Below are 72,089 nucleotides of genomic sequence, written 5' to 3'. Positions count from 1 at the left end.
GAGACTGCAGAGCCTTGGGGCTCCCGTCCCTGTTGAAACCGGAGTCAAGCCAAGGAAAGTCAAGACTGCGTGTTTTCCGCAGCTGAATTTTAACTTATTCCTAATGGAAAAGACGCAGACAGGAGCGACAGCATTTGCAATAAGAAGGACAACGCCCCAGGTCACTGCTTAAGGTTATATGGTCTGCGCCCGGCACAAAGGGGTTTTGGGTGGCTGGGCGGGACGTGGGGAAGTCCCACTGGCACAGGTACTTCCGGAAGCTTGTGTTGAGAGGGGACTCTTTTTCTTTTTCCTCAATTCATCCGCCTACAGGAGGTGCCATTTTGTAATGTGCCAGAGGCTCTAGATATGCCAGTAGTGGCCCTGGCGACACTATAGACCTGTCGAAGATTGCTTTAGAAAAGATTAATGTGGGGGCACCTGGGTGGCTCCGTCCGTTAAGCATCCAACTCTTGACTTCAGCTCAGGTCATGATTTCATGGTTCATGGGATGGAGCCCCCTGTGGGGCTCTGTGCTGACAGCAAGGAGCCTACATGAGATTCTCTCTCTCCTTTTGTCTCTCTGCCCCTCCCGCTCTTGCTCTCTCTCTCTCTCTCAAAATAAATAAACAAAAAAAAAGAAGATTAATTTGCGGGCGCCTGGATGGCTCATTCAGTGCAACATGAAACTCTTGGTCTCCAGGCTGTGAGTTCAAGTCCCACACTGAGTGTAGAAATTACTTTAAAAAAGGGAAGGAAGGAAGGAAGGAAGGAAGGAAGGAAGGAAGGAAGAAAAGATTAATTTTGCCTGCTATCTCTAGGCCAGAAAGTAAACAATCAGTAATTTTTTTCCCCTATTAAAACTTTTCTGTAGAAGATACTCTGACTTTGCTGGGCAACACATTTTAGTCTTTTAATATTTTTTCCCCTCCTTTCATTCTGTTGGGACTAATAATAACAAGCCTAAAAATCAATAGCTTGTGCCATACTGGTGGAAAAATTAAAGCCAAAATGAAAACTAAGGAACCTCCAACTGAAGTCAATTATGGTTTCGGTAACTCGTTTCACATTTAGCAGTTGGACCTCTTAGAGAAGGAAGGAAAACTCAAATGGTACTACTTCTAAGAACTTGTCATGTCATATGATGTGAAATCCAAGCGATGAAATATTCATTGTTGTAGTAAGACTCAGGAGACGAGATTTCTAGTCTCAGTATTTACTATGTATCCCTCTTGGGCAACTCACTTTCTTTTTCTGTGCCTCAGTTTACTTGCCTCGGTTAGTTCTAATACCCCTTTCCGGCTCCAGAGCTCTCTATTCTATTCTTATACAGAATTCAGTTGATGCCATAAAATAGAACAGAAATCATAATCACTGGGTCTAACTATCCTTCAGTATACATATATACAATATATTCAACTGTATACAATATGCAAACTAAATGCATCCCTAGATATTTTTTTTTCTGGTAGAACAACCTTGAATAAAAGGAATTTTGCTTTACTACTGTCTTCTTATAGCTGAAGGTATATATCTTGGGCATCACATTTTTAAAGGTCACATTCCCAGACTTGAAAAAAAGGTTGCCCCCAAAAGTAGCCTGGTTTATAGCCTGGTTGCTTAAAAACCCGATATTCTGACAATCATATTGGTTGTCCCTTCTGAAGCTTCAGTTACATTATCAGAGGTGCAGATGATAGACCATTCCCCCTCCTCTCACTATAAAACCTTCAATTATTGGGGCTCCGGGGTCCTCAGTTGGTTAAGCATCCGACTCTTGACCGTGGCTCAGGTCATGACCTTATGGTTCATGGGATCGAGCCCCACGTCGAGATCCATGCTGACAGCATAGAGCCTGTTTGGGATTCTCTCTCTGGCTCGCTCTCTCTGCCCTCCCCTGCTAGCGTTCTCGCTCTCTTGCTCTCTCTCAAAATAAATAAATAAATAAATAAATAAATAAATAACATTTGAAAAAATCCTCCATGATTGTTTCCCTGCCTTATTCGGGTAGAACTTTCCTCTGGTCAATAGTGTCATCACCGTGGATGTCCCCAGTGCAGGCAACAGCCGGCAATTCCCATTCCTTTGCCAATAAAACCGCGGAAGGGAGAACTAGAAGAAAGGAAGGGAAGGAGGCGGGGGGATAACTGCAAATCTTTGTCCTTTCTCCTTCTTCCCCATAACTGCCCCCTCAGACCTCACCGGAGGGCAGAAGAGCCATACATTCCCGCTGCTATTCTGGAGTTCGTTTTTAGCCATACTTCTGACGGTGCCATTCGGCAGTGGGGCTTTGAAGCATTGTGAATGAGCGATTCTTCAAGTAGTGCATTTTACGCTCATTCCCGGCTTGATAAATCATGCTATGGAAAAATGTGGCATTGGAGTTTTCTCATAATGAGGCTTAATTGCAGCCCCTGGGGTAGAGTGGTAGTAAATGACTTGCTCAAGGTCAAGAAAGGTATGGGCTGTCCAAAGAAAGGCCAGAAATAGAACTGAAGTCTGCTGGCTTTCAGCTTAGTTTAGCATCCAATAAACCACATTCTCTTGCCTCTGCACATTTGATCTCCCGTGGTTTGCCATGGGCACTGATATTAGACAGCCTCCAATCCTCAACAGTCATAAAGCGGTCAGTGGTAGTAAAACGGGCTCCACTGGGAACCAAACGCGTGTGTGATTGTCAGAAACAGAACACAACTGTCAAGTTCACGTCGGCAGGAGAGGTGGTCTATCTTTCTCCCTTCCTTGGGCATCTTTCCCTAACAGAGAGCACGGTTTTTCGTTTGTTGCAGTGAAAACACCAAAACAAAACCATGTTTTGAATGAAAACCCCATACTGCCTTTATATTTGTGCCTGCAATTGAGGTAATGAAGTATGGAGTTCGTTTGCGAATGTTTTGAATGGCAATGTCTCCTTGACATTCTTTTGGCTGGGAACTCAAATGAACATTCTTTCAAAATAGTCACACTGTTGTAATTGGCAAACCTCTGAGACGGTATCTTGGGAGGGAGACAACATCCAGTTGGAAAGGAATATAAAATTCATAGGCTTGCAACCTGAATTATCCATTTCATTTACCATAGTTTGATGTTAAAACCATCTCCACATGGAAAGACAACATCGTCAGATCTTTAATTGTGAAAAATGTCTATTAATGTTAGACCCTGGAAGGACGTTACAATTTTATTACATCTTTTGTGTGCCTGTATCTTATTACCTGTTTATGCAGACTGTGCCCCATTATTTTTATTACAAGACCACACTTGACTATTTTTAAAATTTCTGTAAAAGCCTTTTGGAGGAAATAATGTGCTTGTTCCCCACAGAAACATGACATACTTCCTGGTTGTGGCTCAGGCTTCAAGTCTATTTAAGGACGCTTGCGTCACTAAATCCTAAAATTGCTGCCTGACTCCAGATCAACTTGAGAGATTTTATTATTTAAAAAAATTTTTTTAACGTGTATTTATTTCTGAGAGGGACAGAGACAGAAGCAGAGAGACAGAGGGAGACAGAGCACGAGCAGGGGGAGGGGCAGAGAGAGAGGGAGACACAGAATCCGAAGCAGGCTCCAGGCTCCCAGCTGTCGGCACAGAGCCCGACTCGGGGCTCGAACTCACGGACCGCGAGATCATGACCTGAGCCGAAGTCGGACGCTCAACCGGCTGAGCCACCCAGGCGCCCCCAAAACAATGTAACTAATTTTTAAAAGTTCCTGTTGTTTTCTCTTGCTGATTTGTTAAAGAGTGTGAACTCTTTCTGCAAAATGTCCTTGTTCTAATTCCCTGTGATTGAGGCCCCAAATCATTCAGTTGGACTTTCCTAACTTTCTCATTCATATAGGAGGTAATGGTAAGGAAGAAACCCCTTTAATAAGTAATTCTCATATTTCTGTTTTGGGAAGACGAGACTTTTCTCTATGACAAATTAATTATAGGGGTGCCTGAGTGGCTCAGTCGGTTAGGTGTCCAACTCCTGATTTTGGCTCAGGTCATGATCCCAGAATCTTGGGATTGAGCCCTGTGTCAGGCTGAGCGTGGAGCCTGCTTTGGATCCTCTCTCTCCCTCTCTCTGCCTCTCCCGCTCTCTCTCTCTCTCTCTCTCAAAGTAAATAAACCTAAAAAAAGAAAGAAAAATTAATTATAAACCATACAATGTTGAAACTGAAGGGAACTGTGAGATAATGACATACTTTCTCGGTACCTATTTTGTGGTTCTTAGGCCTGTCTACCTTGTATTTCAGTCCTTTGAGTACGTCCCTTCTGCCTTCCAGACTTATAATCTTCTCAAGGACAGAAATTCACGTCTGGTCCATCTTTCTGTTCCTTAAAGTGTCTCACACCGTGCCTGTCTTGTATTCGGTAACCATCAAAGATGTGTAAAATGAATGAATCAAATCTACCACCCCTTTGTTTGACAGATGTGGAAATAGATTCACAGCAAGTATTTATATGACTCTAAGATTATATTGTTAATTCCTGGCAAAACCAAGTCTAGGGGCACCTGGGTGGCTCCGTCGGTTAGGCATCCGACTTCAGCTCAGGTCATGATCTCACGGTCCATGCGTTCGAGCCCCGCGTCGGGCTCTGTGCTGACCGCTCGGAGCCTGGAGCCTGCTTTGGATTTTGTGTCTCCCTCTCTCTCTGTTCCTCCCGGGCTCGCACTCTGTCTCTCTCTCAGAAATAAAGATTAAAAAACAAAGTGGAAAAAAAAAAGTCTAGAACCCTGTTACTCTGATCGCTAAGCCAGTGGTTTTTCCATGACATCTTGTTTCCCGGCTTGTTACAAATGAGTATGGAATTTCTCTGAGCGAGCGTAATCCATCATTTGCTTTCAGCTAAACTCCTGTTGACTCCCTGCAGAACCATTGGGAATATACCTACTGTGGGAACCAGTACAAAGAACAAACACGAAGCACAAAGAGAAGGGAGAGTTATTTGTTAGGAGAGACTTAGCAAAATGGGCTTCTTGATCATCTTATGGAAACCTGGCCGTGTCATGTAGATCCAGGAGTACGCATTTTTTTTTCATTAAAAAAAAAATTTTTTTTAATGTTTATTTTTGAGAGAGAGAGACAGAGCACAAGCAGGGGAGGGGCAGCGAGAGAAGGGGAGACACAGAGAATCCGAAGCAGCTCCAGGCTCCGAGCTGTCAGCACAGAGCCCGAGGCAGGGCTCGAACTCACAGACTGTGAGATCATGACCTGAGCTGAAGTTGGATGCTTCACCGACTGAGCCGCCCAGGTGTCCCAGGAGTATACATTTTCATGCAAATCATGGAAATCAGAGTAGACAGTGGGCCGTATTTTTAATGTTCATTTTAGGCCACTCCCTTGCCCAATTTTCCTTTGTCCCGTTGCCTGACTTCTATCAACAGCTTAACAAGTATTTATTTAGCACCTACTCTATATCATGCAGGAGGTAGGTGGCCATGTTTTAAATATGAGTAGAATACGGTCTGTGCCCTCAAGGACTTCACAGTGTACTATGAGTGACAGACACCTACACAGGTAAATTCTTAGAAATCTATTGACAGACATTTTACCCAACTTGGGAGGTGGTTCAGGGAAGGCATTCCCAGACTCAAGCGTCGCCAACCTTTTTAAAGGTCTGTAACCCAGGGCCAGTGCGTGCCATCATGACTGCCCTAAGGTATGCAGTCAGGATTTCTAAAATGTATGTCCTGAACACAGGACATAGATGATTCACTTTTGCAAACCACACCGGTCCCTGCAACTTGCTGAAAATGATCCCAATGGCGTAGATCACCAAAGCCAGTTACTTGTTTTTACAACCAAGTGTGGAAGGCTATGCCTTTATTCTCTGTTTCATGGGGTATTTTTTAAGAACCTGGCTCTGGATAAATAGTTCTGTCTGATTCGGGTTGTCTCCAAAAGGCAAAAACGTTCATTTCCATTAATTCTAGTCTTCTTTCATGACTTTCTATAAACCCTGGCTTTGGTTCATGCAAACTGTACGTCCGTCGAAGACTTAAAGAGATGTTGTAGCCTAGTAGAAAAAAAAAAAAAAAATCCTGCAAGCCTTCTGATTTGGTGGCTGTCTCCCAGTTAGGTGCAAAATTGTCAGCTGAACTGTGATGATAAGAAGAGCCCTGGGTGTTTGGGGAGGCTGCAAAATACACGGGAAACAATCCTCCAATTTCAAAGTACTCTGCCAGGGACTCTCCCGTTCCAAGGGCAAATATGTGCGAGCTGCACGTGCACAGAAAGTGCAGTAGTCAAAGCTGCAGCCACCGTAGCCCTGGGGCCCAGGCCAAGCAGACGCTCATCGATGGTCTGATCTGTGAATAGTCTGCACTATGTAACTGAACCTGTTGAAAGAGAAAGCCAGGAGCGGGCTTACCCCTTCCTGCATCACGCTCATGCAAATTGCCCGCTACTGAAAGATCTCCGTGTGCAAGCGGGTGCTTTGGATGCACATAGGCACGTAATCAGAGACACAAGCCTTTGGGCCTCCATATTGATACAGCTGCTTGAACTGTGTTAAGTGCTAACTGGCTGTAATTGGTACCACACACTTACGAATGGAGGTGTTTTATGTTTGCCGGTGTCTCCTTTGCACTCCAACCTGGGCTGCTTGTTGCTACCCTGACGGCTCGCTGGCTGGCCGGCGGTCCCATGAGCAGCAAGGGTAAGAGGACTATACCGTGACATGGCTCGGGGGCACCGAAGCAGAGGTCCCTGTATATGAGTGACGGTCCAGACAGCAGCCAGCAAAGCTGCCGGTGGGTGGGCTGAGTCAGGCGGGAACGAAACTCTGCTTTCCCCGCGAGACGTGACTTGCTCCAGAAGCTTCTAGGAGGTTCTGGACACAGTTGCTAGACCCCTCCCTGTCTCCCACCATTCCTTGGCAAAAAAAAAAAAAATCTCCTTTCTTGCTTTCTGTCCTCAAACTCCTCTCTGTTTCTGTTGACTTCTCTCCTTCTCTTTCCTCTACCCTCTGTTTCTCTATTCTTCCCTCCCCCCTCACACACACCTATATCCGAGGGTCCCCACACACTAATAGGCCTCCAGTAAATCTACCGACTTCGAAACCCTGCCCCAAATCCCCAAGTATTACCCATCAGCAAATTCTGGGAAGCAAGTCCTGAGTGTAACCTCTTTTTTTTTTTTTTTTTAGTGTTTCTTACTTTGAGACGGAGACAGAGAGAAATGTGAGCAGGGGAAGGGAAGAGAGAGAGAGAGAGAGAGAGAGAGAATCCCAAGCAGGCTCCATGCTGTCAGCAGAGAGCCCAATGAGGGGCTCGCTCAAACGAACCATTGAGATCATGACCTGACCTAAAATCAAGAGCCAGCCGCTTAACTAACTGAGCCACCCAGGCACCCCCCTGAGTATAACTTCTATAACCAGCCACCATGCTACTCTGTGCAGTGCATTGAGGCTGTGTCCCCATAGGCCTTCCTAATACTCTTTTTAAATTTTTTTTTTAACGTTTATTTATTTTTTGAGACAGAGAGAGACAGAGCATGAACGGGGGAGGGGCAGAGAGAGAGGGAGACACAGAACCGGAAGCAGGCTCCAGGCTCTGAGCCATCAGCCCAGAGCCCGACGCGGGGCTCGAACCCACAGACCGCGAGATCATGACCTGAGCCGAAGTCGGACGCTTAACTGACTGAGCCACCCAGGCTCCCCCTTCCTAATACTCTTAAAGGAGCCTCAGTCCCCTGGTAACTCCATCATCATCATCGTCACCATCATCTTCACCGTCGTCATCCTTCCTCATGTGCTGAACAGCCTTGAGGTGGAAAAGTTAAAAAAGGAATAATAGCCCTGCACTACGGTGTTTTGTACGTTTCGCTGTATACCAACGCCGACCAGATTTATATGAAATTCCACAGAATAATTTTTTTCCGTGTTTACTTATTTTGAGAGAGACGATGCAAGCCGGGAGGGGCAGAGAGAGAGGGAGAGAGAGATTAGGAGAGAGAGACGATTCCAAGCAGGCGCCACACTGTCAGCACAGAGCCCGATGGGGGGCTGACACTCGCACACCGTGAGATCATGACCTGAGCTGAAATCAAGAGTTGGGCGCTTAACCGACTGAGCCCCCCAGGCGTCCCTCCACTGATTAAGTTTTAAGAGGAGAGAAAAAGTATTGTGTTTGGTGGTCAAATATCTCTTTGCCCTGTAGTGTTGCCACAGAAAACACCTGAAGCCCCACAGGTCATCAGGATTCAACTGTTAGTCTGGAAAAGGGATTTAGTGCACGGCCATAATGCTTACTGAGGCACAGACATGAAAACCTCAGAAATGGTTAATTCTAGGCACAAGCCATCCTCTATTCATTGCAGCTCAGCAATGACTCAGGGAAAGTGTAATTAACATAATACTATTGCCTCTTACTAGATGTCAGCATTGTTCTTTTTTTTCTCTCTCTTAATTATTTTTATTAGTTTTTTCTTTCTTTCTTTTTTTAAATATGAAACTTATCGTCAGCTTGGTTTCCCTACAACACCCAGTGCTCCTCCCAACAGGTGCCCTCCTCCATGCCCACCACCCACCCTCCCCTCCCTCCCACCCCCCATCAACCCTCAGTTTGTTCTCAGTTGTTAAGAGTCTCTTAGGTTTTGGCTCTCTGATGTCAGCATTGTTCTAAGTGGAGTACATACATTAGGTCATTTAATCTCTACAACAACCCTAGGAAATATATAGGAATTTCATCTCCGTCGTCCAGATAAGGAAACTGAGGCATGGAAAATGTAAGTGACTTGCCCAAGGTTATACAGCTAATAATTGGCAGAGGTATTATTCAAACCCTACCAATTGTGTTTAATAAAAAAAAAAAAAAAAAAAAAAAAAAAAAAGACCGGAGTCTCAGGGCACCTGGGTGGCTCAGTTGGTTACGTGTTTGACTCTTGATTTCGGCTCAGGTCATGATCTCCCGCTTCGCTACCTCGAGCCCTATTTTGGGCTCTGTGCTGACAGCATGGAACCTACTTGGGATTCTCTCTCCCTCTCTCTCTCTGCCTCTCCCCTGCTCATCCTCACTCTCTCCCTCTTTCAAAATAAATAAATAAACTTAAACAAACAAACCTGGGTCTCAAGTAGATCTATCCTGCTTACCAAGAGCTGCCCTTAAGCCATATTTGCAAACTCCCTTTCTTTGCCCATTGGCCAAATGTCTAGGGGCCAGTTTGCAAGATATCCTTTTCTTCAAGGCTCCTTTGATGTTCACTTGACTCCACCTTCATGTGGAAAGGGGGTTTTGGAGGAAAGGAGTTGGGGGAGCAAGTGTACTTTACCAAAGACAACATCCATTCTCATCTACACCCTCATCTCATGGTCCTCTTAAGAATAGCTTGTGGGTTCGAGCCCCACATCGAGCTCCAAGCAGACAGTGCAGAGCCTGCTTGGGATTCTCTCTCTTTCCCTTTCTCTCTGTCCCTTCCCTGCTTGCGCTCTCTCTTTCACCAAAATAAATACATAAAGTTTAAAAATTAAAAAAAAAGAGTACAGTTATTGGGATGAGCAGTGAGTAATGTATAGAATTGTTGAATCATTATATTGTACACCTGAAATTAATATAACACTCTATGTTAATTATACTTGAATTAAAAATTAAAAATAAAATTGGGGCACCTGGGTGGCTCAGTCAGTTAAGCGCTGACTTCAGCTCAGGTCATGATCTCACAGTTCACGGGTTCGAGCCCCCCCATCCGGCTCTGTGCTGACAGCTCAGAGCCTGGAGCCTGCTTCGGATGCTGTCTCTCTCTCTCTCTCTCTCTCTCTCTCTCTCTCTCTCTCCCCCTCCCCTGCTCGTGCTTTGTATCTCCCTGTCTCTCAACAAGCAACAAATGTTAAAAAAAAATTAATTTAAGAATAAAAAATTAAAGTAAAGTAAATGAAAGTGAAAATGTGGATGCCAGAGACCTATCCCAGACCTACTTTGTTTATGAGGGTACAGCCTATAAATCTGCATTTGTGAAATGCTTCCCAGGTGATTCTGAGGCACTTAAAAGTTTGAGAAGCAGAACTCTGAACCAACATGGCTTGGTGTAGAAAAGTTATACAGATCAAATGCAGACGTGTGTGAAAGCTATTTAGAGTTTCATAAAAATAACACACATTATTATTATTATTATTATTACGGGTGGGGTCAGGGAGAACAGAGCAGAGGAGGAATGTGGTTGGCAAGGACGGAAGGGAGGAGAATCCAGTTTCTTTCTTTTTCCCATCAGAGTCCAGACAATGGATTATAGTTTGGTGGAATTTCAAGGTTCTTTCCAAGTCACAACCTCCCCCCCACCCCCCACCCCCAGCCCAGCCCCGCCCGCCTCCATGCATGCACAGCTTACTGTTAACAGTGAAGAAGCAGGCTCCTGTCTTCCACAATGTTCCTTCAGGTGAAAAACCTATCTGAGCAAGCAAGACACTGAATGCTTCCCCTTACCTAGTCCTTATTATACCCACATATGTACTGCTCACTTTCTTTCCTCTTCCTTATTAGGGACAAATGTAATTAAGCAATAGTTACATGCGCATTAGCAGAGATGGAGAAACAAAACACATATTTTTGTGCTCATTCATAACTAGGCTCAGGATGGCGATACCAGCGGTAGTCATCTTAAAAGACGCAGAAAATATCGTGCATTCTTCATGCTTAATGAGTCCAAACATTTGTTTTGCTTCTCCTACAAAGGGAGGGATCTATTTATTTTCAAGGAGCAGTACCCTCCTGAGGCCCCCTTCCTTACCTTCCACTCTCTGAAGCTTTAGTCAAAGGATTTCCTAAGGGATTTCAACACTTTGAAGATTCAAATTGGGTCTAGGGTTTTGTCCAAACATCTGGCTTTCAATTTCTGAATGCCTAGGTCATTCCTGCCTCTCGGAAAAGAATGTCTGCCCATTCTTGTCCGGTCCCTGAGTGCTCGATCACAGTGACTTTCTTCCCCTGCTATTTTGACTTTCCGACCAGGAAATGGATTTCATTAACTTCAGCTCGCGGAGCCGAGGCCGGGCCTGGGGTGACCCCAAAAGTCACTCAAACGTCCCATGCAAAGGCAGGCAAACGCTGGCCGGGAAATCACAACGAGGAGGCAAAGAAAGAGAGGGAGAGGAGATGAAATCAGGCTTCGACGAGCAGTTGGGCCAGGCCAGCCCCCTGGACGGGAGCCAGCGTTGGTAAAGCAGCAGCGGCCCTGGCCTTCACAGTCAGTCTGGAATGTGCTTCAATGCAGCCCAGACTCCATCCCGTTAGAGGCCTGGCGTTTGATGATTCAGCTGCTTCCCGGCTGCCAGGAGAGATTTGGCCAACTGTTTGAAAAACACTGTCTGCCCCAGACCACACTTGTTTTTCTTCTCTGCCTGTTGTCAGGGGCCTCTTCTGAAATGGAACACCTCAGGAAATCAGACCCAAACTCTGAGGAGTGTATGCTGCTTCTCGCGCCCCCCTTTTCAAAGGCACTTATACCAAAATAGGGATTGTTTGCGGCGGCGTGCTTTCCTAGTGGTGTTGGAAGCCGACAGCGTGTTATCAGGAAATGATCTCTCATTAGATCTCCCTTAGATCAAACGAAAGACATAGGGCGCTAGCGGACTCATCAGACATTAAAGGCACAGCTGAGACCCGCCCTTGCCGAACTCCCTGTACGTCTGTTGGTTTAACTATGCAAGGTAAAGGGTAGTGGAGATGGGCATTTTGGGAAAGAACCGAGCAAGAGACTCAGCTTGTAAGCTGGACTCTTGAAGTCTACTGTTGACTCCTGAAAAGTTGAGTTACCGGCCCAACGGTCTCACAAGGAAGCCGATGCTCAAGGCGGACAAGGCTGGCTCGTGCAGAAATGAACATACGCCTGGGGTGCGAGCCTAAGTCGTTCCGGAAACACGCTTGTGATCCAAAAGCACTCGTACATCAAAGCGAATTTCAAGAGCCACTGGCTCAGTTGTGATCTTGTGCCGGTCGGCCTCACGTACCACACGCATTGCAAGACATTGCTCGTTCATCAAGTTAAAATTTACGAGAAATGTGCGACACTCGCAGAACAAGTTCCTCGCAATCCAAGGTTTCACTGTGTTACCTTCAAAACAGCTAAGGGTTAAGCGGATGGTCTTTGGAGTCAGACTGCCTCAGCGTTAGCCCAGTGCCATTTCCCAGCTCTGTGAACGTAGGAAATTTTGTTCTCCGTACCTCCCTTTATTTAATCTATAAAATAATAGTACCATCTTCATGGGCTTGTGAGATGTACAGGATATATGAGTTGATGCATATAGTGTTGAGAATATGGCCTCGCATATGAGTAGCCCTCAATGATAGAGTTAGCATTGATGTTATTAAGGCCGGGGAGATAGTCCAGCCAACACCTCTCAAGTACTATGATAGTTTATGAGGTCGAGCCCCATATGGGGCTCTGTGCTGCCAGTGCGGAGCCTACTTGAGATTCTCTCTCTCTCTCTCTCTCTCTCTCTCTCTTTCTCTTTCTCTCTCCCTCTCTCTCTCTCGCTCCTACCCCACTCACGTGCGCGCGCGTGCTCTCTCTCTCTCTCTCTCTCAAAATAAATAAATAAATAAATAAATATTTTAAAAAGTCCTGAGGAGGGGCGCCTGGGTGGCTCAGTCGGTTAAGCAGCCGACTGCGGCTCAGATCATGATCTCACCGTCCATGGGTTTGAGCCCCGAGTCGGTCTCTGTGCTGACAGCTCGGAGCCTGGAGCCTGCTTTGAGTTCTGTGTCTCCCTCTTTCCCTGCCCTTCCCCTGTCCACACTGTCTCTCTCTCAAAATGAATAAACGTTAAAAAAAAATAAACTACAAAATAAATTACAAAATGACGATGAGGTCTTTGTTAGCTCCTTGCTCAGGGAGGAAGCAGAGTTACCCAAGCAGGAGGAAATCAAAAATGGAATTAACTCCTCCCTCCTCAATCCTTAAATGCTTTATTGGTCTCAATAGTCCCTTGGGCCAGTCAGCTGAAAACAGAAGCAGCTGGAAGCAAAACCAATTGTAAATTGGCAATTACCGAACTCCTGCATTTAATGAAAATGGTTAGTCGTCAGACTTTTGGCCCCCTCAGTATCTCTCAGTCTACCCTTTATTCCCCTTGAATGGTGAAAACCTGGGCAGGAAGGATAACAAGGGAGAGAACCAAACCCCTGGCCCTGAAAACCTCACCTGTGGCCTGACCTTGACAATGGGCTTGCCTTCCCAAAGAGTGAGACCTTGCTGAGAAAAGACGCCAGGCCAAACAGTTACAATGATTCTGTGTTCTCTCGTGCCCCAGCATGTTCCTCAGCTGGGAAACATCATGCTTTAGAAGACAAAAAAACCACGATGCCTCCCTTCTCTTGCACTTGCTGTGTGAAGACACACAAGGTCCCCTCATCGCCCCTGTTCTTCAGTAAATACGTTGAGTTTCAGGAGGACGGCACTGCTGTAGCTGCATCTTGGGGCATAAAAACAAACTGGATCCAAATCGACAGATTCTCAAAGGATGAGTTATTGTGTCCCTGGAGAACTTGTCTACACAGTATGTAACCGGACGTTTTGCCTGAATCTACAGAATGGCACCTGTGAGTTGGAACACCCAACTCACCCTTGGATGTGGAACACCCTTGCTTGTGACTGTGGTTCTGCAAAATCCGAAGGAATTCTCTCCTTTCTCTTCCTTGATGTCTACTGGGGTTTCAAAGCAGCTTCAAGAGAATTCCTGATGTCTGATAACTTTGACCTCCTCAGGCCCTTCTCGATGCTCGGTCCCCCCACCCCCTTCATCATTAACATCTTCACTGGGTCTAAGAAGATACACAGATCGTTAACCCCTTTTGGAACCCTTTTTGGAAGACTTGGTTCCTACAGGCGCAGTCATTAAGAACCACTTTTTTTTTTTTTAATTTTTCAAGAAGGAAACAGATTCAAATATACGCAGGAGCCATTTTCTATTATTATGTAAGAACAGTAAAATACTATAAAGTGGGTTCTCAGCATTTTAACGAAAGCAGCGAACAATACTTGAATAGCGTCTATAAACGACAGCCCACTGGTCTGTAATTCTTAATAGCCATTTATTGGACACAGCAGAATACAGAACAGACTATTCTGGTGTAGAGATTTCTGTAAGAGCCCATTCCAAAAACCAGTCTGGGCTGCAAAGTAAAGCTTGCTGGACTGTGGATAAGTGGGTCCTGTTGGCAATGCTTTAAAGAGCAAGGCATCTGAGTAAGGCATCTGGATGGAGGCTTTATAGACATTTAAGCTTGTCCCTGTGGGGTGGGAAAAGAAAAGGAGATGGGCCCTCAAAGCGCTGTGGGTCCAAAACCGTGAGAGTCAACTTACTCGAGTATGATTAAGCTGCACGTAACTGCCTTATGCTACTCCAAATCTGAGCTGCCCTAAAACCTAAGCCCGAACTACCTGTTTTCTGTGTAGGGTATCTCAATGGAAGATCCATTGAGAGAAACAACTCACTGCGTAGGTTTTATATCACAGTATAGTTTAATAATAGAAGATCAGAAGAAATTAAGGTAGTGCTAAGTGGTCTTGTCATCTCCCTAATGGAACAACTCTACCACGGCAGTATTTCTTGCCAGAGTTGTGGCCAGGTATCTCAAGTCAGAAGATCCTTTCCCTGGCAAGTGCTGGAGATACTTAATGCAAACAGGCATATATGATAACCAAGCAAACAAGGGGCCTTTTTTGCACGTATGCCTGATTCAACTTGAGAAGTTTATGTATTTGAGAGAGAGAGAGAGAGAGCAGGGGAGGGGCAGAGAGAGAGAAAATCCCAAGCAGGCTCTGTGCTGTCAGCACAGAGCCCGACCCGGGGCTCGATCTCACGAACCGTGAGATCATGACCTGAGCTGAAATCAAGAATCGGATGCTTAACTGACTGAGCCACAAAGGTGCCCCTATATCTTTTTTTTAAGTTTATTCATTTATTTTTTTAGTAATCTCTACACCCAACGTGGGGCTTGAACCCATAACCCCAAGATCCAGAGTCGCAAGCTCCTCTGACGGAGCCAGCCAGGCGCCCCTGTTTATATCTTTTAAAGCCAGGCCTAGGTCTGAACTGGGCTCTTTTCTAAGTGACATAAATCTTTTCACACGGCAAAGGGACCTTTTCCTCAAAGATGAGTCAAGTGAACTCACTGGTAGTCTATGGGAGCTTCTCAAGATGTCTACCTTACTCTCCCAACGTTCCTTAGGATAGTATGGCCACCTCAATGGTATGGAAGTGTGAATTTCCAATCATTGGAGTGTAAAACTTAATACACTGAAAGGTCAAGACTTTATTTTATTTTGTTTTATTTTTAAGTAGGCTCCACGCCTGGCATTGGGGCTTGAACTTATGACCCTGAGATCAAGACACGAGCTGAGATCAAGAGTTGGACACCTAACTGACTGAGCCACTCAGGCGCCCCTCAAAAGTCGAGACTTCAAAATGTGATCAAATAAGGAGCTCAAACACAATTATTAAACGAGAAAGACAAACATAGTTTATGTAATTCACATGAGGGAGAAGTTAGATTCTTCTGCTTAAGTAGCCAGATGTGATAGAAAGAGAACTAAAAGTAGGAGCAGGAAGGAAAGGAGACATAAATATGATTCATTACATATCCATTATGTTCCATGTCATTTAATTTAATTTCCACACGAAGGCTAATATTTGGCCATATGGCAATTATGCATCGGTATGATCAAGCCAAATCATTTTCAGCAGGTGTTGTTTGGATTGGTCAGTGCCCGTGCTCTACCAGTCGTCGAATACTTGGAGACCGGATAAGCCTCAACGTCAGAAGACCTGGGTTCCAGTCATGGTTCTTCCATTCTCTAGCTGCACATGCTGAGGTAAGGAGTTCCTTTTCTCTGGGGCGCCTGGCTGGCTTAGTGGGTGGAGTGTGCGACTCTCGATCTTGGGGTTGTGTGTTCAAGCCCCATGTTGGATGCAGAGATGACTTAAAAATAAAAATTTTAAAAATGAATTCCTCTTCTCTTTTTTCCTTTTCTTTTTTAAATTAAGCTCTACATCCAACATGGGACTCAAACTCACAACACTGAGGTCAAGAGCCCCACACTCCACTAACTGAGTCGGCCAGGTGCCCCAAGAATTCCTCTTCTCTTGATCTCGCCTTCTTTACCCCGCATATTGTTATTTTGGGTATCAAATGAGATAATGATGTCAAAGTGATTTTTAAGCTATTTTCCCTTAGAAATGCATTATTGCTTTCAATATTTGACTATTAGAAAAATATCTTAGGGGTTCCCGAGTGGCTCAGTTGGTTGAACATCTGACTCTTGATTTCCGCTCGGGTTGTGATCCCAGGGTTGTGGGATCAAGCCCTGTGTCGGGCTCTGAGCTGAGTGCTGAGCATAGAGCCTGCTTGAGATCCTCTCTCTCTCTCTCTCTCTCAAATAAAAAAAAAAATAAAAACATTTAAAATATTTAAAACCCTTATTTCAGTAGTAATATTATTAGAAAAAGCAGTAAATAAAATACGGGAGCAGGATTTAGCTGCTCTGGTTGAAGCAAAGGTGGATGTTCTAATTTCCCTGACAATTCTCCTCCTCTTTACCCTCATAAAGTTCTATGAGGCCCTTGCTCATAACCCTAGATTCCCAGAGAAATTCGGTTTGAAAATATGAAAATTACTTATATAATCCACACTCTCATGTTCAGATGGGCCGATGATCCAGAGAGAGAAAAGGATTTGCCTCACGTCCTCCAACTCATAGGAGGGAGAGCTGGGACTAGAAAGCACACAACACATATACAACAATGTATGTGTATATTGGCAAATATACAAGGCAATATATTTCCCTCCTGTACTGGAGATAGGTAAGGATACTGTATCAGATGTAAAGTGTCTGAATTAGGGTAAATACACTAAGTAGGTTGTCTTGATTCTGCTGTTTTGATGTGAAAATATTTGGGCCATAAGAACAAAGAAACCACCTTTCAAGCTTAAATAAAATATTGTCAAGCAGCTGGCCCAATAAATATGTTTTTTTTTTTCCACTCTACGTCCCCTTTCCCAAGCCTTACCTCATCCCAAACACTCGTATCAAATGGCCGGTCAAAATGGAAATGGGAAAGGGTTAGGTTCTAGTCTTTTGGAGTCAGTTTCATATTTTACTAATTGTGTTATGAATTTTATCAAAGTAAGGTCAAAGTAATATATGCACACAGTAACAAATCAAGTCTCTCTTCCCATTCCCCCTCCTTAGAAGCAATTTATTTTCCCAGTTTCTATTTGTACTTCCTGAATGGAGCCAAGGCCAATGTCAAACTACCTTGGATCACTATGTTCGTCATGTGCTGGAGTACAAGGGCTTACAAGCAACAGTTGCTGGCTATATATCACAGTGTTCTTTCTGTTTCTACCTCTCTTTGGTCCCCCAAGACTGAGGTTAAGGCTATGGTCCTCTGTAACACTGCCAATAGAGCCCCACCTTCAACTTTGAGAAGCAACAGTTGAACCGGACCCCAGACTATCTTATTTATTCTTTGATTCTAGGACTTAGCACATAGCAAGTACTCAATAGTACTTCACAGTAGGTACTTCAACGTTTGTCGAAGATTTAATTAACTAGTCAACCAGCAAGGGTTCTTAAGGAGCCGGTACAACAGCACTGTTGGCAATCACTGGCAGTGACCAAGGCAGTCTACTCATCTATTATTATCCCTGTGGGCCTAAGCAACCAGCCTGTAAGGAAAGACATAGAAACCTGTGCATGGAAGAAAGTCCTGACGCTGACCGTGGCTCAATCCGGGAATCAATCCACAAGGAATAGCTGCCCCAACGACACTCGTTTATTGAGTATCTATACTCAATAAATGTTATATCGAATACTTATCTGAGTCCTATTCACAACTCTGCGAGAGACTATCCCCATCGCTGATGGGGAATACTAGATTCAGAGAGAGAGTGCATTCTGACTAAGGTAATACAGTTAGTACAAAGCGATGGAGTAGGGTGGGGTTCAAGTCTAGAAAGTTTGACTCAGGAGCCTGCGTTCTACATGTCTTAGAAGCACATACTATGGTGTCTTTCACACAGCAGATGCCAAATATATGTTAAGTCTCTTCTGGTCTTGGGAAGTAAAGGAAAGGAACTCAAACACTTAAATACGGAATCCGATCATATTGAGGGGCAAAAACAACATTAATACTGTTTTTTAAGTGTGTTTATTTATTTTTGAGAGAGACAGAGAGAGAGCACGAGCCGGGGAGAGGCAGAGACAGAGGAGGACAGAGGATCCCAAGCGGGCTCTGTGCCGACAGCAGAGAGCCCAATGCAGGGCTCGAATTCACGAACCGTGACATCGTGACCTGAGCCGAAATCAAGAATCGGATGCCTCGCCGACTGAGCCACCCAGGCGCCCCACATTAATACCGTTCTTAATCACCTTCCCCACTTCCCACTGCCCTTAGCTTCCCCCCTCCGCCCCCGAAGGCCATCCAGTCTGATCTTCAAGTCAATGCGCTAGAACTGGCTGCCTTCCTGCCGTAGGACTCCATCCAAAACTACACCCACACAAGCCATGTGTCTACTCCCTCCGGTATCTTACTAAAGGCCATGTTGATGATCCAAACAGAACGGGAAAATTATGTTTGGGGAGAAGATCGTATGCCTGAATATACTTGGCTAGGACAGAGCTTGCCGGTCTGTGGATGTTTTCTAAGGCTCCCTCCAGGAGAGGAGTGAATTCTGCTTCCTAAACTCTCAAGACAGAATCTGTAATAAAGCTGCATTTTGTCGCACTTCATACCCTCCAAAGAACTTGTGCAGATGTTACCACACGGAGTTAGGCTGCACATTCAGCAAGTATTTATGCATCCTACTATGTGCCAGGTTTTATACTGGGTGTCAGCTTAAGCAAATGAATAAGGTTAATGGCTACCCAGCCTTTCAACCTCAATGCGAACGTCACTTTTCCAGGGAGGACTTTGCCCCCCACCCCACTCTTAGCCTATCCTGCTTTGTATCCATGTAAGACTTATCACAGTTTAATTACAGAGTTGCTTGTATCTTGTCTCATTTCCCTACCTGCGCTGGAAGCTTCAAAAGGGTTGAGACTTGGGGCGCCTGGCTGGCTCAGTATGTAAAGCGTCTGACTGGCTATAAGGTCATGATCTCACGGTTTGTGGGTTCAAGCCCGACGTCGGGCTCAGTGCTGACAGCTCAGAGCCTGGAACCTGCTTCGGATTCTGTGTCTCCCTCTCTCTCTGCCCCTCCCCTGCTTGTGCTCTGTCTGACTGTCTCTCTCTCTCTCTCAAGAATAAACTTTCGGATGCCTTCGGAAAAGGCTGTTTAGAGTAGGGACCTAACCACAGGAGGAACAGAAAAGGTTTCCATGATGGGGTTACACTTAAGAGGAGCGTTGAAGGATTATAAGGAAACAAAGATGGGTAAATACTCCCCAAAAGAGAAAGCGACATAGACAATATCCTATGCTAGGGAGCCCCTGAGGGATTTTAAATAAGGAAGTAATAAAATCTGCTTGGCCCACTGAAAAGATCTACCTAGTCGCAATGGAGAAGGTCGATTGGAAGGGGCCAGAGTGGAGACGGAGAGACTGGCCAAGACACTATAATGAACGTAGGCCACTGCGTCTCAGGTTTTGATTGCGCATAGAAATCACCTCAAGATCTTGTTAACAGGGGCGCCTGGGTGGTTCAGTCATTTAGGCATCCGACTCTCGGCTTCAGCTCGGGTCACGATCTCACAGTCTGTGAGTTCGAGCCCCAATGCTCTCAGCGCAGAGCCTGGTTGAGATTCTCTCTCCCTCTCTCTCTCCCCTCCCCAGCTCGTGTTCTCTCTCAAGAATAAATAGGTGAACATGGGGCGCCTGGGTGGCTCGGTCGGTTAAGCGTCCGACTTCAGCTCAGGTCATGATCTCACGGTCCGTGGGTTCGAGCCCCGCGTCGGGCTCTGTGCTGACAGCTCAGGGCCTGGAGCCTGTTTCAGATTCTGTGTCTCCCTCTCTCTGTGACCCTCCCCCGTTCATGCTCTGTCTCTCTCTGTCTCAAAAATAAATAAACGTTAAAAAAAAAATTTAAAAGAATAAATAGGTGAACTTAAAAAAAAAAAAAGATCTTGTTAACGCGCAGATTGTGTTTTAGTAGGTTTGGAGTGGAGCCTGGGATTCTGCATTTCTATCATGCTGCTGCGTGGCCACAGACTATATTTTGAGTGACAAGGGCCTAGGCTAAGGAAGATGAGACCCTGAACTAGGGAAATTAAAGTGGAGCAAAGAGCTAGCAGCAAAAAAAAAAAAAAAAAAAAAAAAAAAAGACAGAATCCACAGGAATTGCTCATTCCTAAGTGTACCATCCCCATTTTCCAATTGATCCTTAGGGAGGATTAAGGTAGCTCAGATTACATACCTGGGGGGCCTGGCTGGCTCAGTCTGTTGAGCGTCCGACTTCAGTTCAGGTCATGGTCTCACGGTCCGTGAGTTCGAGCCCCGTGTCGGGCTCTGTGCTGACAGTGCAGAGCCCGCTTTGGATTCTCTCCCTCTCTCTCTGCCCCCACCCCCCCGACTTGTGCACATGCACATGCGTGTGTTCGCATGCACACACATGCACTCTCTCTCTCTCTCTCAAAAATAAATAAACTTAAAAAAAAAGATTACATACCTAATTAGCTACTAAAGCGGTGACCAGGACCCAAACCTGCCAACTTCTCACCCCACTTACTTGGCCACCCAAAAGAAGTGACACAATACGGCTACAAATCACTAGTGTTCCAAGTAAAATCGAATGATTCCAAGTAAAATAAAAAAAAAAAAAAACAAATTTCGTTCACATTGGTTCCATCTGAAATTTACCCAGCTTAACTATTTCTTCAGCTTTTTGAGCCTGCCACAGTTTGTCTAGCATCAGGCAGAAATACATATACCAAAAAATGATGTATTTAACTCTCCTAGGTTAAAATACAACAGCATTTTGTGGTGTGTTTAGTTAAGAGTACTATGATATCAAGGAGTTATGTCACGGAGTCACTGGGTGCTCCTATCCTGAGTTTGACCGAGCGAAGTGTTTACAAGGGGGGCAGAGGTGGGATCCGACCCAGCTCTCAAAGGGTGGGAAGGAGTTAGACAGGCTGAAAGAAATGAGAGACGCATTTGCACGGGTAGAACAGCACAAATAAGATCCAGACGCAGGACAGGGCACCCGGCTGGGTCAGTCGGAGGAGGATGCGACTCTTGATCTAGGGGTCGTGGGTTCGAGCCCCACGTTGGGTGTAGAGGTGACTTAAATCAATAAAACGTGGGGGGCGGGGGGTGGAAAGATCCAGAAACAGGAAAATACATAAAGTGAATCGCATATATGAATTACATGGTAAGCCTCTGCTCACTTTTCAAAAAAAAAAAAAAATCAGTCATCACGAAAAAGGAAAACCACAAGTGGCCTTCTCCGTACCAGTTGGTTAGGAGAGAAGAATTCCCATTGCAAAATAGAATGCTGCCATTTGAGGAAGTGAGGTGGACGTAGGGCTGGAGGATATGACGTGAGGTGACACCAAAGAGATGAATATCATATCCGTATATCTATCCATCTGTCTGAACGGGCACATGTTTAATGACTATCCCACCGCCGGGGAAAGGAGGGGCTCTCTAGTTATTCTGTTCACACCCTGACCACTGCCCCATCCCCATGCCCAAGAAACATTCGCAAATGCAAGGGCTGTATGTTTAACCATTTCAGGAACTGCCGAACTGCTTTGTGCACCATATTACAATCCCACCAGCAAAGTATGAGGGCTCCCATGTGTCCACATCCCCATCTGTCTTTTTTTTTAAGTTTATTTATTTATTTTGAGAGAGAGAGAGCATGTGTGCACACGCACGCGAGACTTGGGGGAAGGGCAGAGGGAGAGGGAGAGAGAGAATCCCAAGCAGGCTCTGCTCTGTTAGCACAGAGCCTGATGCGGGGCTCGAACTCGTGAACCATGAGATCATGACCTGAGCCAAAATCAAGAGTCGGAGGCTCGACTGACTGCGCCGCCCTGGTGCCCCTATCTTTTTGATTATACCCATCCTACTGGCTGTGAAGCAGTGTCTCACTGTGGTTTAGTTTTGCATTTCCCTGCCGGCCGATGATGTGGCATACCTTTCTAGCTGGTTCTTGAAAGCTGACTACAGGCATCTGTTTCAAACCCTGGTGACACAGAGTTACCCTATGGCCCAGCAGTTCTACTCCTGGGTACGTGCACAAGAGCATTCGAAACATGTTCGCACACACACAATTATACAGGAATGTTCACGGTAGCATTATTCATAATAACCAAAAAGTGGAAACCACTCAAATACCTGTCAGCTGATGAATGGATAAACAAAATGTAGTATGCAGTGCACCTGTACCAGGGAATGCTATTCCGCCATAAAGAGGAGTGAAGTACCGATATCTGCTCCGGGATGGATTGATCTTGAAAACATTATGCTCAGTGACAGACGCCAGACACAAAGGTCACAGGATTCCGTTTATACGAAATATCCAGAATAGGTAAATCCATAGAAACAGAAAGCAGATTGCTGTTTGCCAGGGGCCGAGGGGAGGGTGAATGGGGAGTAACTGCTTGATGGATGTGGGGTTTCATTTCGGAGTGATGGAAACGTTTTGGCGCTTAGATGTATGCCACTGAATCGTTCACTTTAAAACGGTTAATTTCATATTAATTTCACCTCAAGGCAGAAAATAAAGACCCGCGGGAAGCTGGCTTAAGCACACCACTGCCTGAATACTTTGTTCCTCCAGAGTCCGGAAGATCCCACCGCCGCCACCGAGGCAATGACTGGCAACTTGAAAGGAAAGGGCGTGAACCCTAAAAGATCGAAGTTCAACAGTATCTCAAGTGTATTCTTCTATATCACCTCTCTGTCCACCTTCCTACTCACATTAATTCTTTAAATTTTTTTAAGTTTATTTATTTAGTTTTGAGAAAGAGAGAGAGAGGCAGAGAGGGGCGGGGAGAAAGAACATCTCAAGCAGGTTCTGTGCCGTCAGTGTGGAGCCTGACGCGGGGCTCGAACCCACGAACCGCAGATCACGACCGGAGCCAAAGTCAAGAGTTGGACGCTTAACCACCTGACCCACCCAGGGGCCCCCATATTCATTCTTATCGTGCTCCTCACAACAATTTTATATATGGGGAAATTGAGAACTGGGAATAATAGCCAAGATCATACATAGCCAGGAAGTGGCAGAGATGGGATTTCAACTTTGGTCTACCACAGCCCATGCTCCATTGGGCTCTGAGGCTGTTAGCTCAGAGCCCGCTTGGGATTCTCTCTCTCTCTCTCTCTCTCTCTCTCTCTCTCCCTCTCTCCCTTTGCCCCTCCCCTGCGGGGGCATGCTCTCTCTCTCTCCCTCTCTCAAAATAAATAATAAACATACTTTTTAAAGAATGATATGGGGGCACCTGGATGGCTCAATCACTTAAGCCTCCAACTCGAGATTTTGGCTCAGGTCATGATCCCACGGTTTGTGAGTTTGAGCCTTGCATTGGACTCTGTGCTGGCCGTGTGGAGCCTGCTTGGGATTCTCTCTCTCTCCCTTTCTCTGCCCCTCCCCAGCTTGCTGTCTTTCTCTCTCTCATAGTAAATACGTAAACTTTAAGCAACAAATAAATAAATAATGATATGGCCAAGACCATGGGACTTCTGACCCGAGGCTTCCTTTGGCCTCATTTTGAGAAAATGCAAAGAGGAACTTAAATATTTCAGGGTTCTGTAAGGAGCTGAGATATGTATTGCTTTCAGGGCCCTGAAAGGCCATCTTTTCTAAAGACCTCACCAGATAATTGAAACTTCCACAAGAGAAGCGACTTGCCTAAGATCACACAGTTGGTGAAGTCAAGAACCAAGACTAGGTGACGAAGTAACTGGGAGAAGTTTCTCCTCATCCTCAGCCTCTCCATTTCCCACTTTTTGCTTTCTGGTATATTCCTTATTTACAAATTACCTATAATGATATTCTACCAACTTGTTATTTATTGCTGGAATATTTTATTTGTTAATTTTTAAAATATATATATATATATATTTAATGTTTATTTATTTTCAGAGAGAGCGCAAACAGGGAAGGAGCAGAGAGAGAGAGAAAGGGAGAGAGAGAGAACCCCAAGCAGGCTCTGCGTTCTCAGCACAGAGCCCAACGCGCGACTCCAACCAACGAACCTCAAGATTACGACCTGAGCCGAAATCAAGAGTCGAATGCTTAACCAACTGAATCACCCAGCCGCCACTATTGCTCGGGTATCTTAAAGCCAGTCCTAGACAGCAAAGGTATATATTCTTAAAGAAAAGCAGAATGGTATAGCAAAACACAAATAAACACAAAGCTACACTGGGCTGAAGGTAGGAGGCCTACACCTTGTTTAGTTCTAAATAGCCAACTTGTTTAAGCCCTTAGTCTCAGACCTCTTTCCCTAAGAAAGAAAAAACAACAGGGGCACCTGGGTGGCTCAGGGGGTTCAGCATCCGACTTGGGCTCAGGTCATGATGTTGCCGTTTGTGAGTTTGAGCCCCACATCGGGCTCTCTGCTGTTAGCACAGAGCCTGCTTCGGATCCTCTGTCTCCCTCTCACTCTGCTTCTCCCCGACTCTTGAGCGCTCTTGCTCTCTCTCTCTCTTTCTCTCTCTCTCATAAATAAATAAATATTCAAAAAAAGAAAGAACGGGTGCCTGGGTGGCTCAGTCAGCTAAGCCTCCAACTCTCGGTTTCAGCTCAGGTCGTGATCTCATGGCTTGTGAGTTCGAGCCCCACATCGGGCTGTCTCCTGTCAGCGCAGAGCCTGCTTCACGGATCCTCTGTTCCCCCCTCTCTCTACCTCTCCCCCTCCCCACATAAATAAACATTAAAAAAAAAAATAAACAGACGGGGTGCCTGGTGGCTCAGTCAGGAGAGCTTGAGACTCTTGATCGGGGGGTTGTAAATGCAAGCCCTACGTTGGGTGTAGAGATTACTTAAGAATAAAATCCTTGGGGCGCCTGGGTGGCTTGGTTGGTTAAGCGTCTGACTTCGGCTCAGGTCATGATCTCGCGGTCCGTGAGTTCGAGCCCCGCGTCGGGCTCTGTCCTGACAGCTCAGAGCCTGGAGCCTGTTTCAGATTCTTTGTCTCCCTCTCTGTCTGCTCCTCCCCTGTTCATGCTCTGTCTCTCTCTGTCTCAAAAATAAATAAACGTTAAAAAAAAAAATTAAAAAAAAAAAAAAGAATAAAATCCTTAAAAAAAAAAACAAAGAGATAAATAAACAACCTGAAGATCATCTGTCTGAATCAAACTGAGAAATCTGTGTTAGGCTGTTTTTTAGAAATATCCATTTTAGATTTTTTAGAATATCCATTCCACAGCTTGTTTAACCGTAAAGTCTCTTTCTTCTTCCCTTCCCTCCCTTCCCCTCCCTTCCCCTCCCTTCCCCTCTCCTCCCCTCTCCTCTCCTCCCCTCTCCTCTCCTCCCCTCTCCTCTCCTCTGCCCTCTCCTCTCCTCTTCTCTCCTCTCCCCTCCTCTACCTCTCCTCTCCTCTCCTCTCCCTCCTTCCTTTTTGTTTATGGAGGTTTGCAGTTTTGTGGAAGGCTGTATTTTAGAAGTTTTATGCTGCCATCTGCTGGGTGAGGAGGCAGCACTCAGCTGGAGCAAGGAAAACTTTCTGCCAGACACACAGCAAACAACAAACAGGAAACCCACACAACTGAAGGCACCAGACGCAAAACCTGAACAGCGACTTAATACTTTTATGGCTCATTAGTTTACTCACAATGTATTATTTCTGACCTGAGTGAAATGCGATTATTTCTGAAAATTTGTACAATCCGGAAAAGTAGTAACACCAACTTCCTGTAGTTCCCAGATTCTAAAAGATGATGGTGCATTTCCTTCCCAATCTTTGTTTAAAACATTTTTTTTTTTTTTGCAATACTCTTTCAGTCAACAAAGGTTTATTAGCACCTTCTATATACTAGGCACTTTGTTAGGCACTGGAGATTAAAACAGTGAAGAAAAGAGGCACCTGGGTAGCTCAGTCAGTTAAGCGTCCCCGACTTCAGCTCAGGTCATGATCTCAGTTTGTGAGTTCAGGCCCCCACGCTGGGCTCTGTGCTGACAGCCCAGAGCCTGGAGCCTGCTTCTGATTCTGTGTCTCCCTCTCTCTCTGCCCCTCCTCTGCTCATGCTCTGGCTCTCTCTCTCTCTCTCAAAAATAAAATAAAAACATTAAAAAAAATTAAAACAGTTAAGAAAAAATCAAGAAAGTCCCTGCCCTCATAGTGGTTACATTCAAGAGTAGAGGCAACAATAAACAAATGAAGATATCATCGAATGTTATATAATTATAAATGCTGTAAAGAAAAAGAAAACATGATGGGGGGTGGGGGGCACCTGGGTGGCTCAGTCGTTTAAGTGCCCAAGTCTTGATCTCAGCTCAAGTCTTGATCTCAAGGTCTTGAGACAAGCCCCTCATTGGGATCCTCTGGGCATGGAGCCTACTTAAAAAAAAAAATTTTTTTTTTTAAAGGAAGCATGAGGGGCGCCTGGGTGACTCAGTCGGTTGAGTGTCCGACTTCAGCTCAGGTCATGATCTCACAGCTTGTGAGTTCGAGCCCCGCGTCGGGCTCTGTGCTGACAGCTCAGAGCCTGGAGCCTGCTTCAGATTCTGTGTCTCCCTCTCTCCCTGCCCCTAACCCACTCACGTTCTGTCTCTGTCTCTCTCAAAACTAAGTACCCATTAAAAAAAAGAAAAAGAAAAAGAAAGCATGATGAGGGGGCAGAGTGATTGCAGTGCCGTTTTAGATAGGGTGCTCATGGAAGGTTCCTCTGAGGTGGTGGGAAAGCGGTATTTGAGCTTCTCAAATGATCAGAGGGAGGGAGCCGTGCCAATGTCTGGAGGAAGAGTCTTGTAGGGCGAAAAGTGTCCTAGGCTGATGGAAACGCAAGTGCAAATAGTCTGAGGCAGGGAGCAGCCTACTGTGTTCGAGGCATAAGAAGGAAGCTGGTGTGGCTGGAAAGGTACGTCGGGGAGGAAAATTGGAAGGAAAAAAGATTAGAGAGCGAAGCCAGGGATCAAATCACAAAGGGGCCAAGTCACGTACAGATAACCCTGTACGCCGTTTAAACCCATTTAACATAGCAGAGCTGTAGCTTCAAGGATGGGCAGGATCCAACAAGGAAGCCCAAGAACCTCCCAGAAAGAGTCCTTCAACCTGCACTCGTATCCACTGGATAGCGTTTCAGAGTGGAAGTGGAGAGGAGGGGAGAGTGCAGGTACTGACATATGTAGAAAGTAATAAGCAAAGGGGCGCTTGGGTGGCTCAGTCCATTAAGCGTCTATCCATCTCGGCTCAGGTCGTGATCTCACAGTTCATGAGTTCGAGCCCCGCGTTGGGCTCTGCGCTCAGTGTGGAGTCTGCTTGGGATTCTCCCTCTCTCACTCTGCCCCTCCCCACCTCTCTCTCTCTCTCTCTCTCAAAATAAATAAACTTAAAAAAAAATAGTGGGGCGCCTGGGTGGCGCAGTCGGTTAAGCGTCCGACTTCAGCCAGGTCACGATCTCGCGGTCCGTGAGTTCGAGCCCCGCGTCAGGCTCTGGGCTGATGGCCCGGAGCCTGGAGCCTGTTTCCGATTCTGTGTCTCCCTCTCTCTCTGCCCCTCCCCCGTTCATGCTCTGTCTCTCTCTGTCCCAAAAATAAATAAAAAACGTTGAAAAAAAAAATTAAAAAAAAAAAAGTAGTAAGCAGAAAGATCAAAACAGAAGAGAGGGAGATGGGGTAGGCTCTACAATTTCTACCTGGTTGCGGGTAGGAATTTTAGTTACCACTGAGGAGCAGCGTATTGGACGATCTCACAATTGAGCATGCATCACACAGATTGCTGAGGCCCGCACCCGGAGTTTCAGGTTCAGTAGGTCTGGGGGTGACACTGGAGAGTTTGCACCTTCCTAAGTGATGCTGACCACGCTGGTCTGAGGACCTCCCTTCAAAAATGAATGCTATGGGGCACCTGGGCGGCCCCGTCTGTTAAGCGTCCAACTCTTTGATTTCAGCTCAAGACAGGATCCCAGGGTTCATGCGATCCAGCCCCGTGTCCTGCTTGGCATTGTCTTTCCCTCCCTCTCTGCCCCTCCTCTACTCATACGCTGTCTCTCAAAATAAATAACTAAATAAACAAACATTAAAAAATCACTGCTATGATTGTTGCCAAATGAGGCAAACGTGGAAAGTTCAGCCTGTCTCTTGGTTCATGTACTGACAAATACCCAGAGTGTTTATCTCTTGGCATGGACCAAACCGGTTGTTTATGCTCCTGTACTTCTAACGTTATTCAAGGCAGAGAGGGAGAGATGTGTGAATTATATGGCTGCTGTTCAATACAGAAAAGAGACCATTTTGGAGCTGGGAAGGTATTCGTTCGTTGACTTATGCCGTTTCTTTTCACCCGATATTATCCATCAGCAAGCAAGACCCTGAAAACAGTACATCTATCCCACATTCTCTGTTGATGAGAGTATGGGAAAACAAGCCTTTTCATCTTCTGTACAGCGATTTATTAATATGTGTAACATTCTAAATCAGTACTCTTTAACCCAGCAATTCTACTTCTAGAAAATGGTCGTATGGAACAAATTGGAGATCTGCTGCAAAGATCTAGCTCCATGGATGGTCATCACAAGTTTCATTTACAAAAACTCAAACTAGATGCAGCCCGAATGTCTAGCAATGGGAAACTGGATACCTACCGCGGAAAGAAAGCTTTGCTATGGCAGAAATCTTTGTGTCAACAAAATACATATGGAGGTAGAGATCACAGTTGTTATGCATGTGGGTTTTTATGGTATTTTGTGTTTTCTAAAATTTCTTCAATGAACGTGTATTGTTTTTGTGACCTGAAGAAACATTCTCTCCCAAATCACTTGTGCATGAAGCTTCATGCACATCGTCACTCTCCATATTCAAGGTTAGACCCTCGGAGCAAAGCTACCACAAAATGTAGAGACCTTGAGTCAAACTGATCATGGCTTTGCTTTTCAACTCAATGTTTCAACCATTTGTTAATTTGGTTCAGAAAACATGGTATAAATGAGTCCGACGAGAATACAACTATTCTTATATTTCCATATTGCATTTCATTTTCTTTGCACAAATAAATGTGAGGGCAAGATTTATTAAATGAGGCTGAAAGTCTTATAGAAGTAGGAAATAATAATAAACCAGTATTTTTAACAACGGGCTTAGCTGGACACAGTTGACATCCAAATTACACTTCGATAGTCTGTGTGTATCGTTATTCAGGATCATTGGTACTTTGGACTCCAAATATCAATGGAAAGACAAAAAGCCACATTTGTATTTAAACTTTATTACCTTAATACATTCACAGAAAATTACAGTAGAACAATCTGAAATTCTTATAAGTTCATATCAAAAGCAAAAGCATAATTTCCCAGAAAAAGTGAAAAGGCTTGGATACCAATTTATCTTTTTCATGAAGAGTACAGTTCAATCTTACTAACTTTTGAGGCAGAGAATATTTTATCATCAAAGATGCTCATCAATAATCTTGCTCTACTGTTGAAATACAATCTATTTAGGATTCCCAGGTGGGCTCTTGAGCTCAAAAAACAACTTAAAATCAAAGCAACAAAAAATAAAAAAGAAAAGAAAAGAAATATATTCTCTACCATTGAAGACAAGTCATTCTGAAAACCTAGCTGTCTTCCTAACATGTCTCATTCTAAATCATCTTTCCTACTTGTTACTCATTTCTCCGTTCTTTTATGCACACAAAGTAAACATTTTTTTTCTCTTATGTAAACATTGTTGACAGGTTATTTGCATCAAAGCGTACTTAAGAAAAGATACATTAACAAGAGAAGCAAAACGGTAAATACTGAAAGCATATGTCTATCGTCTAGCATAAACTCACTACAATATCCTTGTTAACAGCGAACCTTTAAGAGGAAAGGGCTTTTTGGTCTTCAGAATTGACAACTGATTCTGGCGTTTTCTTCGTTGTCAGCTTAGAGAATCTTTCATTTAGTGAAAGTTTAGTCTGTGAAGGAAAGAAAAGCTATGGCTTTAGTGGTTTAGCAATATTTAAAAATACTCACGAAACTTGATTGTTAAAGTAGACAGGGGGTGGTTGGAGGAGACTGCGAGCGACCAGAGACAAGATTGTGAGTTTGAAGAAACTACACAGCACTCTGCTCTGCGACCCTAAAAGCATGAGAGACTTTGCCTGCTCTGAGGTAGACCACCAAGGCCACCTCTTGGGTTCTTACAGGCTAAATAGTGTCATCAAACGGCTTTAATTGAAGAGGTAGTGAAGAAAGCAATTACCCATAGACTAAGTGGGTAAGCTTCCACAGGATGAGGGTCAGGCTTGCTTCCATGCAGTGGAGACTGAATGCCTTAACTGTGCCCAGGAATTTGGTAATCTGCCTTGTGAAGACACCCCGGGGGCTAAGTGACTTCCAAGTGGTATTATTAGTCTATAACCAGCTGGAATACCTCGAAGATCTCCCAAGACTTAACTTCCAGTTTCTTCCTCGTATAGACGGTCACCGAGCCCACATTTCTTTCTCCATTTTCAAGCAATACCCTTTTACCACCACCCCGAAACCTAAATCAGAAGCCAGACTGATACTGCTCTGAGGCATAGGCAGTCTATCCATTACTATATATTGCCCATTTTCCAATTCTGAGTCATATATGCTTTTATGCAGAACACAATTAATCAGAATATGAGTGGAACAAGGTCCTCTGGTTAATTTCACATTAGCATTTTTGTTTTTGTTTTTGCTGTAGTATATAGTTTGGTAAACACATTATATCCTTGGAAAGGTGCCTCAACCATGTTGAGCCTTAAGGCCACTACAGATGTGAACACACAGTAGACTGAACTAAATCCGTATCTGACTCGAAGTTCACTTTGAGAATGAATAATTGAGGTCAGCTTGTTTTCTTGACCTTTGTGTCCTTAGCAAAAAAATACAGGGAAGAAATTTGTGTATCAAAAGGCTCCGGACAGGCTTTGTTTAACTACTTTTTTTCCCTATACATAACAGATAATCCTTATATATATTTAAACTACACATGGATTCTTTAACATCTCATGGGCGAAGCTTATGGTGCAATTCTATTACATTTACCTGATGACCAGTTGCTTGAAAGTTGAATTTCAGGCTTATTTCTTTGGGCTCCTGCAGAGAACTATTGGTTGAAGTATTTTTATTTCTTAGGAGTAAAGCTTTAGCACCACATCTCGTGTATCTGTCAATTAAGTATAATATTTAATAAAAATGTATTTGACAGGCACAATTAGATGAGCAACTTTGGGCCATTCAACTTAACCTCTCTAGGTCTCATTTCCACCAGCTACATAATGAAGACGTTTTACTCAAGAATCTTCAAAGTTCCTTTTAGCATTAAGGTTCCAAGTATTGAATTGAGGAATCTTTGCATAGCATCCAAGAAGATCCCTTGTATGCATTAATCTAGCCTTTTTTTATATTGTTTCTTCAAAACCACAAGACGAGTTTTTCTACTCCTCAAATGCCAAAGCAGCTTTGCTATTATTATTTCAGTATGGTCATACCTAGAAGCATTTGGGAACAAAAGTAGCCACAGCCTCTATATATAAAGAAAATGGATTAGTAGGTGCCTTGGGCTGGAGTGGGGAGGGAGGTAAGGGAGTTAGGAGGGAGTGACTACTAATGGGTACAAGGAGTTTCTTTAGGGGCTAATGAAAATGTTCTATAATTAGATTATTGTGATGGTGACATACTCTGTTAATATACCACAAGCCACTGAGTTGTATACTTTAAGTGGGTGAGCTTTATGGTATGAAAATTATACCTCAATAAAGTTGTTATTTAAAAAGTAGCTGGGGGTGCCTGGGTGGCTCAGTCGGTTAAGCATCCAGCTCCCGGTTTTGGCTCAGGTCATGATCTCACGGTTCAGTTCGTGAGTTCCGGTCCCGCATCAGGCTCTCTGCTGACAGCACTGAGCCTGCCTGGGATTCTCTCTCTCTCTCCCCCACTCTGCCCCTCTCCTGCCTGTGTGTGCTCTCTCTGTCTCTCAAAATTAAAATAAACTTTAAAAAACAATTTTTTTTTAAGTAGCTGGAAAATGTGGATACACAGAAATTAACAGAAGCAGCAGCCTGGCTATCTCAAGAGTAGCCACCCTCTGTAAGAGGCAGAGAATAACTAAAGCCTAACTGCTAGGGGGTTATCTTGATATTATCAGTTAAGTTGGGGTAGTCAGTGGTTTTAAAATAAGTCAGGTGATTTTCTTCACTGTTGCTCTTTTTTCCTGGTTATAAATATTGTTCCTGCTGGGACCCAACGGGACCAAAAACAGTGTTTGACTTGGAAAAAAGAGAGAGTGCGGGGCGCCTGGGTGGCTCAGTCGGTTAAGCGTCCTACTTCGGCTCAGGTCACGATCTCGCAGTCCATGAGTTCGAGCCCCGCGTCGGGCTCTGTGCTGACAGCTCGGAGCCTGGAGCCTGTTTCCGATTCTGTGTCTCCCTCTCTCTCTGGCCCTCCCCCGTTCATGCTCTGTCTCTCTCTGTCTCAAAAATAAATAAACGTTAAAAAATAATTAAAAAAAAGATAAAAGAGAGAGTGCTCTGAGTAATTAAATAGATATTGGTTTCCTAATTAACTTTTAGTCACATGTTCTCTTTCCTTTTCCGTAACATTCCACAGAACGTGTAAATGTTTTTTTTATTTACTGAACACAATATATCCCATTGCTAATTTTAAAAGCACGTCAGTGTAACATTCTAAATGCGGCAGGCAGAATTCCAAAAATAATCCCCAAAGAATTGCACCAGAACTGCGACTGTGATGAGATAGCACATCCATGAATATATTACTTTATCTGGCAAAAGAGACCTTGTAGATGTAATTCAAGTTCCAAGTCAATGGACTTTATTTTTTTACTTTATTCATTTATTTTTTAGTTAACTCAATGGACTTTTAAAATAAGGAGATTATCCTGGTTTATCTGGGTTGGCCTAATCTAATCACATGATAAAAGCAAAAGACGGGGCAAAGAGTAAGAAGGAGGGGCACTTGGCTGGCTCACTGGGTAGAGCATGTGACTCTGGATCTTGGGGTTGTGAGTTCAAGCCCCACGTTGGGTATAGAAATCACTTAAAAATAAAAATCAAGAAAGAAAGAAAGAAAGAAAGAAAGAACGAAAGAAAAGGACATGACATGCTGTTGCTGGTTGGTAGATGGAGGGGCCGCATGCAAGGGAATTCAGGCTCCCTCTAGAAGCAGAGTGACCCCTGACTGACAGCCAGGAAGGAAACAGAAAACCTCATTCCCACAACCTCAAGGAACAACTAGAAGGAGGTTGGAAGCAGATTCTTCCCCAGAGCCTCCAGACAGGAGTACATCCCAGGGCCAGCAACTTGATTTCAGCCCCATAAGGCCCTAGGTGGAAAACCAGCCCAGCACCCCTGGACGTCCGAGCTACAGAATTCTGAGATCATAAATGAGCGTGGTTTTCAACGGTTTGTGGTCATTTGGTTAAGCAACAACAGAAAACTAATAAGCTAGGCTTTTAAAGAATTTAACCTCGTCTTTACTTGCACTTGTGGAGAGACAATATACCAGAGTAGAAGGCCCACGGCTTTGTAGCCACGCAAACCAAATTTGAATAAATTATTCAAAATCTGAATTACGTTATTAGTCGTATTGCTTCAAGGAAGTTAATATACTCTCTGGAGCTTATTTTATTCATCTGTAACATGGACATGTTCGCACCTACCTCACAGGATTGCTGGGGATTAAATTATATCACAAACGTAAAAGTGCTTAGCACAGGGCCTAGCACATAATCGGCACTCGGTAAATGCTATCTATTATCATGAATCTGCTCCTACGTCCGCAGCTCTTTGAGCCCTTCTGCAGATGCTCCTGGTTAGGCCCATTTTAAAGGTGTATAACAGGACTCCTTCTTTCATGGCTGTAGTTCTGAAGGGTTACACAAACGCTCCTGACAATTTCACCTGGCAAAGCCCTGCATGCTTGAAACCAAGATCATCTGGAACACTGAAATTTACTTAGCATGTCTGGTATATATTATAAAGGGCAGGGGGTTTTAATTTTCAGATTAAATAATGAAAATTCTTCATGGTACCGAATTCTTCAGTCTTCAGGTGACAATTCCTGCACGCGTTAAGTAGAAAGGATATGACACCAAGACATGTATATTCGCCATAGGAAAACGAAGCCAGGACATCTCAGACATAACCGTAAAATCAAGCCTGGCCGTTTTAATCACGAATTTTCTGGTTCGATATTGGGATTATCAAACAGATTGGTATGGATTGTTCTGGATCATTCTAGAAGCCTCTCCCTGTAAGCTACCTGTATTTATCTTTGTTTCATTTTTTCCCCTAAGAAGAGTTAAATTTATTGTACCGATGTCTATCTGCAATTACCTTTCACGTCTTCGATCGCTTTCGCGGGATCTGCGGCCATTTTCTGGTGATATCTAAATGGGGAAAGTGGAGACAAATCATGCAAAAGCCGTCCTTCCTCAGCACCAGATGCTTATTTTCTTTATTTTAAATTGACTGACATTTTCAGTGACAATATTCTTGTTGCTTGATCCTCCATCTAACATTCAATTTCAGATTTTTCTCCCCTATTCACAGATGCAAGAAGGTCAAAGCCAGTGGGTCCTTAGAGATCAAGCAGTCCAACCCCCTCACATAACAAATTAGGAAATGGGGATTTGGAAAAGTCAAATGCCACAGTACTGGTCTGGATCTAGGGGAAAGATAATAATTGTAGATAAAATCCACAAAGCGTGTCCTTATAACCTTTACAGAATAAGCCTGTAATATTGACTGTATTTAAGATAGGGGGGGCCTGGCTGGCTCAGTCAATAGAACGTGCAAGTCTTGATCTTGGGGTTGTGAGTTCAAGCCCCATGTTGGGTGTAGAGATTACTTAAAAAAAATTTTTTTTGAAAGATAGCTAAAACCAGACAAAGACCCCACTAAAAAGGAGAATTACAGGCCCATATCCCTGATGAAGCTGGATGCAAAAATTCTCAGCAATATGCTAGCAAATCGAATTCAACAGTACATTAAAAGAATGATTCACTATGGTCAAGTGGGATTTATTCCTGGGCTGTAGGGCTGGTCCAATATTTGCAAATCAATCAACCCAATATACCACATTAATAAAAGAAAAGATAACCATATGATCCTTTCAATAGGTGTGGAAGGAAGCATTTGACAAAATAAGGCATCCTTTCTTGATAAAAACTCTCAAGAAAGTAGGGATAGAAGGAACATGCCTCAACATCACCAAAGTCATATATGAAAGGCCCACAACTAATATCATCCCCAATGGGGAAAAACAGAACTTTCCCTGTAAGATCAGGAACATGACAGGAATGTCCACTCTCACCACAGTTATTCAACATAGTGTTGGAAGTCCTAGCCTCAGCAATCAGACAACAAAAAGAAATAAAAGACATCCAAATCGGGAAGAAAGAAATTGAACTTTCACTCTTCACAGATGACATGATACTCTCACATGGAAAACCCGAAAGACTCCACCAAAAAACTGGTAGAACTGATACATGAATTCAGCAGTCACAGGATATAAAATCAATGTACAGAGATTAGCTGCATTCCTATACACCGATAATGAAGCAGCAGAAAGAGACATCAAGGAATTGATTCCATTTACAATTTGCACCCAAAACCAAAAGATACTTAGGAGTAAACCTAACCAAAGAGGTAAAATATCTGTACACTGAAAACTATAGAAAGCTTATGAGAAAGAAACTGAAGGAGACACAAAGAAATGGAAAAACATCCCATGCTCATGGATTGGAAGAATAAATATTGTTGAAGTGTCGATACCACCCAAAGCAATCTACACATTCAATGCAATCCCAATCAAAATACCAACAGCATTCTTCACAGAGCTAGAACAGTCCTAAAATTTGTATGGAACCAGAAAAGACCCCGAATAGCCAAAGCAATCCCAAAAAAGAAAACCAAAGCTGGAGGCATCACAATTCCGGACTTCAAGCTGGATTACAAAGTTGTAATCATCAAGACAGTATGGAACTGGCACAAAGACAGACACATAGATCAATGGAGTAGAAGAGAGAACCCAGAAATGGACCCACAAATATATGGCCAACTAATCTTCCACAAAGCAGGAAAGAGTGTCCAACAGAAAAAACCCCGTCTCTTCAGCAAATGGTGCTGGGAACACTGGATGGTGAGATGCAGAAGAATGAACAGGTACCACTTCCTTAAACCATACACAAAAATAAACTCAATACGGATGTAAGACCTAAAACCTACAGGAGAAAACAGGCAGCAACCTCTCTGACCTTGGCCACAGCAACTTCTTACTTGACATGTCTCTGGAGGCAAGGGAAATGAAAACAAAAATAAGCTACTGGGACCGCATCAAGATAAAAACTTCTGCACAGTGAAGGAAACAATCAACAAAACTAAAAGGCAACCAATGGAATGGGAGAAGATATTTGCAAATGACATATCAGATAAAGGGTTTGTATCCAAAATCTATAAAGAACTTACCAAACTCAACACCCAAAAAACAAATAATCCAGTGAAGAAATGGGCAAAAGACACAAACAGACACTTCTCCAAAGAAGACATCCAGATGGCTAACAGACAGGAAAAGATGCTCAACATCACTCATCATCAGGGAAATACAAGTCAAAACCACAACGAGATACCACCTCACACCTGTCAGAATGGCGAACTAACGACTCAGGAAACAACAGATGCTGGCAAGGATGCAGAGAAAGAGGAACTCTTTTGCCCTGCTGGTGGGAATGCAAAGTGGTGCAGCCACTCTGAAAAATATGGGGGCTCCTTAAAAAATTAAAAATAGAACATCCCTAGGACCCAGCAATTGCACTACTAGGTATCTATCCAAAGGATATAAAAATGCCGATTTGAAGAGGCATATATATCCCGTATACAGCAGCACTATCAACAATATCCAAATTGTGGAAAGAGTCCAAATGTCCATGGACTGATGAATGGCTAAAGAAAAAAAATATATATATATATACACACACACATATATATGTACGTATATATACATACATACATACATACATACATACAATGGAATACTACTTGGCGATGAAAAAGAATGAAATCTTGCCATCTGCAACAACGTGGAATTAACAGGAGTGTTCCAAGTGAAATAAGTCAGTCAAAGAAAGACAAATATCATATGATTTCACTCTTATGTGGAATTTGAGAAACACAACAAATGAACATAGAGGAAGGGAAGGAAAAATAAGATAAAACACAGACGGAGGCAAACCATAAAAGGCTCTTAAATAAAGAGAACTGAGGGTTGCTGGAGGGAAGGCGGGTGGGGGGATGGGCTAAATGGGTGGTGGGCATTTAAGCAGGACACTTGCTGGGATGAGCACTCGATGTTATATGTAAGTGATGAATCGCTAAATTCTACTTCTGAAACAAACAAACAAAAGAACAAAAAAAAGCTGAGATGGAGAATTGTATCATCCCAATAATTTTAGAAAGTCTTACCTGTATCCCAGACATTTCATGTGTAAGTTAGGATTTTTTCCAATAGTTACCTTAAATCCCTTATCCGTGTAATTACTTTGTAAGTGACAACAAAGTTTACACCTACATGCGGTCAATGAAACAAACCAAAGCATAATGAAAACATTCCATTCAAACATGAATTGGTCCAGATCACTCCACAACTGAACTGGTTTCAGTGCAGCCGCTTATATGTAACCGGTGTTTGGTGATCCAACTGTTTTTATATCAAATTGTAACCACAATTACAGTTCGCAAGCAGATTTGGTGCTAACAGCCTTACAAACGATATAATAGCAGCCAAAAAGCCCATCGAGCCAGTAGACTATAAAAGCACCGTAACAGGGGCTCCTGCATGGTTCAGTCAGTTAACCATCTGACTTTGGCTCGGGTCGTGATCTCATGGTTCGTGAGTTCGAGCCACACGTCAGGATCTCTGCTGTCAGTGCAGAGCCCGCTTCAGATCCTCTGTCCCCCTCTCTCCCTGCCCCTCCTTTGCTTGCTCTCTCTTTCTCTCTCAAAAATAAATAAAAACTTCTTTTTTTTTAAAAAAGCACCATCACACATGTAGTTATTCTTCAAAGTTAATGGGTACAGATCAAATATCCTCTTATCGGAAAGTTCGTGTTTAGGATGGAAGCACCTATTAGTGTTTACACGTAAATACGCCATGGAAGACAGCCCTGAATTCGATACGGATGCGTGTCTAATGGCAATGACTCCAGGAGTTAAACAGAGTCTCGCATAGGCTCACCCATGTTCTATCAGCAACGCCAGTTAATGGGGTCTTTGCCAAGAACTAAAGAAGGATAAGGATGCCTCCAGAATGAAGCTATGGTTTATATGCAAACCAGTCGCAATCACAGCAGATTAGTCCGGGGCTTAAGTAGGTATAGAGAAGCCAAAGTAGAAGACAGAAGAACAGGAGGCAATGGGGGGAAAGGAACAGGAATTAGAACTTGAAACTATTGTAAGAAAGGGATTTGAGCTAAGTGTGATTATTTCTGAAAATAAATTGGTCAATGCCAGCTCCTTCCATAAGGTCTTTCCATACATACTTCTACACTGCCCTCGATATAAAATCCATACTCCAGCGTGGCACGCAGGCCCTCGGTGATCTGGCTCCTGACACCCTACCTCTTCACCCTCACCTCTCGACAGCTCTGCCCACTCACTTTCCACTTCAGCTCAGTGATTTTTCAAACTAATTTTTTAAAGTGGTAGAAAACCGGGGCGCCTGGGTGGCTCTGTCACTTAAGCGGCCGACCTGGTCTCAGGTCACGATCTCGCGGTCCGTGGGTTCGAGCCCCGCGTCGGGCTCTGTGCTGACAGCTCGGAGCCTGGAGCCCGTTCCGGATTCTGCGTCTCCCTCTCTCTCTGACCCTCCCCCGCTCATGCTCTGTCTCTCTCAAAAATCAATAGAGATTAAAAAAAAATCTTTAAAAACAAAAAAAAATAAAGTGGTAGAAAACCTAGTTCTAACAAAATCTTAATTTGGTATCCCAATATGCAAAAGCCTGAAAAGCAAAAGTGCCTTCGTTGGCCCCTAAGGCACCTCTTCAAAACCCCTAGACCTCTGCAGTACAAAGTCGGAAAACTACTGCAGTCTGGTCAAACCAAGCTAATTGCAGTTTACCAAACACGCCGTGCTTTCTTTCACTTCTGTACCATTAATTTTTTTTCTAGGGGATTGGGGAGAGAGGCAGAGGGAGAATCCCAACTAGGTTCCATGCTCAGCGGAGAGCCAGATGTGGGGCTCAATCCCACAACCTGAGCCCCACATCGGGATCATGACCTGAGCCGAAATCAAGAGTCAGACACTCAACCGACTGAGCCACCCAGGCGCCCCACTTCTGTAACTTTAATCATGTTGTTTCCTCTGATCGGAATGCCTTTCCCATCATTTCTGCTTTGCTTACTTCCACTCAGCCTTTAGGATTCAACTCAAACACTCTCTCCCCTCCTATAATTTCCTTAGCTGGTTTGTACCTTGCACCCGCCTCTAAGTATTTTTGCTATGCTTCTCTCTCTCTGTCTCTGTATGTGTCTGTCTGTCTCTCTCCCTCCCTCACTCTTTCCTTCTGTCTCTTCCCTCCTTCCTTCTCTCTTTTCTCCCTTTCTTTCCTTCGTTTTCTTTCTTTCTCAAGTACATAGCACATTTCTGAAATGTAATGAGAGCTCAAAAGTGTCAAATAAAGAAATTAAATACCACAAAGGGAAAGAAAGGACCAAGAAAAGGACATTGAATTTGACAACAAAGAAGCACTAAAAATCTTTTGACAGCAAAATTCGTTAGAAAGGTAGGAACTGAAGTCAGATTCAAGAAATGAATGGGCAAACAGAAACACTTACGAGGTTGTAGCTGTATCCATGTGGAAGCCTATTAGAGATTTTGTTCCTATTTTTAAAATATTCATATTTGCCCCTATATTCTCAAGGGGAATTTTTACTTCACACTGAAAATCTCTTGACTATCTATTACATAAAATGAATTAGAATGCAAGGACTTTTTTTTTTGTAATGTTTGTTTATTTTTGAGACAGAGAGAGACAGAGCATGAACGGGGGAGGGTCAGAGAGAGAGGGAGAGACAGAATCCGAAGCAGGCTCCAGGCTCTGAGTCGTCAGCCCAGAGCCCGACGCGGGGCTCGAACTCACGGACCGTGAGATCGTGACCTGAGTTGAAGTCGGACGCTTAACCGACTGAGCCACCCAGGCGCCCCTGCAAGGACTTTATTTATTTTGAGAGAGAGAGAGAGCAGGGGAGGGGCAGAGGAAAAGGGAGAGAGAGAATCTCAAGCAGGCTCCGTGCCCAGCACAGAGCCTGATGGAGGGCTCGATCTCATGACTGTGAGGTCATGATCTGAGCCGAAATCAAGAGTCAGACTCTTAACCAACTGAGCCACTCAGTTGCCCCAGAATGTAAGAACTTTTAAAAAGCCATGGATTTTTAAAGTAATCATGTCTATATGGCCATCATGAACATTTGGTAATTATCATGTATAATTCGACATAATCATCATCAGAGCAATAATAAAATAATAAGAACTCCAGTTATAGAATGCTTACCATAAGTCTCTATCCTAAAATGTTTACACGTATTTCAATTAATCATCACAACAACCTATGAGGTCAATATTATCGCCATTTTATAGCTGAGGAAACAGGCTCAAAGGGACTGGCCCAGGGTACCTCTGCTACCATGCTTCATCGAATCTAAGATACCAATGATTATAAAATGCACTGTTATTTTACATATCGCTGAAAGAGCTTTTATTTTATTTATTTATTTATTTATTTATTTGAGAGAAAGAGACGGAGAGCAGGGCAGACAGAGTGAGAGAGAGAACCTTAAGCTCAGCGCAGAGCGTGACGCATGCCCGACCCCATGACCCTGGGATCATGACCTGAGCTGAAATCAAGAGTCACATGCTCAACTGACTGAGCCACCCGGATGCCCCTGAAAAAGTTTTTAAACTTTCCAACGTAACTATGGTGTACCATAGCAAATGTAAGGCGCTTCCTGCTTTCAGAGATATAAACACTGAAAAAAGCGTGGATGTCCTGAAATTGATTAGACTGGTATTAAGTGGTAGAAATACGATTCCATCCAAGTGTGAGTCCAAAGCCCCTGTCATTAGTCACCGCACCATACCACTTAGATCTCTTTGGATATCTTACAGATGTCTTTCATGTTAATCTTATTTATAGGGAAAGAAAACTAATACCGAGAGCAGGGAAAGTGACGTGTACGAGGTCATACACACAGCTCGTAAGGAGATTAGCCAGGAAGGGAAGTCACGTCTCTCAGACCCAAACCAGAACGGTTTACACTGTATCACATTGCCATCTAAGCCACCCTGTCTTTTCCTATAGGTGAAGAGGTATCGGGAAAAATACCAGAGTGGCATGTGTAGGAGTAAGCAAGTATTAGGTGTCTCATGTAAGAGCTACACCTACTTAATAGAGCTTTTCATCTAAATACTTAGGTCAAACATGTGAGCTCTGTAATAAAGATAGACGTTTCCAGCAAAATAGGTTTAATTGGCTCAGTCAATATACAGCATTTCTTGCAACTGTTACAGCACTCCAAGAAGTAAGTAATAAATAAAATAAAGACAATGCCCTGGGGATTCAAGGACTGTAAAAGAATGTTTAAGGTAACATATGCTACTGGGGTGTCTGGGTAGCTCAGTTCAGTGGAGCATGTGACTCTTGATCCCAGGGTCATGAATTCAAGTCCCACGTTGGGTGTGGAGCCTATTTAAAAATAAATAAATAAATACTACGCGTAAGTTTTATTTGTAACCCATCTCATTTTTGTCTAATGCCCACTCAGAAGGTAAATTAAGTAATATAAGGTAGAAACGCGGGTAACGGAAGGGAAGGGGGAACCTTTTGCAAGCACCTGTAGTGCAAGGCTGGAAACATGTAGACACGGTTGACATACAAGGTTTCTTCCTACCCTGATGTTGGCAGACGGGTTTTACAACATATTACAGTAATCATCTAGTCAGAGAAAGAAAAATATCGTATGACTTCACTCATATGAGGACTTTAAGACAGAGAACAGATGAACATAAGGGAAGGGAAACAAAAACAATATAAAAACAGGGAGGGGGACAAAACAGAAGAGACTCCTAAATATGGAGAACAAACTGAGGGTTCCTGGAGGGGTGGCGGGAGGGGGGATGGGCTAAATGGCGAAGGGGCACTAAGGAATCTACTCCTGAAATCACTGTTGCACTGTATGCCAACGAATTTGGATAGAAGTTAAAAAAATAAAATTAATAAAGAGTAAAATAACTAACTAACTAAATAACTAAATAAAGTAATCATCAATATAAGCAGATGCCAAAACTAACTACTAGAAGAAAAATGGCTACAAAACAGAAAGCCGGTTCAAATGAAAACGACATAAAAAAATCTACATAGACTCTGTGCTATAAAATCGCAAAGGCTGATACTTACCCTTCGATTCCTGTTCATTTGATCATGTCTTCGATACACCTGTTTCTGGAAGTGTTCACGCCTTCTTTTCATTGTTAAAAACCTGACACAAATCATAAATGGTGACATTGTAAAACAACAACCTTTTATACTGAGTGAAATTATGTAAAATGTATGTCTTCAAGCAATATTGTTTCATTATACATATTTAAACATCTGATTGAAGACTGAATGCTAGATGCGATTAGAATACAGAATAGTGTTTCGCTAAGTGATTTTCGGCTTAGCGGTGCATTTTTATTCACCGCATGCATAGCAAAGATCAGAAGTTAACCAGGCAATTGAATATTTCTGGTTAAATTTTTATTTCAGAGTAACGTCAGCAAGACAGCATTTACAGACTCAGTGTTCTGTTTCCTCAAAATTCATATGCTAAAGACCTAACCCCCAACGCGATGGTACCTGGAGGAGGGGTCTTTTGGGAAGTAATTAGGCTCAGGTGAGGTCATGAGGATGGGGTCCCCATGATGGGATTTTGTGTCCTTATAAGAAGAGGAAGAGCCCAGAGTTTGCTCTCTCTCCACCATGTTAGAACACAGAGACAAGGTGGCTAGACAGGAAGAGAGCTCTCACCAGAACCCGACCATGCTGGCACCCTGATGTCAGACTTCCAGGCTCCAGAACTGTGAGAAATAAATTTCTGTTGTTTAGAGTACCCAATCTGTGGTATTTTGTCATGGCAGCCCAAGCTGAGGAAGACAACAGCAGACTAGGAAGCTATAGGCCCTTTTTTGCCTAAGACACACACTCTATTAAAAATAACATACAGGGGCGCCTGGGTGGCGCAGTCGGTTAAGCATCCGACTTCAGCTCAGGTCATCATCTCAAAATTCATGAGTTCAAGCCCTGCGTCAGGCTCTACGCTGACAGCTCGGAGCCCAGAGCCTGCTTCGGATTCTGTGTCTCCCTCTCTCTCTGTCCCTCCTCCACTCACACTCTGTCTCTCTCCCTCTCAAAAATAAACATTAACAAAAAAATTTTTTTAGTAAAAAAGCAATAAATAAAACCAACATATAGACTAGACTACCTCTGTGAGAACTCCAGAGACCAGCTGAGAAACTACAGCACTCTGCCTATTGTAAAACCAAGAAGGGATTCCAGTGAATGGGGGAGGAATGTTCCCCGCGTTTAGTGCACCTATTTTTGTCCCTCCCCCTATGCAATGAGCATAGAGCAACCGCGAGGAAACCCCTGGACTAGGGCTCCACCCTTGGGATGGAAACTAAAGAGGGGACCATGTATCCAATGTTCTGGTTTCTCTGGGGGCTGCCTGAGGGCTAGATTTTTGTTTCACCAGACTCAGAGCATTAATGAGACCAAGGCCAGAGTTTGGAAGCTACTGAAAACAGAGGCAAACAGCACACCAGAGCTGCAGTTCTGCAGGCAGCTGCCAAGGGGAACAAGAGGTTATAAAAGGTTTGAGAGGTGCTAGAACTCCCCAGACAGTAGATTTCCCCTGCGCGAAGCCAGAACGTAAAGACTGGGAAAAGTGTTTTCAAATGCGCAAATCCCGGCAAAAATTATAAGACACGCAAAGAATCAGAGACTTGGTCCAATCAACCAAAATACAACTACAGAATTCAACCTTAAAGGAATGCAGATCTATGAGCTACCTGACAAAGAATTTAAAATAATGATCATAGGTGGCTCGGTCGGTTAAGCGTCCGACTTCGGCTCAGGTCATGATCTCATGGTCCGTGAGTTCGAGCCCCGCGTCGGGGGGAGCCTGTTTCAGATTCTGTGTCTCCCTCTCTCTCTGCTCCTCCCCTGTTCATGCTCTGTCTCTCTCTGTCTCAAAAATAAATAAACGTTAAAAAAAAATTTTAAATAATGATCATAAAGATGCTCAACGAGCTAAAAGAGAACACAGATACACAACCAAAGGAAATCAGGAAGATGATGCGTGAACAAAATAGGATTATCAGCAAAGAGATAGAAACTATAAAAAAGAACGAAACAAATTCCGGAGCTGAAAAATACAATAGCTGAAACGAAAAATTCATTAGAGGGGTTCGACAGAAGATTGGATTAGGCAGCAAAAAGAATCAGCAAACTTGAAGAGGTCATTTGAAATCATTTCAAGGTCATTTGAAATCACTGAGTTGGAGAAGCCAGAATAAAAATGAACAAAGAAAAATGAAGAGAGCCTGAGGGATTTACGGTATATTATCAAGCAGGCCAATACATGCATTATGGGAATCTCCGAAGGGGACGGAGGAGCAGAGAGGGTATTTGAAGAAGTAGAAGCAACCCAAATGTCCATCAACAGATAAATAAAGTATATACACACAATGGAATATCGTTCAGCCTTCGAAAGGAAGGAAATCCTGTCACAGGCTACAAACATAGATGAACCTTGAGAATATTACGCTAAGCGAAATAAGCCACTCACAAAAACAAAAACAAAAACAAAAAGGAACACTACAGGATTCCACTTACAGGAAGTATCTAGAGTAGTCAAATTCACAGAAACAGAAAGGAAAATGGGAGCTATCAGGGGTTGGGGGAAAAGGAAAATGGGAAGTTATTAACGGGTATAGAGTTTCAGTTTTGTGAGATGAAGAAGTTCTATAGGTCTGTTTCACAGCACTGTGAATATACTTAACATCACTGAAGTGTAAAGTTGAAAATGATTAAGATGGTCATTTTATGTGGCTTTTTACGATTTTTTTTAAATAAAAAACCCAAAATTCATAAACTTGTAAGATGTTTCCAGTTGGTCTAGACCTTTAGGCACGTAGCCCAAATTTCTCCTTGCACTGATTAGGGAACTGAGATCCAGAAATATTAAGTAATTTGCCCAATGCCCTTAGTGACAGAATTGGGACATAAAGCCATGTTTTCATATTCTTATGTTGTTTCTACTCACTCCAAGAAGGGCCGTTTCCTTAAAACTCACGGACCAGATTCTCACTGGCATCATCTTCCAAGAAGTAAGAAAAATACTAACAACTGAGTAACAAATGAGGCTAGGGAATAGTGAAGAATCTGGGAACAAAAACCGGGAAATCAAGTAGTCAGTCTGAAAAGACTTCTGTTTTTCAGAGTGATGCACAGTAAATTAGGGATTTTAGACTCAAAGATCTGATTTGTCAATCATCATCAGGTTTGAATCTGTTTCAAGAATGACTTGGCATGGTGGAGTGGTAATGTCAGTTGTCACTCTGTAGTTGGAGTTTAAATGGCAAGCACTCTGAAACTAAAAGGCTCATTTCCTCTGAAGCTGTTATCTGTATTTAGAAAAGCTTTCATCAGGTGGACAGCCCAGCTCATGTAAAGATAGGTGCACTGTGCCATTCGCTTCATGGAAATTACTTAGCGGAGGGTACAAAAGACAGTTTTTGTTCTGCACGCTTCTCTATTTACGTATCACTTCAGCCAAGAAAGAAGACATCTGTCTATGGATATAATTAACCATATCAGAAAAGTACTGAAAGCTGAAATCTGGTATTTTTGGAGTGTCACAAATCCAAATCCACATCCTGCTTACGATAAATTCTGTTTAGAGTTTTTGAGAATCATATTGGTTTTTCAGAATTGAGACTCGTTATTGCGAGTCTCCATAAATAAATAATATTCTGAATAGGCTCTCATTCTTTATGCCAGAGATGTGCACAACTACCTTTTATCCAAACCACACTGGGCTTGTACGTTGGTGACGTATGTAAGGCAGAAATGTACTAAACCCTTCTGGTTTGTCTTTATCTTCTGGTCAAGTTGGCCTGAGGGGAAAATTTCACGTGAGGCCATGAAATTACTAAAGTCTTCATTTTATCCTTGGTGCAGAAGCCAACTCCAGGTCTGAAGAGTATTATTACACCTAACTGGTCAACTCATGTATAGTATTAGAATGGAAAATGATGGAGTTGAAGAATTAATCTCCAAGGGATCAATTCTAAGAGTACACTAATTTTCTGTACTTTATACGTTCTTTTAGAATAGTTCTGCATTTGATAACTTTAATGTTAACCAAGCAAATACCCTTATTTGTGCTGAGAATACAAGAAATTGTAATAATAGAAAATAAAGGAGAAACAACGGAACAGAATTGTGCATTCAATTTTAAAATGGACAATGACAGAAATATGTCATCGTAAATGGAATTGCAGCACCTCGGTGGAAGTATTATGCCACTTGACAGACAAAAATTACCGTATAAAATAAAGTAAAACATAAAAATCCTGAAGAAATGCAGAAATATTAATTGCCTGTCGTCAATGTTAAGCATATTTTCATTTTTATAGCAAATTATTTGTGTACTGTTAATGGAAGTAGGATGAGGCCGTTAGCATTAAAATAGTGCCTACATCAGTCATTGTCTATATACACAATACCCTACCCCTACATTTTGGGGGGAAAATGAAGCTGAAACTAGCAATTCTGTGCAGTTGTTAATATGTGCTAAAATATCTGACTAGACATTTATGGGCAATGAAAGCTGAAGGCAATCGCTGAGAAGTCTGAACTGAAAATAAACTTTTACTCAATTACCTGATCCTACTACAAGCGTCTTGTCGTTTTTAAAACTCAAATAATTTGCAATACTATTAAATTTCTCTCTCCCTCTCTTTCTTTTTTTTTTTTTTTTTTTTTTTTTTTTTTTTGCTAGGGCAGACAGACCTAACCTATCTGTTGTAGGAGGCAAGTAAATGCACGTGATATATTCTAAATGTATTCAGAAGGTGAGTGTTGCATCTATGCATAGAATAGCATCCTCTCCTATGGTCTGATTCAAGAAAAGCAGAAGACTTCAGCTACCCAAAGACACGCCTATCATTTGTATGCCGAGGACTCTCTGAAGACTTTTCGAGAAGGAGACAGAGAAGGAAAGACAGAAATTCATTATCCGAGATTATATTATCAGTCTAGCATAGTCTGTTGTTAGATTAGCTAGCCTAGAAACCTGACAGTTTCAAAGGGAATGGGACACCAAGTCAATGTGTTTTTATTGTCGGGAAGTCTCAGTAGGAAAGGCTGAGTACATGGGGCTCTGCCAGGGAAAGCCAACCTGGATGAAACAAGTTAAGGAGGGCACATTGGGAATCTGGATGATCCAGAGATGGGAGCAAGTTGAAAGAGTATTAATGCCATGTATTGGTTACTAACCTTCATTCTAGTAATACCTTAGTCCCAATGCAACATCTATTACAAAAACATATTTACCCAATAAAGTCCATTTCCGTATGACTCTACACATTATACTAACGATTAAATGTTTATTATGTCTTTACCTGTCAAATTCAGACTCAAATTTGGATGATGTTTTGAATCTTTCTACTGGTGAGTATCTTCGATATCTTCCTGATTGGCCATGGTATCTCCCTGATAGGAGATGAGATCTCTCTGAGGAGAAATAAGATCTCTCTGATGGGACAGGAGATCTCCCTGATGGGAAATGAAATCTCCCTGACGAGACAGGAGATCTCCCTGACGAGAAATAAGATCTCCCTGACGGGACAGGAGATCTCCCTGACAGGAAATGAGATCTCCCTGATGAGACAGATCTCCCTGACCAAACAGGAGATCTCCCTGATGGGAAATATCTCCCTGATGAGACAGGAGATCTTCCTGATGGGAAATAAGATCTCCCTGACAGGAAAGGAGATCTCCTTGATGGGAAATGGTATCTCCCTGACGGGACAGGAGATCTCCTTGATGGGAAATGAGATCTCCCTGACGGGAAAGGAGATCTCCTTGACGGGAAATGAGATCTCCCTGACGGGAAAGGAGATCTTCCTGATGGGAAATGATATCTCCCTGACGGGACAGGAGATCTCCCTGATGGGACAGGGTATCTCCTTGATGGGACATATCTCCCTGATGAGACAGGATATCTCCTGGATGGGACAGGAGATCTCCCTGACGGGACATGAGATCTCCCTGATGGGAAATGAGATCTCCCTGATGGGATATGAGATCTCTTTGAATGATCACGAGACCTCTCTGAGTGACCATGATATCTCTCAGTGTGGCCACGAGATCTCTTTGATCGGCTATGAGATCTTTCTGGGTAGCCATGAGATCTTTTTATTTGGGCATGAGATCTTTCTGGCTTGTCATGAGCTCTCTCTAATCGGGCATGAGATCTCTCTGGCTGGTCATGAGCTCTCTCTAATCGGGCATGAGATGTCTCTGGCTGATCACGAGCTTTCTCTAATTGGCCACGAGATCTTTCTGTTTGGGCCCAAGATCTCTCTGACTGGTCACAAGATGTCTCAGATTGCTCATTAGAACTCTCTGACTGGCTACGAGATCTCTCCGACTGGCCAGAACTCTCTGACTGATCACAAGAACTCTCCGACTGGCCTTGAGATCTTTCTGAATGATCTTGGTTTTCTGACAATTGGCCTGGAGATGTTTCCAATTGTTGCTCATTCTCTTCCGACAGGCTCCCACTCCTCTCTGTTTGGGAGTTGGAATTGTCATTGCACTTCTCCTGCAAAAAATCACAATTTTGCAAGACAAATATAATACTGTTTTGTCAAAGCCGTTTCTACGGACAATTTTTTTTTTGTAAACATTTCATTGCTCCTACTTTTATAAACGGTTTTCAGAACTAACTTGCAGAGAAAACTCAGAGCCCATGTCACTGGCACAAAGAATATCACGCATATAAAAGTTTAATAGAATTAGGGACACCTGGGTAGCTCAGTTGGTTAAGCATCTAACTTCAGGTTACAATCTCATGGTTTGTGAGTTCGAGCCCCATGTGAGGCTCTGTGCTGACAGCTCAGAGCCTGGGGCCTGCTTCGGATTCTGCGTCTCCTTCTCTCTCTGCCCCTCTGCCGCTCACACTTTGTCTCTCTCACTGTCTTTCAAAAATAAATAAATATTTTTAATAAAAATATAAAAGTCGAATAAAATGTTTTAAATATAGGGGCGCCTGGGTGGTTCAGTCAGTTAAGTGTCCAACTCTTGATTTCAGCTCAGGTCATGCTCTCACTATCGTGAGATCGAGCCCTGCATCAGGCTCTGCACTGAACGTGGAGCCTGCTTGGGATTCTCTCTCTGCCTCTCCCTCTGCCCCTCTCCCGTGCTCGCTCGCTCTCTCTCTCTCTCAAAAAAAAAAAAAAAAACGTTTTACATATAGAAAATTTGTTACTTTGCAAATCTGGATATATTCCAAGGTGTTTTATGTAAAGAAACAGATTCTGTGACTTTACAGCTGAAGAGAGACAGAATATTTAATATTTTGTAGTACAAATCCCTCGAACCAAAGGAAAGTATTCAAAATCGTACTATTTATTCCTCACTTGCTTGGGCTCATTAAAAAGAAACTATCTCTTCAACATAAATTAATACTTCTAGAGAGAAAGACAAATACGTGAGGGGAAAGGTAGCAATAAAGAAAGCAGAAGGTTGACTTAATACCGTTCCATAAATAAATTGGCCTGGCAACAAGTCAGCCTTTCTGCCTTTTCCATTTTTAAAACAAAAGGGCAATAGAATGAACCAGCCACGTGGCAATAATGAAACCTTTCACAAATCTCTACGATGCTATATAAATGCAAGAGGATGAAACCATATGGACCGTGCTGAGAAATCAAGCTTTCCACTAGGAAATATTGCCTGGCAAACAAAACATGCCCTAGATGCGCCATTATGACTTTCTAACAGAACACTAGCGGAAGCTGAGAGCAACTGTTAAAAGGCAGGGAAGTATTGGTATAAAGAATATTGTTCACATAAAACTTAAGTAAAATGAAAAATATGACAGGGGACCCCAGGTGGCTCCAGTCGGTGAAGTGTCTGACTCTTGGGTTTCAGCTCAGATCACGAGCTCACGGTTCATGAGTTCGAGCCCCGTATCGGGCTGTGCGCTGACGGTGCGGAGCTTGCCTGGAATTTCTCTTTCTCTTTCTCTGCCTCTACCTGGCTTGCTCTCTCTCCCTTAAAAACTAAATCAACATAACAATTGTAAAAAACAGCTCTTCACTCTCACTTAAAAAAGGAAAAAAAAAAAGACAAATTTGTTACTCCGCGAAAGCACAAAACCATACTTACTCTCCAGCCTTTCTACCATAAAACAGAAGGAGACTGGGTAAAATGCACAGGTACCTCTTCCCTTTTCTAAGTGATTAGTGTTGGCAGCATAGAGACCGCAGGAAGGATTGAGACCCATCTCCTGAAGACCCATATGCAGCAAACACCTCCAAAGGAGCCTGCACGATTTTTAGAAATGTTTTCATCCACTTGGCTATGACAAATTTCCCCCCTTCAAAAATGAAACGCTCGTTCGTTTTCTTATAAACAACAGGTACTATCAAAAAAAATTGCGCAGAATACATACAATTGTATTCCACTGGTATCGAGACTAAATCTTGTGCGGTATAAAACCAGGTTGTTAGAATTTCAACACACGATTGAAAACTATAATTGTTATTCAATTTATCGGTGAAATAATCGTGCTTAAATTTTAATATATTTCTTGACCTCAGAGTACTTTTTTTTTTTCCTGGTGAGTTCTGCTATAATGACGGTCTCAAAAGTCTCAAAAGTATGAGAGATAGAAAGGTGCTTTAGGGGCACTTGGGGGACTCGATTGGGCGTCAGACTCTTGATTTTCAAGTCATGATTTCACGGTTTGTGAGTCCGAGCCCCGAATCTGGCTCTGTGCTGACAGTGCGGAGCCTGCTTGGCATTCTCTGTCTCCCTCTCTCGCTGCCTCTCTGTCTCTCTGTCTCTCTCTTTCAAAAGTAAATAAATAAGCATTAAAAAACAGGCTTTAAATTTGAAAATACTGAGAATTTTTGGGTCACTATATTCTGCACCTGAAATTAATATAACACCGTTGTTAACTATACTGGTATTAAAATTAAAAAAAAAAAAGGCGGGGTGGGGGGCGCCTTCGTGGCTCAGTCGGTTGAGCGTTCGACTTCGGCTCAGGTCATGATCTCACGGTTCGTGAATTTGAGCCCCGCGTCGGGCTCTGTGCTGACACCTCAGAGCCTGGAACCTGCTACAGATTCTGTGTCTCCTTCTCTCTCTGCCCCTCCCCCGCCCCTGCTCACACTCTGTCTCTTTCTCTCTCAAAAATAAATAAACATTAAAAAAAGAAGTAAATACTGTTTTACAATAATTCTCAGTTCATTTATGCACCTCAGACATTAGCAGATATAAACTCATATCCTTCTTTCCAAACGTTATGAAAAACCTCCTCACCCTACAGATTTATAGGTCACTTGTTAAACCAAACTTTCTCAAGTCCTCCCAATCAGAATGATCACAATATATAACGTACACATTAGAACATATACTGCAACTTGCCTGGCACTAAATTCTTTTATCTTTTTCTCCTATCCCCACATATAATATTTGAAGCAGGATTGCTCTAATATCTTGCATAGCACCTGCACAGGGTAGACATTTAATCAGTATTTGCTAAATCAATTTAAATTAACCCTTTATTTGAAAATGCAACATGATGCCCTCCAAAAAAGAAAAAGACTGGCGTTTATGTAATCTGACCCAAAATGGTTTAATTTCCCAGCACCACCATGCTTTTTACTAAATGGCCACATAATGCCTTAAGAAGAATCAGCTTAGAGGCCCAGCCGAAAGAGTGACATGAATGTTAGCTCATGAATCTGGATATGAGGATCTCGCAAACTCTTGTCCAGTGACTGGCTCACTTACACAAGTTCAGAGGTGATGAATTTGTACAACTATAGTATGTCCCACCAGTTGGACCCAGAGTGTATTTCATATCCTGTATCACCTGACTTCTCGGTGTTTTTTTGGTTTTTTTTTGTTTTTTTTTGTAAGTAGAGTTTTTCATTTTTTTTCAGGTTTTTATTTATTTTCGACAAAAAGAGAGAGAGAGCATGCATGAGCTGGGGAGGGGAAGAGACAGAGGGAGACAGGATCCAAATGGGGTTCTGCGCTGGCAGGAGAGAGCTTGATGTGGGGCTCGAACTCACAAACTCAGCCGAAGTTGGACGCTTAACCTACTGAACCACCCAGGCCAGGTGCCCGACTTCTAGTTTTTATGATTCATTCGCAAGTCTACTAAAGCTGTTTTATACTATACCTAAAGATCAAAGACTCTAGATGAGGGCAAAAATGAGAATGATTATGCAAGACAAGTCACAAAACCAATCATCTACTCTGGCATTTTGTAAATTCAAAATTTCTCGCAATGATCGAAAATAGCAAAAATTAAGTGTTTATTACAACAGTTACGGAGGACAAAGATCAATGAACAAATATTGGGTTTCAATTATGTTCAAGGCGCCATGAGGGAGTACAATGAAACGATCTCTGCTCTCAATGGAACTGAAAATCATCTTTAATATTAAGAATTATATTAAACTTAGGACCTTTTACATTGGTTAATTCTCAGCATTTACACTTACCTGATTATCTACAGGCTGCTCGTTTGAAGCGCTTTGTTCAGACTTGAACTCAGAAGATTCTTGGCAAGGTTTATCGTCTTGATTTCCTTCCTCAACGTTGTTTGTGAATTGTGAGAGTCCTTGAAAAATGATTATTTGCTGTATTTTCAGTCAGTAAATTCAACATATTGTTCAGAAGTATTATCTGCAATCTCACTGTTTCAAGGCTATGCCCTGGGTTTTGCAGAACTTGACATTTCATTAGTCTGATATCATCTGAGAGTCTCACTGAATTCTAGAACAGTCTTTGCCCTACTGTTCCTACCTGCATATCTTAGTATAGTAGTCTTCTTTGTATGCAATACCTCAAATTTGTTTTCATATGACAACAAAGTTGGGGCATGGTATCTGAAATTAACTGGAAGAATACCCTACTAGAAGAAGGAGAGATGGAGAAAAACTATCTGCTTTGTATTAACCGTACGAATATTCCCCTCAGTTGTCTGCTGTGCTTTGGGTGTAAAGATAGTTGCAGAAACAAAGAATATGGACCTCCAAAAGGCTCACAAAGATCAATTTTACATTTAGTTGGAAACAGGAGAATGGGCTACCTCCCCATTCTTAGATTTGTTCCCATAATAACCACCATCCCTCCTTTTCTCAGAACCCATTAAGCCACTGAAAGTTTCAGACAAGGACTGTAATGACGCTGGGTAGGAACTGGCGGGGGCTTAGAGCATGCACACTGTCAAGATGGTTCCAGGCTGCTGACTAAACCATGGAGATCCTTAACCGTTGAACAGACTTCTCTACAATGGCAATCTGCAGCACGTTCTTATGCACTAACCAATGGGATTGGCAATACAAGAAGAAGACTTTTTTCATGCTCTTCTGTACTCTGCTGTACGAGCGTTCATTTTTTTCAAAATGTGGATGCCATGGTGCTCAGGTTACTAACCATGCCTTTACGCCTCCTGTGTTACCTCCCAAAAGTAGAATGGGACCAACAAGCCAGGCTTGTGAACTGGCGCAAAGTATTTCTTATTCTCATCGTGCTCTCCCTTAAGGAAGTAACACATAGAAATTAAAAATTTGTTTTCATTTGTCATGGCATACGATCTTACCGAACCAGCATGCCTACGTTTTCAAGAAAAATCAAACTAGCAGCGTAGGGCAATTTTAGAATACATTCCAAGTTTGTGAATCTGCTTACCTAGTTATTCACAAGTATTTCAGACTCTTTACAATGTTTGATTTTTAGTAAACTTTTACCTTTCTGCTGGTGACATCTAAGAGCATTTGATGGCTGTCTTGAAGTTGGGCTCATTTTCTCATCGCTCTCTTCCCCTTTCTTGCTTGATTCACTGTTTACATCTTCTACCTTATTAAGTGTTATAATGTCATCTGTGTTAGAAAATACAAAAAAAAAATGAAGACAATAGAAAAAGCCGAATTACAACGTGTCTCAAGTGAATAATCTATATTCTACCTCATCATACGTTAGAACATTGTAAAAACTGGAAGCCCTAAACCATGACACCTGTATAATAAGGAACTTATAAAACCATAACAAAGATCAAACAATGCAGACATTTTAGAGTCAGTTTCCTGACATAACAAAGAGAAAGATTCCCGTTAAACAGAATTACAGTAACATCATTTATGCAAAAATAAAATTCCTTCACAGTAACGTAGCCTAAAGGGGAAATCATTTAAATGAATGATTTTACTAAGTGTTATTTTAGCTTGAGAGAAACACAGAGCGGTAGAGTCATTCCTGATTAAATGTCAGTGCTAGACAATTAGTTACATTCATTTTTGTGAATTGTAAGAAAGGAAGTAATAGTGATGGGACGTTCACAGGAAACACCAAAGAGGCAAGGAACCAAGATTAGCGTAAATAGCAGGGAGCAATCAGACTTTACCTTGTAGTCAGGCATGTTCTTAATGCTCTCAGATAGACAGCACTTACATGGCACGATTTGAAGGATGAGAGACACATACAACCTGCCTTAAAATCTCTCTCCTGATATCTGCGATGGGAAGATTCAAAAGTTGGATGTTCTATCAATGGATGCAAGCTTACTTAGGTCAAGTTATCTTTAGAAATGGGCACGAGCTGGGGCACCTGGGTGGCTCAGTCGGTTAAATGTCTGACTCTTGGGGTGCCTGGGTGGCTCAGCTGATTGAGCGTCTGACTTTGGCTCAGGTCATGATCTCGCGGTCCTGGGTTCGAGCCCCATGTCAGGCTCTGTGCTGACAACTCAGAGCCTGGAACCTGCTTTAGATTCTGTGTCCCCCCTGCCCCTCTCTCCACCCCACCCCTGCTTGTGCTCTGTCTCTGTCTTAAAAAAATGAATAAACATTAAAAAAAAACAAAAAACCTCAACAATCGAGTACCATTTCTTGACAAACGGGTTTTAAGCCCTGGTTCTGTCTGCCTGTCAGGAGCCAATGGTTGTTAACGTCTTGCAAAGACATAGCCTTTAATTTTCGGTTCCTTTTATTCCTTCTGCATTCTCTCACCTTCTCTTTTTTTTCCCCTCCGTTCTTTCCACTGTATTCTACATTTAAAGTCTGTACAGATCTCTGGGCAGAGTTTTTTTTTCTCATTACAGAGTAAGCGAGTGCACGAATCAAAACATCTTAGAGGACACCGCAGGAAGAGTTTTTCATCTCCAACCTCTTGCCCTCATCAGCCCTAAAACGGCTGCCACCCAGCTCTCAGGGACCCAGTGCAATGGGTGACTTCCTAAACAGGAGAGCAAAACTTCAGAGAGGAGAAAGGGAAGAGCAAGCTCCTTCCTGAGTCAGAGGTACGTTTCACAATGACACGAGAGAGTGCTCCGGGACCAGTCTGCCTAGTGGCACTCCTGGACAATTCTCAGTGACTTAATTTTTCCTGCACAATTCTCAGTGACTTAATTTTTCCTGACCTCCCAGTCACCAAAACTAATGGCAAGCTCGGTCTTAGAGTCACAGAAGGATTAAACAAGGCAGAAAATGTCTTGGGGCGCCAGGGTGGCTCAGTCAGTTGAGCGTCCGACTTCAGCTCGGGTCATGATCTCGCGGTCTGTGGGTTCGAGCCCCGCCGCGGGCTTTGTGCTGACCGCTCAGAGCCTGGAGCCTGTTTCAGATTCTGTGTCTCCCTCTCCCCGCTCATGTGCCTTGACACTCACTCTCTCTCTCTCTCAAAAATAATGAATAAAAAAAAATTTTTAATATCTTAAAAACTGAACAAGCATTTGTTGAGTGTCTCATGTATGTCAGGTCCTACAGCCCGGTGCCCCTAAAAAGCATAATTATATTCCTTTGTATTTTAGAACGTGTTGAAATCACTATTTTACTCTTTGTGAACATTTAAAATGTACTCTGGTTTTTGTAGACACTGTCCTGTCATTTTTTAAATACTTAGAATACTAGAAACCTCAAAATGCGTGACTTAGGTTCCCCTCCATTCCTGACGGACTTTGTATATGCTTCCAGAACACTTAACACAACACAGAACTGCACATATGTACTTAGCTGCCGCTGCAACTGAATCATGAGCCACTCGAGAGGAGGCCATTGTTTGTCAGGGTACCCAGTGCCCAGCCCAGGGCTCAATACAGAGTGGATGCTTTATAAACGTTTATGGATCTGGGACCCAATACATCTAGCAAGCAGAAAGTAGTCGTCACTACTTTCTGGCCATATTTTTGGGTGACCTGAGCCAGCCAGGCGCCCCATATTTTTGCCTTTTACTTCTTAATTTTTTTTTAAATGTTTATTCATTTTTGAAAGACAGAGGGAGACACAGCACACGCAGGGGAGGGGCAGAGAGAGAGGGGGACACAGAATCCGAAGCAGGCTCCAGGCTCTGAGCTGTCAGCACAGAGCCCGACTCGGGGCTCGAACTCACAGACCGTGACACCATGACCTGAGCTGAAGATGGACGCCCAACCGACTGAGATACCCAGGCGCCCTGCCTTTTATTTCTAAGAAAACACTATAATACGTTCTGAAAATGTTTACTGGGACAAGGACAAAAATAAATTTGTACAGCCTTTTCCTATTTTATCACATCTTCTTACAATGAAAGTAGTAATCTTGCATTCAGTATACATGATACAGATAATATAAAATTATATATAATATGTGAATGATATAAATAACATAAAATTTTTCTTTTTTAATTTGTTTTGAGAGATAGTAAGTGCGAGCAAGGGAGGGACAGAGAGTGAACGAGAGAGAGAATCAGTAGCAGTTTCCGTGCACTGTCAGCTGGTGAGCCCTGTGTGGGGCTCGATCTCCCGAACCGTGAGCCCGTGACCTGAGCTGAACACGAGAGTCCACACCTTAACCGAGTGAGCCACTCGGGTGCCCCAAAACTGCTTTTCTAATATACAGGTGCAGCTATCCAAAGCATTGCTAAGAGTAATATTTTCACCTTAATAAAATCATGGGGACATGTACTAGAAAAGTATGGATTTCTCGGTCAACTCATAGAAGCAACATGTATTTGCTCCCTCATGATGTATTTTTCTTGGCTTTGAACTGGAAGGGCCTTTCATGACTAACCAGTTTTGCCTGTTCCCCGTCTGTCTGAAATGGTATAAATATGGATCTGGGGAACCAACTTATACTCCCCAGAGTATAAGACAGCGAAATCAACAGCGAAAAAAGCACAGGAAGCATTAGGTTTGATTTCAGTGCTATAGATTCTCCTTGGCTCTGGAATTTCCCCCCCATTCAGGCTCCCGGTGACAGGGCAGAGCCTAGACTAAGGCAAATGAAGCACTCACCTCATGCATAATTTTTAGGATGCTCCAAAAAAAAAAAAACCTTCAGTATTTATAACACAATATTTTTAAAAATAAAAATTAATGCGGGCAGGGGTGGGAGAGCTCAGTTGGTAAAACATTCGACTCTCGATCTCGGGGTTGTGAGTTTGAGCCCCACATTGGGTGTAGAGATTCCTTAAAAATAAAATCTTAAAAATGGTTTTTTTTTTAAATCAACACAAGAACAATCCTTGATGAATAAAATATCAACAACAGAAACCAGATCAGACCGTGTGCGTGCAACCTTGCCCCACTTACTTCATTCCAGTTCCTTTACTTACAGAAATACATGACCAGCCAGAGGGCTGAAGTTTGTCCATTTGATTTTTTTAAACATTTCATTAAAAATATTATCTCAATCGTCAAATTTGTATTGCCTCCCTAAATTTTGCACCTTTGGCAAGGGCCTCACTTGTCTCACCATAGTCCCAGCCCTGCCCGGTGACCCGACATTCTTTTTTAAAAGTCATTTTAGGGATGTCTGGGTGGCTCAGTCAGTTGAGCATCCAACTCTTGATTTCGGCTCAGGTCCCAGTCCCAGCATGGTGGGATCGAGCCCCACATCAGACTCCACACTCAGTGTGGAGCCTGCTGAAGATTCTTTCTCTCTCTCTCTCTCTCACATCAAAAAATAAAATTAAAAAAATAAATAAAAGTTACTTTAACACCACAAAGTATTTCAGGACTCACAGTGGAGCCTGTGGTGGAGGGCAAGAAGCCAGAATCTGCAGTCTGGAATCCACACGGATTATGTCTTAGAAGAGTAAAGCTTACCGATACCCATCATTAAACAGATTGTTAAAAACACTTTAAAGGAAAAAAAGCAAGAAAATGTCTTAGGTACTATTCTGGGCCATTTCCCCTCAGGGGTAAAGGGGGGATGGCAGGGAATAGGAAATTTCCTCAACCTTATAAAAAGCATCCAGGAAAAACCCACAGCTAAAATGATGATTAACGGTGAAAGACTGAAAACCTTCCCCCTAAGATCAGAAACAAGTCAAGGATGTCCACTCTTAGCACATCTATTTAACATTTCATTGGCAACTCTAGCCAGGAGAATTAATCCAGAAAAAGAAATCAAAGGCAACCAGATTTGAAGGAAAGAAGTGGAAATATCTATATTCTCAGATGTTATTATCTTATATAAAGAAAATCTTAAAGATACACACACACACACACACACACACACACACACACACACAAATTAGAGGCAATAAACAAGCTTGGCAAAAGTGTGGAACAGAAGATCCATACACAAAAGTAAATCCTATTTCTATACACCAGCAATGAACTATCCAAATATGAAATTTTTTTTCCAAATATGAAGTTAAGAAAGCAGTTCTAGGGGCTCCTGGGTGGCTCAGTCAGTTAAGCTGACTTCAGCTCAGGTCATGATCTTACGGTTCATTGGTTCTAGCCCCGCATCGGGTTCTGTTTGGACAACTCAGAGCCTGGAGCCTGTTTCAGGTTCTGTGTCTCTCTCTGCCCCTCCCCTGCTCGCATGCGGTCTCAGTCTCAAAAATAAACATTAAAAAAAAATTTTTTTTTAAAAAAGAAAGCAATTCTACCAAGACCACCCAATAGAGGAAACAATAGTCTTTTTTTTTTTTACCAAATGATGTTAGAGAACCTGGATACCCACATGCAAAAGAATGAAGTTGGATCTTAGCTCAACCATTTGCAAAAAAGCAACTCAAAATGGGTCAAAGATGTAAATGTAAAAGGCCAACCTGTAAAACTCTTAGAGGGAAACCTAGAGGTAAATCGTCATAATTCCTTATCTATGATACCAAATCATGAACCACAAAAGAAAAAAGCAAACTGGACTTCATCCAAAGTAAAAATTCTTGTGCTTCAAAGGACACCATCAAGAAAGTAAAAAGCCAACCCAGAATACAGGAGAAGATATTTATGAATTGTATACCTGAGAGGGGTCTAGTGGCCACAATATGTTAAAAAAAAAAAAAAAAACTATTACGACAATAAAAAGGCAAACAATCCTCTTTCATTTCAGAAGTCTACTCCGCCGGCTCCCTGCCACTTACAAGATCCTCCCTGACTGATCGTTTGTGGTTCTCGGCATTTCTAACAATTACCCTCACAGCTGCTCCCTGTCTCAGATTTTAGATCTGAACCCCTGCTCCTTCCTCATTTCTGAAGTCCCCCCTACCTCCCCACTTATAATAAGGTCACCTCTCCCCTGCGCTGTGCCTTTCCATTTCAAAGTTTCACCCTCACTGCGCCCCAGCCCCCCACGTCTAGAATCTTCCATCCCTGCTCTACTTCTTCCGTTTCTAAGGTCTTTTGCTTCACTCCAACCCCACTTCTAACGTGGGCTTTTCTTACTCCTCCCACCCCACTAAGGTCCCCCCCCCTTCCTTGCTCCGCTTTCCTCTCTTGTTTTGCAAGCCTGGGTCTCTTTTCTCCTACTCTACCCCCCTCATCTCTAAATCCCCCCCACGACGTGTTCTGCTCCTCCCACGTGTAACATTCGCCTCTCCTTCTCTTCTCCACGCGCATGGCTGTCCCCTCTACTAATAAGGCATGCCCTCCCTATCCTTACCCACCTCAGTTTTTTGGCATGCTCTCCTCCCCTGCTGCTTCCCCCCCCCCCCCCCCCGCTGCAACCCCTGCGCTGCATCTACCCTCCCCCTTCCCCCACCCCTCCCCCTCCCCCTCCACTCGACCCATTCCCCCCTCTCCCCTCCCCACCCTTTCCCCTCCCCCCACCTCTTCCTCCTCCTAATCCCTGACCCCCCCCCACCCCGCTCCCCTACCGCACCCGACCTGCCGCCATTTTTAAGTTTAGCGCTCCCTGCTCAGCTCTCCAACTTCATTTACGAAGTCCGCCCATCTCCCCCTCCCCTTCCCCATTTCCAAAGTGGGTATTAATCGTGAAGAGTTTTGAGGTTAGGAGGTTCGAGGGTGCCAATGGAGAGGAAAGGTGCAAGCGAAGAAACAAGAAACAAGCAAGAAACAAGCAATCGAATACACCACCCCTTTTCTTGCTGCCCATTATCACTCTTCGAAAACTAGTCCCTAGAATCCAGTAATTTGCGACAGGCTCTCGGACTTCCAGGAGCATGTGGCCCCACATACGAAGTGGGCAGGTAGCTAGCTATCCACCCTTAAGAGAACAAAATATATGGAGACGCCTGGCTTTTTTATTTCCCTCAGCCTGAACCTTTGCAGCAATCGTGCCACACACAATTTCTGTCAGCTTTCGCCAACTTCCCACCTATTGGCTCTGTATAAAATGGGAGCAGAAAGGTCTGGGCTTGACCCAACGTATTTTACTTGGGGGCCTGGAACGGAGCTTTACCCAACTGGGGACCCGGAAGGGAGCTTTACCCTCTTGGGGGCCCGGAATGGGGCACAGAGCGCTAGCTTCGTCTCGCCCAGCGGCGTGTGCCTCATGGCGCCACTCAAGGTCTTCTGTCCAAAACCAGTGAGCCCTGACTAGTTGGGGCTGGGGGCTGGGGTCTACATACCTAAAGACATATCAAGAAAAGCCATCTTTCCCCCATTGTCAGGTTCTTCCAGCACAATTCCAGAAAGCGTTGTGTTGAAAATCGAAGCCGTCTTCACAGCGTAACTGCACACGGCTCTCAGCTAGGCTTACGTAGTGAGTGCGCCCCCTCCCTGCTCCGTAGGGTTCTGGTGAAACTTGTCACCCAATCACGGTCCTTTCCGTCACTGTTGCTAAGGCTCAGGGGGTGGAGCTTAGCAGTTACCACCCCTTCCCCCACAGATCTCTGGACGCGATCTTGCTCATAACAACAACAACAAAAAAAGACCCTGGCATTTTTTTACCGATCTTTCTAAGAACCGTCTCTTGTCTTGAGCTTCCACCATCCTGTCAGGAACAACTCTTTTTCTTCTGTGACACCTTGACCTTTGCTTTTCAGAACTCAGAAAAACCCATTTGTCCTCTGTGCTGTTGGCATTCTTGGTGAAGACAACGTTATGTTCTTGACGTGATAGGTTCACCGCTTCCCTCAAATCCGAAGAGCTGCCACAAATTTAGCAGTTAGGATCCATCCACAGGCTTGCAGTACCACATACCTTTTGATGACTTCCCTAAAGATGTGGCCGTGACATTTCTTAAGAAAAAAAAAAATGTAACTATTCTTCTTATCACCTCAATACTGCTCGGTATACACTATTTTTAAGTGTTGGAAGAATCCGGGGTGTCACTGGTTCTTCAGAGGAAATAAAAATAAAATTAATACATTTTGAGAGCTGAAAACGTGTTCAAGTTGTCACAGAAATCACAATATAAATATCTGGGTTCCTTACTATATTAGTCTCTGAGGATACAGGTATCTATAAAATATATGTGAGACCTACAGGAGAAAATCACCTAAGGTATCCAGAAAAATTCATTTAAGACTTGAAAAGATAGGGAATAATTCTAAGGGTGGAAAGGGTATTTCCTGACAGGGGAAACTGCTCCCAACACTCTGAAAAGGTCAAGTCACTTCATGTGGTGAGGTACTGAAAGACGAATCTGAAGAGATCAGCAGAAAATAGATTATGGAGAGATTTGTATACAAACGGTTTGGAGCATTTTTTAAATTTTTTCTGAAAAATATTTATTTTTGAGAGACAGAGAGAGAGAGATTGCGAGCGGGGGAGGAACAGAGAGAGAGGGAGACACAGAATCCAAAGCAGGCTCCAGGCTCTGAGCTGTCAGCGCAGGGCTGGTCGCAGGGCTGGAACCCACGAACCGTGAGCCCATGACCTGAGCCGAAGTCGGTTGCTCAGCTGAGCCACCCAGGTGCCCCTGGAGCATTTTTTAATATCGGATTTATTGCATTATAGAATAAGAAGGGAGGAGGACCAAAGACAGGCTCCCAAGGAAATTACAAAGGAAATTGAGTAGACAGTGTCAGAGAGCTATGGGAAGAACTAGCAAAGAAGCGTCCAGGAAATAAAGGGAAAATTCTAAGAGGGACCTAGTGGTCCACCAAGTCAAGGATTGCTGAATGATCAAGTTAGCTAGGAACCGGAGAAGTCATTAAATTTAGTAATTAAGAGCTGGTTGGTTGTTTTCCTAACCTTCAGCAGACTTTTAACAGGCCACAAGTTGAAGACTGATCAATTAATTATTTTTTATTTAATGAACACATATAACATTTCCTATCTGCCAGGCACTGTTCTAAGAGCTTTACAAATATTCATTTGTTTAAACCTCTGGGCACCTGGGTGGCTCAGTCAGTTAAGCATCTAACTCTTGGTATCAGCTCAGGTCAGGAACTCATGGTTTGTGAGCCCTGCATTGGGCTCTGGGCTGACAGCGCAGAGCCTGCTTGGGATTCTATCTCTCCGTCTCTCTTTGCCCCTCGCCTGCTTGCATGTGCACACATGCATGTTCTCTCTCAAAAATAAATGAATGAACTTAGAATAAAAAAAAAGAGAGAGAGAAGCACCTGAGTGGCTCAGTCAGTTAAGTGTCCGACTTCGGCTCAGGTCATGATCTCGTGGTTCATGAGTTGGAGCCCCGCATGGGGCTCTGTGCTGACAGCTGGGAGCCTGGAGCCTGCTTCGGATTCTGTGTGTCCCTCTCTCTCTGCCCCTCAGCCACTCACGCTCTGTTCTCTCTCTCTCTCTCTCTCTCTCAAAAATAAACATAAAAAAATGTTTCTTTAAATCAATTGTAGAACATTTGGGTATCTTTTAGTCAAGGATCTTTTGACGGGAAACAACAGAAGTCTACTCCAACTAGGTTGAACAAAAAGGAAGATTTATTAGAAGAATCCAGGGAAGGTCAACAGTGTGAAGTTTAGTTTATCCTCCCAAAAGAGCAGAACTGGTTAATTTATTTGATACACCAGCAGGATTTGATGTAGTTGATTACTTTTTCCTCCTTGAAATGCTTTGTTCACTTGACTCCTAAGATACCATTCCCTCCTGGGTTTCCTTCCAGGAGGCTGGCTCTATTTATGTTTTACTGGCTGCTCTATTTATGTTTTCTTTTCTGGCTCCTCCTCATCCTGACCTCTAAACCATTGGTGCTCAAACTTTAGCATACATTTGAATCACCTTACTAAAACACAGCTTGCTGGGCTCTACCCCCAGAGACGCTGATTTCAGTAGGTCGGGAATTGGGAAGAAAAATGTGTATTTCTAGCAAGTTCCCATGTGATGCTGATGTTGCTGGTGTAGGGACCATGCTTTGAGAAGCAATGCTTTAAACACAGGAGCCAAAGCCCAGTCCTTAGAGAGTTTCTGTATTTACGTATATACTGCCTCAATGATCTCATCCAGTCTCCCGACTTTCAAAAGCAGCTGTACAGTGATGTCTCCTAAATTCGAATCTCTAGCTCAGACCTCTCCATTGAAAGTTTGTGTAACTGATATACCTACTCAACATATCTACTCAGATATACAATGGTCATCATGATCCTAAGTTTTCAAGACCAAATTCTTAAAAAAAAAAAAAAAAAGTGTATTTATTTTGAGAGAGAGAGAACAGGCACGTGTACTAGAGCAGGGGAGGGGCAGAGAGAGAGAGAAGGAGAGAGAGAATCCCAAGCAGGCTCTGTGCTGTCAGCTTACAGAACCCAACGTGAGGCTTGATCTCATGAACAGTGAGATCATGACCTGAGTTGACATCAAGACTCAGACGCTGAACTGACTGAGCCAGCCAGGCACCCCAGGACCAAAATCAAATCTTCCCTCACAAAACCTGCTCTTCCTATGTTCTGTCTCATTTCGGTAAATGGCAACTCCATCATTCTTTTTCTTTTTTCCAAGTTTTTATTTAAATCCCAGTTAGTTTATGTGCAGTGTAATATTAGCTTCAGGTGTAGAATTAAGTGATTCATCACTTACATATTACACCTGGTGCTCATCACAATAAGTGCCCTACTTAATCCCCATCACCCATTTCATCCATCCCCCCTCCCCCCCTTCCCCCCTCCGCCAGCAACCCTCTGTTTGGTCTCTATAGTTAAGAGTCTGTTTCATGGTTTGAATGGCAATTCTATTCTTCTATTTGCTCGGGACAAAGGATTTGAAGTCATTCTTGACTTTTTTTCTTCTATCACGCCCTATATCCAATCCATCTGCAAATTCTGTGAGTTCTACCTTCAAAATATATCCAGAATCTCATCATCTCTCACCACATCGACCATTACCATCTTGATTCAAGCCATCATCATTTCTTGCCTCCATTACTGAAATAGATTCCTAACTAATCTTCATACTTCTGTCATGGTTCTTATGTTCATTCCCCACACAGAAGCTAAAATGAGTCTTTTAAAACTTTAGTCAGCTGCTCAGCAAATGAAGTCCCTTCCTATTTTTTGCGAAACTCTCAGCATTGGAATCTTTTTTTTAATAATTTATTGATTTTTTAATTTATATCCAAGTTAGTATATAGTGCAACAATGATTTCAGGAGTAGATTCCTTAATGCCCCTTACCCTTTTAGCCCATCTCCCCTCCCACAACCCCTCCAGCAACCCTCTGTTTGTTCTCTATATTTAACAGTCTCTTATGTTCTGTCCCCCTCCCTGTCTTTATTTTATTTTTGCTTCCCTTCCCTTATGTTCATCTGTTTTGTATCTTAAATTCCTCATATGAGTGAAGTCATACGATATTCGTCTTTCTATGAATGACTAATTTCACTTAGCATGATACCCTCTAGTTCCATCCACATAGTTGCAAATGGCAAGATTTCATTCTTTTTGATTGCCGAGTAATATACTCCATTGTATATAGATACCACATCTTCTTTATCCATTCATCCATTGATGGACATTTGGGCTCTTTCAATACTTTGGCTATTGTCGATAGGTCTGCTATAAACATCGGGGAGCATGTGCCCCTTTGAAACAGCACACCTGGGGGCGCCTGGGTGGCTCAGTCGGTTAAGCGTCCAACTTCGGCTCAGGTCATGATCTTGCGGTCCGTGAGTTTGAGCCCCACGTCGGGCTCTGTGCTGACAGCTCAGAGTCTAGAGCCTGCTTCAGATTCTGTGTCTCCCTCTCTCTCTGACCCTCCCCCCATTCATGCTCTGTCTTTCTCTGTCTCAAAAATAAATAAACATTAAAAAAAATTTTTAAAAAAGAAACAGCACACCTGTATCCCTTGGATAGTGCAATTGCTGGGTCATAGTTAATTTTTTGAGGAACCTCCATACTGTTTTCCAGAAAGAGAGCCTCTTTCTCTGCATCCTCGCCAACATCTGTTGTTGCCTGAGTTGTTAATGTTAGCCATTCTGACAGGTGTGAGGTGGTATCTCACTGTGATTTTGATTTGTATTTCCCTGATGATGAGTGATGTGGAGCATTTTTTCATGTGTTGGTTGGCCATCTGGATGTCTTCTCTGGAGAAGTGTCTATTCATGTCTTTTGCCCATTCCTTGACTGGATTATTTGTTTTTTGGGTGTTGAGTTTGATAAGTTCTTTATAGATTTTGGATACTAACCCTTTATCTGATATGTCATTTGCAAATATCTTCTCCCATTCCGTTGGTTACCTTTTAGTTTTGCTGATTGTTTCCTTTGGTGTGCAGAAGCTTTTTATCTTGATGAGGTCCCAAAAATTCATTTTTGCTTTTGTTTCCCTTGACTCTTGAGTAAGAAGTTGCTGCAGCTGAGGTCTGTCATAGACTCTAAGTCTAAAGTTCTCTTTTGGCCAGCAAAAGAGCGGACACAGGATTAAAGCAAGAGATGGCTAATGTCCAGGAAAAGACAAAAGCCCCGTATAAGGGTCCTTGTCCCATATTTATTCAGATCAGAAGGCTTACAAATATGATGGGATGGGTGTGCACAAAGAGACAAAGAAACAGTGAACATTAACTTGCAGACGTGAAGGAAAGGGGGGTTTTGAAGATATACGGTGTCTGGGGTTTGGGTCAATATAAAACAAAATCCTGGAGCCGGGCAAATGGGCAGATAGCTGTTAATGGCAGACATGAGGCAGCACCTCTGTTTATCTTAGCTAGCCTAGGGGATGAGACAGATAGGGGGAATAACCTCAGGGTTAATAAGGCACCTTTTCTTTTGTTAACCATCTCTTCTCTTTGGGCTGCTTTGCCTGCAGCTCAGTGGTCCATAGTCCAATTCACCAGTTTACCTAACCTGGCCCTATCCTCCTGTGCAAGCAGCTTTTCTGCTATAGTACTAAATTGGGGATGCTTCCACCCTGAACATCTAATCTTGTTTATTTCATATTCCTATGTATTGGGCACCTTTGTGCCTGTTCCTTTTCTGGGCCTTTGCCTCTTCCTCTCTATTCTGCACCCCCTCTCTATTTTGGGGTGCCGTCGCACCTCCCTATTCCTGGCACCTTTGTACCTCGCTATTCTTGGGGTGCTTTTCACCCCCACATTCTTGGGGTGCCAATCTGGTTTATCCAAACTTGGTTGTGAGTATTTTATGACTTTGTAATTCTTTATGCCTTGTTAACCCATTGGTGTAAGCCCCAGGGGATTCCTAAGCTTATCCCCCACAGAGGTCAAAGAGGTTTTTGCCTGCTTTCTCCTCAAGGATTTTGATGGCTTCCTGTCTTACGTTTAGGTCTTTCATCCATTTTGAGTTTATTTTTGTGTATGGTGTAAGAAAGTGGTCCAGGTTCATTTTTCTGCGTGTTGCTGTCCTGTTTTCCCAGCACCATTTGCTGAAGAAACTGTTTTTTCCCCCACTGGATATTCTTTCCTGCTTTGTCAAAGATTAGTTGGCCATACGTTTGTGGGTCCATTTCTGGGTTCTCTGTTCTGTTCCATTAATCTGAGTGTCTGTTTTTGTGCCAGTACCATACTGTCTTGATGATTACAGCTTTGTAATACAGCTTGAAGTCCGGGATTGTGATGCCTCCAGCTTTGAGGTTTTCTTTTTCAGGATTGCTTTGGCTATTTGGGGTCTTTTCTGGTTTCATACAAATTCTAGGATTGTTTGCTCTAGCTCTGTGAAGAATGCCGGTGTTATTTTGATAGGGATTGTTCAGCATTAGGATCTTATTGGGAGGCAGAGCCTGTCTCCAATTACAAACCAAGAAAATTTCCGAGAAACTGAGTGGAAACATATGACGTAGACTTGGCCTGCATGGAAGCTGGTATTAGTACAACACAGAAGCAGAGACAGTGTAGAATTCATTCTGGCCACAATAAGTCAATCTCTAGGGGCATCAGTGGCAGTGCTGTGTTTTCAGCAGCAGTGTGTGGCACTGGTGGCCTCATCAGATTAATTCTGAGGTATGATTTTAGTTACAACTCTGAATTTCTTTTTTTTATTAAATTTCTTTTTAATGTTTATTTTTGAGAGCAACAGAGAGACGGAACATGAGCAGCAGAGGGGAAGGGGTAGAGTGAGAGGGAGACACAGAATCTGAAGCAGGCTGCAGGCTCTGAGCTTTCAGCACAGAGCCTGACATGAGTCTCGAACTCCCAGACCGTGAGATCATGACTGGAGCCGAAGTCGGACGCTTAACCGACTGAGCCACCCAGGCACCCCAGCAATTCTGAATTTCTAACTATTCTTGGTTCCTGTCTTTTTTTCTTGAACCTGGTTCTCTAGAGTCTTTAGCTTTCTTGAGCTACCCAACTGACTTTCAGTAAATTCCTTCCATTCTTAAGACAACCAGAGTCAGTCCCATTCAACTAAGAACGCTGCTCCTGCTGGCATCAGTTGAACATCCAGTATAAGAGAAATAATACATTGAATTTTGCTTTAGTATTGGCCACCATATATTAACTGACAAACTAGAATGAAACAAAGGAACTCAACTAAATTTGCGGGGAGATTTAAATCATGTCCTGTGAAGCATGATTGAAGAAATTGTACACGTTTAGTCTGTAGAAATACCAGGGGACCATAACTGTTTTCAAATAATCCTAGGAAGAGGGAGGAAAGTTATCACTTTGTGCAGCACTAGAGGGCAGTACTAGCCCAAGTTACAGGAAAATTGATTTCCGCGTACTATGCAGAGACACTCCAATAAGTAAACCACAACAGTGGGACAAAACTACAACAATAGGATAAACCGCCTTGAATTGAGGTATTGACACTGGAAGCATTGAAGCGGAAGCTAAATTACTGACTACTTCAGTGTGTTACAATCAGTGATCTCTGAGGTTCCTTCTAAGTCTGAGGCTATTGGAAAAACAAACACATGGTGACCTCTCCGGCCAATGACTGCAGTCATATGATTTAGAGACCATTGATCAGTCCCTCAGATTTTTAAAATAATAGGAAGAGGGGCGCCTGGGTGGCTCAGTCGGTTAAGCGTCCGACTTCGGCTCAGGTCATGATCTCACGGTTCATGGGTTCAAGCCCCGCGTCGGGCTCTGTGCCGACAGCTCGGAGCCTGGAGCCTGCTTCAGATTCTGTGTCTCCCTCTCTCTCTCTCTGACCCTCCCCCGTTCATGCTCTGCCTCTCTCTGTCTCAAAAATAAATAAACGTTAAAAAAAATAAATAATAGGTAGAGATGATAATAGAAGAAAAAATAGGTAATCATTCCCACCTAGAGAAGTGAGAGCAACATAGGTTTTATGTACCTAGAATGGAGATTAAGCACTATACTTTAGAACAAAATTAGGTATTAATTTACATATACTTAACTATTCTTTCTTAGGCAAATTTCTCTGGCAGAGTACCGTAACAATTAATTTATTTATTTTTTAAATGTATTTATTGATTTGAGCAGGGGGGGTGGTGCAGGCAGAGAGAGAGGGAGACAGAGAATCTCAAGCAGGCTCCAAGATGTCAGGGCAAATCCCGAAGTGGCGTTGAACTCACAAATCGTGAGATCGTGACCTGAGTGGAGAGCAAGATTCTGATGTTAAACCGACTAAGCCACCCAGGCGCCCCACAAGTTATCTTGATTTAAAAGTTAAGCGCTTTATGGGAAGAGTTCTGTTATGATGTTTTCTTTTTAAGACTTTATTGTCAAGTAATCTCTACGCCCAATGAAAGGCTTGAACTCACAACCCTGAGATCGAGAGTTGCACACTCTTCCACCTGAGTCAGCCAGACACCCCTGTTATATTGTTCTTAACAGAGAATTTTGAGAATGCGATGATTCCTATTACTTGTGTTAAACAAGTTACATTCCTGGCATGGGGCACCTGGGTGGCTCAGTCAGTTAAGTGGTTAAGTGTCCAACTCTTGATCTCAGCGCAGGTCACGATCTCATGGCTCATGAGATTGAGCCGGGCTCTGTGACAACAGAGCAGAGACTGCTTGGGATTCTCTCTCTCCCTCTTTCTCTGTCCCTCCCTTGCTCGCTTGCTCTCTCTCAAAATAAATAAATAAAATTTTTAAAAAGACTATATTCTTGGAAAAGGCTGAAACTCCAATTAGATTAGGTATTAAGTCTCCGTTTGGTGATGTGGGACTTAGCATCAGTGACTCCATTTTGGGCAGGTTGTCTCTTTTTTAACCATCTTCAGCCCCTTTGATCAAACTCTTAGCTAAGCTGAGAGATGTGACCAAATTTTAAGGTTTTAGTGCCACTTCCAGCCACCCCTCAAGGTCTCCCAGTTTTTGTTGATTCTTTGTGCGGTACTCACAGGTCATGACGATTTTGCTGACTCTGTGATATTCACAGGTCACAACATCAGGCTCACAATTTTTTAGTGGGTGATTTTCTTTTTTCTTTTCCTGGCATTCCAGTTTTAGGGACGTCATTTTTGGGGGGTAGTGAGCGGCTGCAAACATGCATTTAAATGTTCGAGAGAGTACGGCACACCGAGGAGATTACTATGATTATTACAAGTGAGATAATTACCGATGTCTGGAGTTCCTTTCAAGCCATGGTCTCCAAGCCCCAAACCAATTAAAATCAAGTAAGTCAAAGAAAGACCACATTGAAGGAGTCACCTTTTAAAGCCAAGTGGCTTGCTCAGTGAGCTTATGTAACTGAGTTCCAACTTCCCCAGAAGTATTAATCCAGGTACAAGAGGTAGTATTGGCCACAGCACAAACACCTCCTCGTGCAGCTAAAACATAATCAAGGGTTATCCCTACCCACAAGAGCAATTTTGGCCAGAGGGTCTAAGGATTTTTGTCAGACAGCTATTGCGTTAGCAACAGATTCTGTAATATTTTCAAGAATTAAGGAGAGGTTCCTGATCACAGCCTTATGTACATTTATTCCTGAACAGGGAAGTTGGGACCCACCAAAGGGAGCTAATTTTCAATCTGCCTCTGGTAGAGACGTGGGGGTAAGTAAAATGTAAGGGTCTATAGACGACACAAGTGGTTTTATTCTTTTTTTTAATGTTTATTTTTGAGAGAGAGAGAGAAAGAGTATGAGTTGGGGAGTGGCAGAGGGAGACAAGGACAGAGGATCCAAAACGAGCTCTGTGCTGACAGCAGAGAGCCTGATTCGGGCTTCAAACTCATGAACCCTGAGATCATGACCTGAGCCGAGGTCAAGAGACACTTAACCGCTTAACTGACTGAGCCACCCAGGCACCTCCAGGTGGTTTCCTTCTGATTACCTTTGCTTGTCTTCCTTTCTCTGTATAGAGCCCAGACCCAAGGTTCCCTGCATTTGGAGTTGTTAACTAGAGATGGGGGAATGGATCCCCAGGTTAGAAAGTGTGACACAAGAGTGAAAGGGCGGAGTTTGTTCTAGAGAAACTGAAGCAGGGGCATCGTGCAAGCCCAACAAAGGTTGTTCGGAGGTTGGATTACCCTTTTTAGCAACTGCCTGGGGGCTACAGATGATGGCATTATCTTTTCAGGCCAACGACACTCTAAAGGAAAGAATGAGAGAAAAAGAACAGTTTCATGTTTAGTTAAAGTATTCAGTCTTGACCTAGGGTCTTGGGAGGGAGCAGCCTGCCTTGAGGTCAGCTACTTCTTCTGTTAGCCAATTTGATTTCGAAGTCTCCGGCTGTGTGGAGGAACAGCTATCAGGTGAAAACTCCTTTAGCTGTGAAATACATATCCGGGGTTCAAATCCCTGAAATTCAGCTCCCATCCGGTTAGTGGGGAAGACCTGGTCTAGTCTTTTCCAAGGAGATTAAAGGGCAGTCTTTGTTCTGAGCGATTCCAAACTCGCAGGATGGGAGAAAATGGGAAATGTTAGTTTGAAAATTTATAGCCAGATATTTGAGGAAACCAGAAGAATTCAGGACCCAGTTCTGTTATAGGTCTATAACAAAACCCCAAGGCAATTAATAGGATTAGAATCTAATATTAAAAAGGTGCTAGCATAATTCTTCTTAATACAATTACCCCCCTTTTTTTCACCAAAGATAATTTGTTTGCACTAAATATGCTATGATTATTTACACAAGTGCAGCAAGAATAGTGATCGACCATATAAGCTCTTTTTAAGACTGCTTTGCTGAAACCTCATAGGCAAGGTACCAGGCCGATTTTTTCAAAGGGCATATTGGTTTCATAAAGTTAACCTCAGTTTTTTTTAAACTCTCTGG

At 43.1% G+C, this 72,089-nt stretch overlaps 1 protein-coding gene across 1 annotated transcript; it reads right to left on the bottom strand.

Annotated features, from left to right (window-relative positions):
* Nucleotides 1-29,290: 29,290 nt before the first annotated feature.
* Nucleotides 29,291-61,396, bottom strand: LUZP4 (leucine zipper protein 4). Its single transcript, XM_042975026.1, is given in 10 exon segments — nucleotides 29,291-29,974; nucleotides 31,074-31,194; nucleotides 34,382-34,434; nucleotides 42,496-42,577; nucleotides 47,766-47,862; nucleotides 47,865-48,237; nucleotides 48,239-48,970; nucleotides 52,890-53,008; nucleotides 54,141-54,272; nucleotides 61,183-61,396. Coding segments are annotated over 10 exon segments (1,833 nt in total). The 5' UTR covers nucleotides 61,208-61,396; the 3' UTR covers nucleotides 29,291-29,875.
* Nucleotides 61,397-72,089: the final 10,693 nt, after the last annotated feature.

Source organism: Panthera tigris, chromosome X (assembly GCF_018350195.1).
Source record: "Panthera tigris isolate Pti1 chromosome X, P.tigris_Pti1_mat1.1, whole genome shotgun sequence".
Lineage (NCBI taxonomy): Eukaryota > Metazoa > Chordata > Mammalia > Carnivora > Felidae > Panthera > Panthera tigris.
This window is presented reverse-complemented; position numbering and strand designations above follow the sequence as displayed.